The sequence below is a fragment of the Malania oleifera genome, chromosome 13 (assembly GCF_029873635.1).
Source record: "Malania oleifera isolate guangnan ecotype guangnan chromosome 13, ASM2987363v1, whole genome shotgun sequence".
In the NCBI taxonomy this organism is placed as follows: Eukaryota; Viridiplantae; Streptophyta; class Magnoliopsida; order Santalales; family Ximeniaceae; genus Malania; species Malania oleifera.
In genome coordinates, this window is record NC_080429.1 from 14,637,674 (window position 1) to 14,709,762 (window position 72,089).

Consider the following 72,089-nt stretch of genomic DNA (forward strand, 5'->3'; position numbering starts at 1 on the left):
TACAAGAGATTGTTCGCCCACATGGAGTGTCAATATCCATAGACTCAGACCGTGACCCACGTTTTACATCGCGGTTCTGGAGAAGCTTACAGGAGGCACAAGGGACTCAGCTAGCATTCAACACCAGTTTACATCCTTAGACTTACGGTCAGACAGAGAGAACTATCCAGGTATTAGAAGATATGCTTCATGCCTGTGTGTTAGACTTTGGGGGTAGCTAGATTCAGTTTTTGCCGCTAGTTGAATTTGCTTATAATAACAGTTATCATACTAGCATCGACATGGCACCCTACGAGGCATTATATGATAGGATATGCCGATTTCCTGTTTACTGGGATGAAGTAGGTGAAAGGCGAGGTTTGGGTCCAGAGAAAATTCAGAAAGCGTGTGATCAAGTTTGACTTATTCGAGACAGGATTAGTGCAGCGCAGAGTTGGTAGAAAAGCTACACGGATACTCGCCACCGAGAATTGAAATTTGAAGTGGGTGATCATGTATTTCTGAGAATAACTCCACTGAAGGGGATCTTGAGATTTGGGAAGAAGGATAAGTTGAGCCCTAGGTTTACTGGCCCATTTGAGATACTTAAGAAGATTGGATCAGTAGCCTATCGGCTAACTTTACCGCCATTTCTATTTCGAGTTTATGACGTATTTCATATTTCTATGCTAAGGAAATACGTCTCAAATTCTTCCCATATCATCAGTCATGCAGAACTGGAAGTCAGTGAGGCTTTAGTATATGAAGAAGCTACAGTATAGATTTTAGATAGAAAAGAACAAAAACTGCGCAGCAAGAAGATACCACTAGTAAAAGTTTTATGGAGAAACCACGCAATTAAGGAAGCCTCATGGGAGCTTGAAGATGAAATTATACGAAAATATCCCCACTTGTTCGATGAATTATAGTATTGATGTATATGCTAGAATGGTAATTTTATTTTGTTGAGTACAGTGTAATTATAATGTAAAGTATAGGTTAGGTAGTATTTTAGTTTTGGGAGAAATTTTTTTTTATGATTGTAATCTCCTAGGACTACCCATGTAACCACGGTATTCCTTCGCCATAAGTGAGGGCAGGTAATAAAATAAGTAGACCATTTACCTTTAAGGAAGAAGGATTATATGAATAAGTGAATTTCTAGGACAAAATTTTATAAGGAGCGAAAAATATAACGATCCGAACAATAATGTCATTTAAATAATAAAGAGGGAGGGAAATGGAAACAGGAACAGAAGGAGGTAGCAGACTTCGTTGACAAATGCTTTGCGTTCATTAAGGACATTGCATTTTGGATATAATAATCCCATAAATTTTCCAAGCACTCATCGACGAACATAGAGGTTTCGTCGACGAGGGTTCTTCAGGATCTCGTCAACAAGAAGATACCGAGAGAAAATTATTGGGAAGTCTGAAATTCGTCGACGAGGGGGTAGGTTCGTTGACGAACTTTCTATAGGACTCGTTGACGAGGTGACGTGACTCGTCGACGAATCTCGCATTATAAATAGTGCAAAACCTAGGTTAAACGCAGAAAATCAGTGCCGCTCTCTCTCCTCTCTCTCTCTCCTATGGCCTCTCCTCCATCTCTCTTCGATTTCGGCCCTGTCAGTCGCTGGATCGACGATTTGAGGCCAACACGACGCTTCTGGTGGAGTTCTCTATACGTCTACTAGGGCGGATTGTCAGTGGGATCGAGTCGAATTTCTTCTCAAAATCAGGGTAAGATCTTTTAGTCAAATTTTGGCCTTCTGGAAATTGTAGGAAATGATGTAGGCCAAGAAATATTGATATTCTGTTCTGGAAAATGTGGTTTTCAGGGTCTGGAATAAGAAGCCTTGCGGGTGTAGGGCCCATCTCAATAGGGGGATTTTAATAGAAATCAGGTAAGGGAAATATGATATGCTAGGTAGTTCTAAGATGATTTCCAATATGAAATGTATATTTTTACCAGGTTATTATTCACAATAGGACTTTATTCATTTTATTAATTATAAATATTATGTATTAAAATACTATGTGGTTTGAGAATATAAATATAGTACAGAAGTATGTTTACCATATTTTCAGGGTACGTTTTATAGAATATAGAGCAAGTGGATATGTTTTATAGTAATTACAAAATACCATGATTATACAATTTTCAGTACCATGACTTACAGATTACAATTTAGTTTAGAAATATAGTTGACATAGTTACAGTTTATTTCAGTGTCATGGTTAATACAGTTATTTTAAAATCATGGTAAATCAGATAGTTTTATATAGAAATATATTATATAGTATCAGACCCTGTTGGACCATACAACAGAGCACGGTACCGTAGCTACAAATATGCAGTTCAGAGTGCAACCACCTATTCAGATAATGCGTGGTAGTAGGTCGATCGTGCCTAGACGTGGACAGGCTCCCCATTAGATATGGGTTGAGGAGTGGCCAATCTGACTAAGGAAGTATAGTGGTTTACCCTGGTCGGCCAGCCAGGGTAGATCCTGCCTACGGGCCGCACAACCTTGTCATAAGGGGTTAAATCATGACACACAGTTATTCACAAGGAAGTTTTCAGTTATTATTATGTATATACGGATTTACAGGGACAAAGAATATACTTATGTACATTAGAAGTATTTTGAGTAGAAACCTAAATTATAGATACGCTAAGTAACATGGAAGTGGTGGTGGTTTCTATTACTTGTACTGTATTTACAGATCCAGTTATACATGATTATATAAAAACAAACTTTCATAATATTGTAACTTATTTGCCACACACTAACAATAACATATTTCGTCTTACTAAGCGTTGACTCATCCTGTTACTTTAACATGTTTCAGGTGATCTAGGTGGGCGAGCAGACCAGGCTCAAAGATAGAGGGGCCTCAGTATTGCCCTGTTAGTAGAGAGTGAGTATATTTTGGGAGTATTTTTGTATAGCCCTCACCAGTTGAGGATATTTGGGGAACAACCATATGTGTATATTTTGGGAAACATGTTAGCACTTAGGTATTGTATATAATTATATATGGTTATGTTTATTTGATTTCTGCTTCTCGTTGCTTAGGTTAATGGTTGGGTTAATCTAGTTTGGTATCAGAGCATTGTAAATTTTACAGTATAAAAAAAAAAAACCTAGTTAACTAACAGGTTGTTACAGGTGAATTGGTATTTAAAAATTTTATCTCGTAAGTCAATCCACTAACAACAGTATTACACAAGCCTAGGGGCAATTTAAGTATGTATGAAATTGCAGATAGGGTATATTAACCCAATTCTGTAGATGCACTACAATTTTAGTATTTCTCAACAAGATATAATACCGTGTCAATCAGATACGTAGTATATTCGTTAGGGAAATTAAATCAAGCACAAAGCAGAATATAATGCAGGAAATATAAACGTGATACCAAATATGATATCGGGGTTCAGCCAATCCTACCTACGTCCCCGCCTTGGTACACTCGCACAAGGATTACACTAAGGCTCACTTAACAGGTGGAGCCACACCTATACAACTAGGTCAATTAGTATAGGGCTGACCTCAACCTTTACAAACAATCTTTCCGGGTTGGATTACCGCCCTCTCAGGCCACATCTGGAATACAATCAATGAATATGAAATTTTGCGTACAATTTTAAGCGCTTATACATAAGCATATATGTCTATAATACAGTCTAGATAAATATACACACACAGATGATATGGATTTAATGCTCATGTGAGATCTAATATGTAAACTCTTTAAGATGTGTGAGTGTATGTATATACGAGAGTTCAACCTTTGATTCAAGATAAGATATTCAACACACAAATGATCAAAGGAAGTTTAACACAATCCAAATCAAATATCTCAAGGATATTTTAAGTGTAAAGCACAATAGATATTTTTGGATTGAAGCTGACAAAAACAATATCAAAGATAATATGCAAGCTTGTGTAAAATAATATTTTTGCAAATCAAAATCCACAAGCTTGATGAGTATTGCAATCAAGATGCAAAGACTCACTAGTTATAAGGGTATTCCCGCTCAAAGATTTATTGTTTAAATTGAGGGAAACCCTAGCTAAGAACTCTCAATGAAAATAATCAATCAACAAACAATGAGGGTTTTAGCAATGTAAAACACTCAATAACCCTCTTGGGAACTTGATCTATTAAGGGAATAGTAAAATAGAGAGTGTATGGAAGTAGTATGAGTTAGATGGGATTTGAAAATTTGAGAGAGTTTTTCCTTAATGATCTTGCTCAAATGATCCTTAATTTTGAAAATGAGAAAATATATATAGGCAAAGTGGAATTTTTGACCGTTGGGGACTCAATAGGGATAATAAGAAAAGTTTAAAATAAGTTTAGAAAAATTAATCTAGTTTACCCCTTTTAATTTTCAGTAAAAATTAATTTAACCCGCGAGTTTCGGGTGCCTGAATAGAATCAGTCAAAAAATCGATTTTTAAAGGTTCGAGTGCCTGAAGTCAGGGTCGGTTGGCTGAACAAAAGACAAAAACTTTCTATTCTCGATTCGGGTGCCCGAAGCTAAGTTTAATTAACCGAACTGACAAGTTCTGGACACTCAAATATTCGGTGGCCCGAGTTGGTGAAAAGTTTCCTTTTAAGGGTTTGGTCGCCCATGGAAGATACGCTCATTCTTGGTTCGGTAGCCCAAAACCAAGTCAAACCGCTGACTTCTCAGCGGTTTGGGCGCCCGAGGTGTTTTGAACACCAAGGGTTCGGTCACCCGACCTCTCACAATTTTTTGCCCTTTCAGTCGTATTTTAATTCATTTGTTTCCCCTAATAGTATATGTGATTTTTGGAACTAATTTAAGTATAAGTGCAGGGACTTAGGGTCTTTTCTAAGGCCTTTTGAGATAGTCCCAAAAACCTGGCATCGGTTGGCCACCCTAAGGTCACTCTATGGTATTGAGCATTAAACCTATCATGCATGTTATGCAGTTATTACAAACCATATTATATTACAAACTCAAATGAATTGAATGCTATTACAACAATAAAAGAGTCTTCTTTTCCTTTGCTTCTTCAAGAGTCATATAAAGCTTGAACTTTATGGTCCGTATGACTTCCTTAAGTTCCTACCAACAGTGCATGCTTATGATGAAGCTGTTCAAGAGACTTAGTGCACAGGTGAGAAACATTGATTTTGTCATAATCAAAACGGGATCAGACTCATATAGTCAACATGAACCACGGATCTCGATCTGAAACGATGGACACGGGATCAAACATTGGTTTCCACATTTCTGTATTCACATTTCATCATGTATGTATATCTTATCTTATCTGTACAATTCTCATAATTTCTGTAGTGATCCAAAAAAAATGAAATAAAAAAAATAAAAAAAAATAAAAAAAATAAAAAAAATAAAAAAAAAGATAATAATAATAAAAATAAATAAATAAATAAATAAATTAAAATTCAAAAATTAATTAATTAATTATTTATTTATTATTATCAATTAAATAATATAATATATTATAATATAATAATATATTATAATATTATATATATATATATATATATGTGTGTGTGTGTGTGTGTGTGTGTGTGTAAACCTCCTAAAGGATTCTTATCCTTCAGGAGATATTCAGAGAGAAGCCCCCCCCCTCAATTCTCTGTTCACGCCTCCCTCTCTCTCTCTCTCTCTCTCTCTTTTAATTTCTCGATGAATTTTGCGGCTGATCGGGAAACAGAAGGTGTCGTTGGATTTCTAACTCTGCTACCGACATTTCTATTAAAGCGGATTTGTCGTAGGAGCAGCGTAGGCACCATTCCTGGGGTAAGGTAACTTTTCCCTAATTTCTCAATTTTTCTTTAAATCTGCCGTTAAATCGACGATCAGGCACCATCACGGGGTCCTAGTTGTGATTGTCGTCATTTTGACATGAGTAAATTTCCAATTGGAATTTTCTAGGCCCCACTCCAAAGTGAGAGTGGGATTTGAAAAATTAGGTGAATTGGTTATATATGAGGGTATAACTATTTATTTGGAATTTAAGAATTTATGAAATATTAAAATAGTATTTTATTTAAGGTTGATTTAATGGAATTATGATTTTATTTCAGGATTCGGGTGAGAGCCGTAGGCATCTTTTCGGGGTCCCTATTGGCGTAGTTCAAGAAATCAGGTAAGGGAAAAAATATATATTAAATCAAAATTTTTATGAATTTAAAGGAAAAAGAATTGTGTTATATATACGTGTATATGTTTTGTATATGTTTAAAATGTCAACCATGTAAATTATGTTTTTCCGAGTTTAGGACTGTTTATTAGATACGTATATGCAAAAATGAACTGATGAAAGTGGAAAATATTTTCAAGATAATTATGCAAGAAATGAAAGGTATTTTCAGTATATAAACATTAAATATTAGTTGACTTATTTTACAAGCAATGTATGAATTTTATTACTAAATTGTGTGACAGGAATAAATGTAAGTTATGTGCAAATATATATTAAATGTATGAGATGCAGGCTAAGTAAGTACAACGTTAATAATGAAATATGATATGAACCATGCTGCTTGTGTATGTTAATGCAACCATGTAAAACAGCTGAAAAATGTTGGGTAAAATAGTTGAAAAATGTTGGGTAAAATAGTTGAAAGATGATGGGTAAAACAATTGAAAGATGTTAGGTAAAACAGCTGAAAGATGCTGGGTAAAACAATTGAAATATGTTGAGTAAAACAATTGAAAAATGCTGGATATGTAATGAAATGAAATGAAAATGAAAATGAATGAAACGAAAATGAAATGTGAAATGTGAACAATGTAAAATGAGAAAATGTCACTTAAAGTGAAATTAAATGAAATGTTAAAGTTATGAACATGAACATATGTGAATGATTGAGTAATGATAGAAAGAATAATGTATTATGATATTAGAAGTATCTATACTCGTAAAACATGTTACGATTGGGCGGTCCGTACTCTTCGCCTGAGGACTTACTGAGAAAGGCGAGTGCGCTAGTAACTTTAGATATGGCAGTAGCTGCATAACGTACTAGGGCAGAGGGAACCTACTTGTATGGGCGGATAAATTTTCCTATCCTTGGGGCCTTCGTTGGTAAACCTTTATTTGAGCTGTGTGAGTATGAGATCAATCTAATACTTGAGGGCTTACTGAGTAAGGTGAGTGCCCTGGTATGCTTCAGTTGTGACATTTGGGTTGTCAAATGTATCAGAGCATAGGGGTGCTACTTGTATGGGCGGGTAAGCACCCCTATCCTTAGGTAATCTCGTGAGTTAAATATTTTGTATGTGATTGATTAGGTTTAAAAAATGATTTCAGAAATTATGTTAACGATTTTCAAATATTAAATATTATGTTGTTATATAAACTCATGTTAGTCACACGCTGTTTTAATATATTGTTTCTTCCCTTACTAAGATGTATTTCACCCGAATATGAATTTATCTTTTTCAAGATTTCCTCGAGATCGAGCTCAGAGAGCTCGAGGTTTTATAACATTTTTGGGAAAATAGAAAGAGAAAATGATATATTTTTATGTTAATTTTGAGATGTATAAATTTGTATTTTATGTTTTATATTTTAAGTCTTATAAGGAAATGGTTAGTTGTGAATACTGAATGTTTTTGGAGACATGTGTATATGTGATTATAGTTGGTGAATAGCTAATTCGAATTATGGATAGGAATAGTAAACTTTGGTATTATATTTGTGGAGATTGTATTTATGTTTTCTGCTGCCTACATGATATTAGTATGTGAATTATCAGGTAAATGAATGGATTAGTAGCACTCCGGGCCCACGAAAGGGGACGGGGCATTACAATTTCTATATAATTTTTATAATTTCTGTATACATTTCATTTCATGTCTATGTATAACTCAATTCCACATTTCTGTATGAAATATCTTTGTGTATATCATATATATATATATATCATCATTTATGTATAAACACATATGTGTATTTCACGTTTCATCATTTTTGTAGAAAATATAATTGTACATCTCATTTCATCATTTATATGTAAAACATATTTGTATATTTCATATATCATCATTTATCAAAAAAACATATCTGTATATCACATTTCATTATTTCTCATTAAAAACATATATTTCAATATCAATCACAATCCCAGTATAAAATTGTTATTTCATATTTCTCATGCCACATAATTTTTAACTATTATTCACAATATAATAATCATAAGGAAAAATATCCATATCATAGTTTTCCCAAACTATATACTATATTCTCATTTTCACATACTTTAATCAAACAGTTAATTTCCTAAAAATATTTGTTATAATTTATTTCCCTTACCTGCTTACTGAGAGAATTCTTGTGAAGATCCTAAACCCACACCCGGGACATTCGGAGCTTAAAACCCTAAACTCATATTTCTCTAGTTCAATCAACTCAACTCCATAATTATGATCATATTCACATTTCCTAGGCCCATACACTCCATTTAATCAATTAAATTCCAAACATTTAACTCATTCATCACCCTTACCTCAACTTTGGAGTAGTGTCTGGAATGCCTAAATCGAAAATCTGCTCTGATTAACTTGCTAAGGGCCACTCCTAGGACCCCGTGGTGGTGTCTGATCGTCGAATCGGGTTGAAATCAGAGAGAAATCGAAAAGAGAAGGGAGAGGGTTTTCGATGCCGAGGGAGAAAGAGAGGGAGAGATTTGATTTTAAATTTCAAAAAATGGTTTGCAAAATTTGTTTTATTCAGCATTTCCAGATAAAATAATCGTCAATGGTTTGAGTTTTTAACCCTTATGTTTTTCATTGTTTTACCATTATTGAGCCAAGGTTACACAAAACTGTCGATGGTTTTCTGGCCTCCCACCGAACCGTCGATGGTTTGGTCTTCACCAAACCGAATTTTCTTATTTTCTTTATTTTCTCATTAATTCAATTTTCTGGGTCTCTGCACGTGCTCTGAATCTTAACTAGTCCATCAGGATTCTACTACGATATAATACAATTCGTATTATAAACTGTAACATAATCTCATTTTCATAAATTTGTTATATTATATCTTTGTATAAAATTGTTATTTCATAACTCGACACAAAGCTGTTTGAATTCGGCATACAACTGTCTGAACTGTCATTTCATTATTCCACATTATTCATAACATTTTCTAAAATCAGTATAAAATCATACTTGTTCTGTATCGTCATAGAATATTCTAACATGTTTATTTATACAGTAAAAATAATCTTACTCATGCCACACAATTTGAGTGATAATTCATAAAATTATATCTGCATGTAAATATATATATATATATATATATATATATATATATATATATAGTTGAGAATTAAACTTATCATCTTCTTCTAGGATTTACTTAACTCAAAATACCTGGTTTTCCAAAAACATACATATAATAATAATTATTCTCATGCTTGATTATTCAGAAAAACCATATATAATACTTCGGTAATCATATACTTCATTTTAATTGGTTGAATTTCTAAAAATGCTTGACATAATCTATTCTCCTTACCTTATTCCCGGAGTGGTGCTTAGGATGCCCAAACAACAACTCCACTTCGGTTAAACTACAGAGGATCGAAGCTGGGATCCTGAAATGGTGTTTATCTGCTAATTTGGACGAAGATTTAAGAGAAATTGAGGAGAGAAAGAGAGAGTCTCGTAGTCCTAGAGAGAGAGAGAGAGAGTTTCTTTAAAAAAATGATTTAAAACCTATTTATAGGTTGTTGACCCCGACCAAAACCGTCAACGGTTTTCCTGAAATTGTCGATGGTTTGGTATTTAAGCAAACTATTTTACCACATATTTACCTTTAACGATCCTCAATAAATCGAAATCGTTGACGATTTTCCTAAGCTTGCTAAAATCGTCGATAGTTTGGTCTTACCAAACCATGCACACACAAAACCGTCAACAGTTTTCCTGAGACTCCCTTAAACCGTCGACATTTTGGTCATTCACCGAACCAAATTCCTCTTTTTTTTGCTATTTTTATTATTACTCTTTTCCAGGTCTCTACACGATAGCCCTCTCGATCCATCGGTGACAAGGTCGCCGGAGAGCCGCCCATGAGAGGCAAGGATGAAAAACCAAGTGTGCACTATAAAAATGTGATAAAACAAACCGAGTTTGTAGTTTGGAACGATTGTGGTTTAGAAAATTTATTTCTTTTTGTTTGGCTAGAAAATGTTTTGGGCTTGAAAACACTATAGTAAAAACGTGAGATGAAGAAATAGCCGGGGAAGATACTGTACCTTTACTTGTTGGATAGGGGGTACGCCTTCGCTTACCAGAGACACCCTTTCGCTTATCGAAACCTTCAACGAGGTGATGTCCGGTGAAGAGGCTGCGAACCTTTAGCGTGCTGGCGGTTTGATGGTCATGGACACACGAGCTACTGCCAAATTCGCCTTCGCTTCTGGTCTTTGCTCATTGGACTCGGTCGGAGCAGATCTCCACCAATCGGCTTAGCTTGTTGGACTGATGAGCCATTCGTATTTATGCCATTCGGAGCTTCGCTTCCGTTGCGGCGATGTTCGGCGACGGAGGCTCGCAATGACATAATCAAAAAGTGGAAACACACAAATCTCCCAGATCTAAAAGAGATCAAGCTTTCTTCTCGAGTAATCAATGCAAACTTTATAATCACGGACTGACCCCTCCTTGCACAAGTTAGATCCAGAGAATTAAAGCAAGACCCTTTACTCGCTGAATGGGTCCTTAATACATTGTTAGTCCTTTACTTAAGTATTTGGAAACTTAATCTATTGTCCTTATAAATTATAGCATGTGTTGTTCTCTGATTATGACATTTTGAATGTATATTTCCGTCTGACATTGGTAATCCTTTATAAGAACCTTGGAGAATTATTCCTCTAGCTTTGTCACATGGATAATCCTTTAATTAAGTGCCTTATCCTTCAGATTAGCTTTGATACGATAGCTATTCTCGTGCAAAATTTATTGTTGTTTCAAGCATAATTAAACTTCCTAAAAATTGCACTAGAGAATATTTAAGGCACCTATGGTCTAAGTGGGTCTCACAAAAGGTGGATCTCATGCCTAGATGCAGTATGCACTTAAGTCAATTAGCATTTGCTTATAATTTATTTTCTAGGATAACAGTAACAGTATTTTCCCTTTTATTATTATTATTTTATCTGATCAATATTTGAGTTTCTTGTTAATAAACACTTTATATCAAACTATAATTTTTTATTGTACTGCTAATTTATATATTTAAATATTTACAATGTAATAATATATTATTAATGTAAATTAAATGATATATTTCTAAATAACATTTTGTCGCCTGTTATGCGATAAAATGTTGTCTTGTAAAATACATATATAATTTTTATCTTAAAAAATATTAAAGCCACAATAGCTCGTGTCACTTGTATTGTTGTCAAATGCATGATATTTTGTCGCAATAATAAAATTATTCCAGACATGTCTACTAGCTTCTATTTTTAAAATAGTTGTGTGTGTAACATGGCACATTAGTTTTTTTTTTTTATTTATAAAAATTCATAAAATTATAAAGAAAATATTAATACTCAAGAGTTAAAGAATTAAAATTAAAATTTTATCTTTATTTTTAGAACATGGTTGTAAAGAAAATAAATAGGTGTTGAAGGGTCTTTAAATTTAATTAGAAGTGTAATTATGGTTAATTATAAGGGCGTTTTAGGATAATTATGCATAGTTATAAGGTTGTGAAACAGAAATCGTTTTTGCGAGAATACTTTCATGTGATCAATTTTTGTGTGAAAATGAGCCGCGTTTCGCAAACGCGATTTCGTCTCAATTCAAGTAACCACAATTTTGGAAATTTTTTATTCCCTCTTTAAAACAAGCAGAGTGGCGCGCAACACGCACACGCGCTGTTTATCTGCTCGCACTGGTTCGCTTCTTCACTCATGGCTTCCAGAGCTCTCACCATCCCGCTCTCTCCCCTCCCCTCCCTCCATCGTTTCAAATCCCACAATAACCGCTCGCTCAGCCCCACCGCCGTCGCACCCGTCCTCTCTCTCCGCCGCACCGTTGAATTTCCGCCATTTTCGAGGCGGCGATCGGTCGACACCGGCGCCGTCTGCTTTGCTTACGTAACGGGTCCACCGGCGGACCCAATCGTGGGCGATAGGGTCGAGCATTCGATCTCTGTCGGCGATGATGCGGATCGGTCGCCTAGTACGGTGAATTGGGGGCTTCTGTGGAGTCTTTTGGTTCGGCACAAGCTGAGGCTAGCTGTTTCTGTAGCTGCTCTTGTTGGCTGTACCACTTGCACTCTATCAATGCCCTTATTCTCTGGTAAGATTTCTGAAAATCATACATATATTAATTTTAAAGTCTTATGGGAAGTGTGTAATGTTTGATGTCTGTTTTTTGAAAATATTTTTCTTTGGTTTGGAAGCAAAAGACTGCATTGATTTTAGTTGTAAAAAAAAAGGCAAAAAAAAAAAAAAAAAAATTTCAGACTGCTAAGCAGAAAATTGCATATTAGCATTCTGTGAGTGCTTTTGCTGTTTGCCCGAGCCAAAAAATTGAAGCATTGCCGAATCAAAAAATTGAGGCATTCATTGATTTCGATTTCAAAATCACTGACTTTGTGTTTGGGAGCATGGATTTCACGCTTTGGATTTGAATCTTTGTTTATTTTTTGGACAAAATACAGTACAAAGTTGCATTGAGCTTCATCTAATCCACCCAAGTCCAAATCTAAGGCTCCAAAACTATGCTCCCAAACACTACCTGAAAGTAGTTCTGAATTGTTGAAGAACTGATGTTACAACTTCTTTCGACTTGTAAGGACTGCCAGGTGAATACACTGGTTTTACGGTGTTGACAATTCTGAAATGAAAGAAACTGTACTTTAGTTTCCCATATAGTTGTGGGTTGGGCTCAGTTTTGTTGACGCTTTATTTTCTTGTTCAATTTTTAACTAATGAAGGTTCTCTCTCTCTCTTTTTTGTCCCTTGTTACATTATTTATGCTGTTTTTCAACGAGTTAGTGATGCTCAAATAATAATTCACGAAGAGAGAAGTGGAGTTAATTATGGTGTCAAACAATGCTAAAAAAAAATTATGGTGTTAAACGACTCTGCTTGGTAGGTTTCTGGGGATTAGAAGGCAAGAAAAAGGAAATAAAAATTGAAATATTTTTCCATCACTTGTAGCTCAGAGAACAAGAAATGTAACAGAAGGAGAAACAAAATATATTGTATCTATTAGGTTTTTTAAATTTTTGGAAAGGAAGCTAATGCACATAAGCTTCAATTTTTTTTGTTTTCTCATTAATTTTCTAAGCAGCTCAGTCTGGTTTTCATGTTTTGTGATTTATGAAAATAGCATTGAAAAATAAATAAGTAGACAGTAATCTTGAATCAGGCAGATATTTGTCACCTGTTAACTTAATATGGAAATTTACATTAATTATTTTTTAACCTATTTTTAGTGACTACAATTTGATAATTGTTTTAGGGCGATTTTTCGAAGTACTTATAGGGGCAAGACCTGAGCCATTGTGGCGGTTGCTTAGTACAGTTGCGGTGTTGTATACATTGGAGCCGGTTTTCACTGTTATTTTTGTTATAAACATGAACACTGTATGGGAGAAGGTTATGTCAACCTTAAGAGCTCAGATATTTAGAAGGGTGTTGATTCAGAAGGTGATATCGGTTATTTAACTTATTTCATTTTCTTGATAATTCCAACTAGTCATTTGAAAATGTTTATTATTGACATTCACAGCTTTGGATCTTTCCATCATACTTGTGAGAATTAATTGCTGGAATATGAACTTTGTAGTGTTATCTTGTTTTTCTTACTCGACCTTGGTGCTTTACAAATATGAATGAGGAACCAAAGAGGAAAAAAAGGATTGGACGTTGTCACTGATTTGGAGAATGTTTCATTTAGCCTTTGATGTGGGAATATTAAAAAAAAAAAAAAAAACTATTACTCCATGCCCTCTTCTTTGTAATTTTTTCTCCTTCTTGTTCTGGAAATTTTCTTTTTCTAAAAAAAAAATATTTTTGTTTCCTTAAATCATGCCATGAAAGTTGAAAGGGATTGCATTTGAAGATTTAACAACAATTTCGTTATGCCTGCTATGCAGAAATCCACTTATATGCCTTGTGCAGGCATTTTGAGTGCAGTAAATGTTTCTTTTGAGAACATGGGGATAATGAATACAATTGGGAGCGTTTAGCTTATGTTATGGGAATAGTTGTATCAAATGGAGAAGAATATGTTATATGCCTGGGGGGGGGGGGGGTGTTTCCTTTCAATAGAAAGAGTTGAATTGTTTGCTATGTGTTCACTGTTTGTGTTGTTGGCCCGGTTATTTCAACATGTGTCATACCTAAAGAGTCGATAAAACAAACCAACTCACAATTCACTTTATTTCAACTATAAAAGCTGCTTCATAATGTTAGTAACAAGAATTCACACATCTTTTGTGATGCTCCTTGTCACAATCGTATGGGTTCTACAAATTTTCAATTTTTTTTTTTAAAATGAAATGAAAGATTATTTTTGGAACAAGAGAAGCATTTCATTCCTATTCCAAATTAAGATATGAACTTTGGAATTTTAAAAATGAATCAATGGAAAAACTGGTTAAGTGGTTATTATCAATACAATTTGTCTCTGATTAGATTATCCAATTATTATAATTTGTAATTATAAATCTCGTGTCATGCATTGTAAGATGCAGTCGAAATGAGAAGCATACAAACAATGTATGCCACTCTGCACTATTAGGGATCTAGGAACAATAATCACACACAAGCAAAAATAAGCACGCAAAATAAGAACACCAAATTTAATGTGGTTCGGTCTAATCTGACCTATGTCCATGGAGCACACCCAATTCACTATAACTTGGGAGAAAATACAAGAGGAGGAGACACCACTCAACTCAACTCTTTTCTCACACCTTTCTCTCTCTCACCTTCAGCACAATACTCTCACACTCACTCACATCACATTCACGCACACACTTCTCATTATATAGTTGAATGGGATGGGTAGTAAAGGAAGGAATTTTAATAGGATTCAATGGGATGGATTTGATGGATTACACACTGACATTCTCATTCCAGCGCATCAAAGCTGGCTCCTTGCAGCTCATCCTCATCCGCAACTCATCCTCATCAAGTCTCATCATCAATACTCCGTTTCCATTTTAGCTTAACAATATCTCACTTGGATACTAAGACCAACCAGTATATAGATAAATGATGTGCTCAAATCTGTCTTGAAGCATGAAGACCAATTGAAGTTGAGCACAATTTCAGCTTCTCAGTAGTCACCACCTTTGTCAACACATCTATTGGATTCCCGCTACCTTAGATTTTTTCAAGTGTCGACACTCTATCCTCTAACAGAGATCTAACGAAGTGATAACGTAGTCCAATGTGTTTGGTTCTGGAACGAAATGCGGAGTTCTTTGCCAGATGTATCGCTAAGGGTGAGCAAACGGTCGGTTCGGCCAAATTTGGTTAATTAACCAAAATTTTCGGTTAATGAGAACTATTAACCGTCAACTGAATAGAGGGGCCTCACCGAACCAAACCCGACCGAATTACCTTTTCGGGTAATTCGGTTAACCGAATTAATTAACATAATATAATTGTAGATTTTTTTACCAAATACTAATTAACATATTAACAAATTAGCATATACTAATTAACATATTAACAAATTAGCATATACTAATTTATATTTAAATTTTAATTAATTATTAAATCGGTTATTTCGGTTAACCGAATTAACATTCCTTTTAACCGAACCGATTAACCGAACTTTGTAAAAACATAACCAAACCGACTGATCTTGTGTTCTTAACCGAACCGAACCGACCAATTTCGGTTGGTTAATTCGGTTAATTCGGGTTTCCCCGAATTATGCTCACCCCTATGTATCGCACTTTGACTGTTTGTAACGCCCCCGAACCCAAAAGTGGGGCCTGGGGTGCTACTTTGATAAAATTTGTATTCCTGATACCACAATCATCACATAAAAGCAGTGGAAATAATTTAAACATCCTCAAATACATTACCAGAGTCCTAAACTACCATCATACATAGAGGTCTCCAAATGCCCATATTACAAACCAGCGAAGTTAATCCATACAAACCACTTACTACTACTAGATAATCTAAACTCCGCCCCTTTAATCTGCCAAGCACGATCCCTGGTATCTTCTGAAAAGTCAAATAATTATTGGGGTGAGATACTTCTCAGTAAGACGAATTAAGTTATTATTAGTGTGTGGGCAACATGAGTTCTAGTAGGAGCAGAAAACATCCATTCATTCCTTTAACCAAAAATAGCATTTGTAAATGGTACTCACACCTATATAGTTGAAAATATACAATTATTTCCACAGTATAAACTAGTTCAATGAATAGATAACATCATTCACATAAATTCACATATATGTGTAGAAGAAACCCCTTGTTGGACAAACGACATGTTTAATCCTATGATGGATTGTGCAGCCTGTAGGCTAGACTTAGCCTGGGCGATCAACCCAAACAAAGTCAAAGTAACCATCTGCAAGTACGTCTGTAGGCATTTGCAAGCTCATCTGTAGGTCCGATTGCCTTACCACTTCCTGGTCCGGATTCCAGGGAAGGTACAACGACACTTCACAGGCCAATCGGCTGAGACCACCTACACTTCCACTACAGTGTAGTTGCACCTGGCCAAACAACTCACTAGCAATAGTACCGTGCTCACAATACAACCGGTCCTCAGGGTTCTTAGACCATATCATGCAATTTACATAATAAAAATTGTAATATATTCTCACTGTTGTCATTTCATGTAAAACCTGCCATCATATCAAAACCCGACATACAACCATCATATCAAAACCCGACATACAGCCGTCATATCACATCTCTAATATTTCCCACAAACAATTCTAGTATTTCCGTCAAACAGTATAAATCATATTTCCACAGTACGAGACCATAAAATACTCAGATTCAATTATGAAACAAAACCGAATGGATTATTCTCATGCCACATGATTTGAGTATTAAATCATAGTCACTTAACCTAACGGAGAAAACATTTCATATTATGCTTTGGTGAAAAACCTGGGCTCGATCGTCTCCATGGATTAATTTGCTTAGAAAATACATATATGGCTATACATATGGAAAATGAAGACAGTCACCCCTTTTTCTTTGATTCCTTCACAAAATACGGGTATGATGACACAACTCACAATTTCAACCGTTCGAATCATTCAAAAATCACCGTAAAATATTCCCATATTTATAAAGTCCGTTTTTGAACGGTTGGATTTCGGAATAACCATTAATACTCTGTAACATATACATACAAACAGTTTAATCGGTTCACTTTCAATAAAAACCTAACACAACTTAATCCCCCTACTTGTTTCCTTGAAAAACCCGCCTAAAACCCTTGAAAAACCAAAACTCTAGCTTTCGAACCGGCCGCCGAAAGTGAGTCGGCAAGCCGAGAGAGGAGAGGAAGACGAGCGGGAATCGATGACGGACTCCGGGTGAGCCTATGGGAGAAAGAGAGAGTCATGAGAGAGTGAGAGTAGAGAGAGTGAGAGTACCAAAAGTTGCCTTAGAGAGAGAAATTTTTAAGTTATGAAATAAAAGTTAGCTTAGCCCTTTAGTAAGGCTAGCCCAAAGGAAAACCATCGACGGTTTTCCTTATGTTTTACAAAATCGTCGACGGTTTGGTTAATAATTGCTCTCGGTAGTTTTAGCCGTCGACGGTTTCCTAAGATTCCCTGAAACCGTTGACAATTTGGTCTTGTGCCAAACCGATTTCCTCATTTTCCTTTTATTTCCTTTATTTCTCTTTTCTTTTATTTATATTCTTTTCTTTTTCGGCTTCGATCCCTACATTGTCGTTGTGCAAAACATTTCTTTCTTGCTTTATTCCGAGCTCTATCAACAAACCTTGAAGCCAAATCATCTCTTTGCTGACTTCTATCACTGCTACGCACTTAGATTCTATAGTGGGTAGGATAAGAATCTTTTGTATTTGTGACATCCAACTAACAGCTGTTGTGCCAACAATGAACACATATCCGGTGGTGCTTCTGCGGTGATCAATTTCACCAGCAAAATTGGCATCAACATACCCTTGAATTTTCAAGTCTCCTTTGCCGAAACATACACTTATCAATAGTGCCACGTAGATATCTCAAGATCTACTTCACTGCTTCCCAACGAGTCTTCACTGGATTTGACATGAACCTGCTGACAGCTCCCACTGCTTGACCAATGTCTGGTTTGCCACCAACCATGACGTACATGAGATTTCCAATGGCTGAGGCGTAAGGTACCTTAGCCATGAAGTCTTTCTCTTCATCTGTCTGGGGAGCCTAATTCTTGGAGAGGCAGAAGTGACCGGCTAGTGGTGTATTTACTATTTTGGTGCAGCCCTGTAAAACACGACTAATATACTCCGAATGAGATAACCGCAACGTTCCCTGTTGCTTATCTCTGGAGATCCGCATCCCAAGTATCTGCTTTGCTGAACCCAAGTCCTTTATGTCAAACTTCTCTTACATTTGCTGCTTCAATTTTCTGATCTCTTCTATATCTGGTCTTGCGACTAACATGTCATCGACATATAGTAATAGAATGATATAGCTAGACTGATACCTTTTGAAGTAGCAACAGTGGTCAGTATTGCACTTATGAAAATCTTTCCTGCGCATAAAACTGTCAAATTTTCTGTACCATTGCCTGGGAGCTTGTTTGAGACCATATAAGCTCTTCTTCGATTTGCATACAAGATCCTCTTTATCTTTTATCGAGAATCCTTTTGACTGTTGCATGTAAATCTCCTCATCAAGATCACCGTGAAGATATGCCGTCTTCACATCCAACTGCTCGAGATGTAGGTCCTCCGAGGCAACAATACTCAAGACTGATATGATGGTTGTTAACTTCACAACTGGTGTAAAGATGTCGGTGTAGTCAATTCCTTCCTTCTGCTTGAAGCCTTTGACTACTAATCAGGCTTTGTACCTCTTGGATCCATCATGCTTCTCTTTGATCCTGTACACCTACTTGTTGTGAAGAGTATTTTTACTTTTGGGCAACTTAGCTAGTTCTTACATTTTGTTGGAGGTGAGGGACTTCATCTCGTCCTTCATCGCAAGCTCCCACTTGCTTGAATCTCTCGCCTGACATGCTTCATCATAACATTCGAGTTCTCCTCCATCTGTAAGAAGAAAATAATTCATATTCCTTTTATTTGGTACATGCAGCCGAGAAGATCTCCTAAGCTTTGGAGCTGGAGTAGGAGGCGGTGGTGTGACAATTTGCTCCACAGGTTCCTCCGCTTGAGGATTTTCGGCGTTTTGCTATTGTGTCTCCTCCGCCTGAGGATTCTCAGTGTTTCGCTGTTGTGTCCCGACACCTTTTAGGATAATGTCCAAGTCTACATAGGTTGTTTCATTCCGAACTGGTTCTGTGGGTTTTGTTGTGTGTCTGTCTATGTACATCACCTTTTCATTAAAGATCACATCTATGCTTCTGATCATCTTTTTGTTTTCATCGTCCCAAATGCAATACCTATACTCGTCTTCACCATAACTGAAGAAGGTGCATTTCTGGGACTTTGGATCAAACTTGTTTCTGACATGATCACTAACATGCACATATGCTACACAACAAAAAACTTTCAAATGTGAAAATCTCACCTCTTTTTCGTTCCATACTTCTTTTGGTAGAGTGTGGTCCAATGGTACTGATAGACTCCTGTTAATCAAGTATATGTTGCTGTGTTGACTGCTTCTGCCCATAACTGCTTTGGTAAGCCTGACTGCATATGCATGCTTCTAGCTCTTTCAGTCAATGATCGGTTCATCCGCTCGGCTATGCCGTTGTGCTAAGGCGTGCCTGGCACAGTTTTTTCCATCCTAATACCATACTCATAGTAGAATTTCTTGAACCTGGTGTCTTCATGCTCACCACCGTTGTCAGTTCTCAGCTTCTTGAATTTAAATCAGTTTCATTTTCAACCATTTCTTTCCAAATCTTGAAAGCATCAAAGACATCAGATTTATATTTCAGAAAGTATACCCATACCTTCCGATAATGATCATCAATAAATGTCACGAAGTAATTTCTTCCACCTGTGGATGAGACGGTCGTTGGTCCCTATACATCTGAATGGACTAGTTCAAGTCTCTCCTTCTTTGCGGTATTGGTGTATGTCTGGAAATTGACCCTCTTATGCTTCCTAAGCATGCAATCCTCGCACATGTCAATCTCTACTGATCGTAAATCACTCAACTTTTCCTTTGAGTGATCACCCTGAGTCCCTTCTCACTCATGTGATCGAGTCGTTGATGCCAAATGTTGCTATCGTCATTTCTTATAGCAATTGAAATAGACATATAGGCATTAGAAGTCACATAAAGTGTTCCACTTTTCTTATCTCGTGCAATCGTCAGTGCACCCTTTGAAATCTTCCATTCATCGCCAATAAATGTTGTAGTGTATCCCTCACTTGCCAGTTGTCCAACTGAGATCAAGTTCTTTTTCAGGTTTGGAATATATCTAACATCCTTCAGCTTCCATACGGACCCGTTCATCTTGATTTTCACAATTCCCTTGCCGGCTATGTCGTAAGGTTGATCATTGCCAAGGTATACCTTACCGAAGTCACCTGGTGTATACTCCTCTAGGTAATCTTTACTGCAAGTGGCATGAAATGAGGCTCCAGAGTCTAAGACCCAAGACTCCTTCTTGCTCTCCAAAGTGCATATTAACATAGCTTCTGTCTTCGCCTCATATTCTTTTCTTGGACCTTTGCACTGATTTCTATAATGACTGGTCTTTCCACAGTTCCAGCACTCAATGTTCTTTGTGCCTTGAGAACCTCTGGGATTCTTGGATCTAGACCGCCTAGACCTAGATCTAGTGCGATTGTTTGATCGTCCATGCCTGCTACCTTTCCATGAATCTCTCCCTCGGCTTTCCACGTTCAAGGCTGAACTTGAAGTGGAAACATTATTTGACTACATTCTGATCTCTTCCGTCAAAATCATATTGATGACCTTGTCATACTTCAGCTTTAATTTTCCTATGGAGCTACTGATAGTAACAATACCTTTCCAACTCTCAGGGAATAGACTAAGAATTAGTAAGGCACATATTTCACTATCAAATGTGATTTCAAGTGAGGCAAGTTGATCCGACAGCTCATCGAAATTGTTCAGATGTCTACTAAAACTTTCACCTGCAGACTTGTTCATGGTAAATAATTTTTTCATTAGGTGTACTTTATTGACGGCTAATGGTTGCTTGTACATGTTGGAGAGCGCATCCATAAGAGACTTGGTGGTTGTTATGTGCTTGATGTTGAAGGCAACAGACTTTGCTAGCGTCATCCTAATAGCTCTAAGAACTTTCTGATCAAGCAACTCCCACTCGTCCTCCTTTATGGATTCTAGATTTCCCTTCAATGGTAAGTGCAACTCCTTACCAAACAAGTAGTCCTCAACTTACATTTCTAGAAACCGAAACTGGTGCCGTCAAACATCTCGATCCTTGAGCTATTTTCGTTCGACATCTCGATTCGCCTATCTAGTTATGGAATGAACTCAAATGGACAACACGGTTGGATCCGGAACAGCTGAAAACTTTAGAAATGATGTAAGTCGTTCGAAAAACAGACCTGAAATGGCCCCGAAAACCTGGTCAAACTTTCTGGTCAACTCCATTTACTTAACGAAATATTCTCCTCTTTAACGGAATATGCCTGGTGCTGTTACTGGCACCGTTAACTGACTGCTGACGTGGCAAGTGGGGCCCATTTGCTGATGTGGCAAATGATTGGGTCCCAGCTGCTGATGTGGCACAGTGACGTGGCGTCTGACTGTATGCCATGTGGTTGCTGACGTGGCGCTGACGTGGCGCTGATGAGGCTGCTGATGTGGACACGCTGTCATCAGTTTGTGAGGGCTGTGGGCTTGCCAGCGTGTGGGGGCGCGTGAAAAATAAGAATGACAATAAATAAACATTCATACACATGTGGAAATTAAATTGTAGAATTTAAATGAGATAGATAGAGAGAGAGAGAGAGAGAGAGAGAGAGAGAGACACACACACACACACACACATACAAAAGATTTGTTATCGAGGTTCGGCCAATCCTGCCTATGTCCCCGCTTCAAGCCAAACCAGTTTAGAGTATTCCACTACCTTTGCTCACTTACTGGGTGGAGCGTCACCCGACATTCTCACACTCACTCACTCACATCACATTCACGCACACACTTCTCATTATATAGTTGAATGGGATGGATGGTAAAGGAAGGTATTTTAATAGGATTCAATGGGATAGATTAGCTGGTTAGCACACCGACTTTCTCATTCCAGTGCATCAAAGCTGGCTCATCCTCATCCACAGCTCATCCTCATCAAGGCTCATCAAGTCTCATCATCAATACTCCGTTTCCATTTTAGCTTAACATGCACATGCCAATATTTACTAAGATATGGATAGTTTGTTAAAATGGAAAAATGCTAGTAAAGGATAAAACTTAATAGGGTAACAGATAAAACTTTGTGTGAATAACAAAATTTATTTATTTTTCACACACTTGGCAGAGTTCCAAAAGTTGAAAGCTTACAAAAGTCCAATGGAATCAGAATCTGCTTGGGATGTCAATGTTTTAAAAGTATCATCTGGAAATTTTCATAATTACTTACTGATTTTTAGTCACTGTACTATACTGGCAAAAGAACTCGTAAGGGAGTATCATCAAATTGTGAACCGCTACCATGGTATACTGTTCTATAATATTCATAGTTTCTTTTTGAGTAAATAATTGTATTGCTACACACATAGGAGAACAGCTGGGAAGGAGACAGTATCTGTCATATGATAATCTGATATTTGATTGTTCTTATATAAGTTTGTCCCTGTGCTGTGGCTCATTTTTTTATGAATTTTTTTTTTCTTGTGATCTTTTGACATGCCAATGTTCTATTTATGCAGGTGGAGTTCTTTGACCGATACAAGGTATGGACCATAAATATTAAATCCATAATTTTTGTGATATTTCCGTATTGAGATTTTTTTTTATGTTTGTTTTTTGGATAAATGTAATCTTCTAGCCAGACATATGTAAAGAATAATTTCTGAGGTTGACTAACCCCACTGGTGGTGCCCTTCTGTGTGTGTGTACTCATATTCCTTTATTATTGTATCTACTATCATAACTCCACTATAGTTGGTTTTTTTTTTTTTAAATTTTCATAGGTTGGTGAACTCACTGCTTTGTTAACAACTGATTTGGGTTCTCTTAAAGATGTTGTGAGTGAAAACATTTCTCGGGATCGTGGTTTCAGGGCACTTTCTGAGGCAAGCTACTCTATACTGCAAAGTGAGCTTTGTGTTGTCTGTTCATTACTTTGATTGCATAACTGACTTGTTTGACAAATAAAGCGTGACAAAATTTTCCAATTTTATCATTTTGTTTTGCTACAATTTTCTTTCTTTGTTTTTGTTTTTGTTTTTGGTTTTTTTGTTTTTCTGCAAATGCATGTATTAAATGAAGCAAAGTGTTAGTTTCTGACACAGGTATATGCATCTTGTCATTTGACATAGTTCCATCTGTATGATTTCATAGTAGGCTGTCACACGTGTTTATACATGATTGTTTAACCATCTTTGGCATTCTTTGGTTTTTTTTTTTTTTTTGTAGGTCATTGGAACCATATGCATACTTTTTACCCTAGCCCCCCAACTTGCACCTATTCTGGGACTACTAATACTTACTGTATCTGTTTTAGCTGGTAAATATTTTTTTCTTTCTTAAGTTATTGATTCTTCACGTTTTATTAGTTTAGTACAGTTTGTTTTACACTTAAAATTTAGTCATATTTCATTATCACATAAGTGCATTTGAAGTTCGGTCATTCTTGCTAGATTACCACTTCAGTTAAAAGCTTAAGCTGTTAGGCTGTGGACCAGCAATGTATATAAAGCCTTAACACTCCTCCACCTGACAGCACGTGGAGAGATAAACACATGATAGTACAGGGAATACAATAATTTTTTAAAGACCAAATAATAAATGCGGGCAACGAGTAGGACCTAGGACCTCTTGGCAACCTGCTGTGATACCATTTAAGATTACCACTTACCCAAAGGCTTAAGCTGTTAGGTTGTGGGCCAACAATGTATATCAAGCCTTAACAATTCTGATGTGGTTTTTGTTATGCTTTATTTCTTTTAAATCTAAATTTAGCACTATGTCAAGAAATGGGGATAATTGCTTTGTGCAAAGTAACATTTGGGTGATTAGAAATAGTTAGAATGAGCATTTGGGATTGAATGTGATTATTAGGCTTCCTTTTTGGGGATTTTACGTGTGGTCTGGATCAAATAGTGACATCTGTGGTTAATAGCAGAAAAAAAAAAGTAGAAGGAGACTTATACAATGAAACCTAGGCAATCACTCCATGTTCATTGGCAATCACACTTGAGAGAGGGGCCAATCACACCCTTTTTGCTGGAGCTTCAAAGCTGCAAATTCTCAATTAGTAAAGCATTAACCTTTAAGCTTCGTTTGGTAGGAAGGAAAAGGGATGGAAAGGTGGAGGTACAAGGGAGGGAAAGGGATGGAGGGAATGCGTGCTTTCCTGTGCCTCCTAATGTTTGGTTGAACAGAGAAATGGCAGGAAAGTGGTTATCACTTACCATACATTTGGTATGTGGGAATGGAATGGAATTTACCACTTGATTTATACATGTTCTTCATTCAATTTTTTTTTCCTATTCCATTCTCACCTCATTCTATTCCGTGAACAAAATGCAACACTAATTCGATTAGCAAGTCTCTTTCCATCCTTCCCCTCACTTTTGAGGGATTGACCTTGAGATAGGAAGCAAAATTCCTTTTCCTTCCACTTCCTTTCCCTCCGCAGTTTTCCATCATACTAACCAAATGAAAAAGAACTTTCCACCTACTTTTCTTCTTTCATTCATCTTTTCTTCCTTTCTCTTTCCCTCCTATGAAGTGCTGTGTAAGGGATAGAATTACTAGCTGTTGGAGAGCAAAAACACTTACAATATTCTTCAAAAATGAAGGACTTCAATGCTAGCTCTTTAAAAAAGACTAGCAATGGGGGAAGTTCCTTTTCTTCATGTGAAACCTTGAGAAGGACCTCAGATGGATGGTTCTTCTAGTGGGTGTCCCTTCATCAACTCGAGCGTCTGTCATGATCATGGAGAGTAGGAATATCTGCTCTCTTATCCATCTGATGCCAGAGGGAGTTACTTGTAATAGTAGCATCCAAACACTCCTCCCTGGGTGGTATGCGAGGATTGTCTCTGACTCTGGTAATATGCTCCAACATAACTCTCCACTTGCATGCTCCCATTGGGAGCTGCTTCTTGCTGTGCTTCTTCATAGGAGCTCCATCCTTTTGGCCCAACAGCTTAATCTTGCAAGGTGGCATCATGACAAAGTCACCAACAAAACCAAGACATGCCCATAATCAAGAAACAAGTGTCAACATTAAGGCAATGAGGGGACAGGCATGTGTTGGAAGGGGGTTAATTATGGAATTTATGGCAAGGTCTCCTGGTTAATCTTAGATCCTTGGGATAAAATAGATGAATTGGTTAGTTTTTGGGTAAGCCTAAAACCTAAGGATCTGTTTAGTTGTGGATAATATTTTTCATTTTCCATTTTCAGATTTTCAAATAATTACAGAATCACCACATTCTTTTCCAGTTTTTCCAATATTTATATAGGAAAGCTAGAAAACAATAAAATGATGTTCTCCAACTTTCCTATGCAAATTCAGAAAACTGGAAAATAAAATGGCATTTTTGTAATTATTTAGAAAACTAGAAATGGAAAACAAAATTGTTTTTTTCCACTAGTGACCTTGCTTAGTGCGCTAAAAAACCAACCTTTTTATTCTGTTTATGGACTCACGGCTTCCTTTATCCATTCCTCCATCCAGTATGGTGCTCGACACAGTACACCTCATTCATCTGAATTCATGCATGCATGCCAGTATGTGTGAAATGATAATCATGTATGCTTAACAAGATCTACTGAAGCTTCATGCTGTCAGTATCTAATTTTCACTGAATTATCATTTCTATATTTGTTTATAAAACATGAGGCATGGATTTGAAAAATATTCTCAATTTTCAGAACAATCTTGGCAGTTGGCAGGGCTTGTGTTTATTTGTGTAAATCATGACCATTTTTGCAACTGTCAATGTTGTTGCAAACATGTGTATGTGTTGATCCGCATTTTTTGCATAAGTTATTGTATTTCATAAGTGTCTCAACATTTTCTGGTAATATTCACCTTGTGCTCATTTTTACCTTCTGGTATTTCTTTGCATGTTTTCTTGTCTTTGTTTTGGTAGTTGTTGCCTGTTTCTGACCATTCTAACCTCACCAGCTGTATACAAGCGGTCAACTGTTCCTGTTTTTAAATCTCATGGACTAGCTGCGGCATCAATATCTGATTGTGCTACAGAAACGTTTTCTGCTATTCGTACTGTATGTTCTTGATACGTGCTGCTGCATAATTTTATGTGCAGTTGTGCCTTTTATGACTAAAATTCTTTATTAATCAGAAAAAATCTAAATGAAGTCTACAAGTGAGAGAACTTTCCTTTTGGGATGGGGAGGGTTGGGGAGGAGTGGGTCAAATCTTGGATTTACATTTGATGATAAAAATGATTACATTTATTATTGCTACAGGTGAGATCCTTTGGTGGTGAAAAACACCAAATGTCAATGTTTGGTAGCCAGGTAAGAAGTTACTCGTAAAGATGCTATTTGGAAGTCTTAAATACCTTTTGTTGTGGTGATACTCTGCCCATTCCATTCAAGTCACATCCTTCTCCATGGAGCTTGGCAGGTTCTTGCTTATCAGACTAGTGGCAGAAAGCTTGGGACTTTTAAGTCCATAAATGAATCCATTACTAGAATTGCAGTTTATATTTCGTTGATGGCCTTATATTGCCTTGGAGGAAGCAAAGTAAAGGCTGTAAGCACTTTTTGCTGATAAAAGCCTTTTAATAAATACTGTATCTCATTTACCTTGGTTTTTTTGTCCTTGTTCTTACATCCTATGTTTTTCCCCATATAATAAGTTTATTGATGATTATGTTCTTGAAATGTTTGAGTTATCACTTGATGCAGGAACAAGTGACACAAGAGAGTGATTCAGGAAAATAAGAGAAAATAGTAGGAAAATAAACAAGAAAATAAAAATGAAGATAAAACTCGATTAGGGCTGAATGCTTCATATTCCAATCTGTCCTTCACAGTTACACATCAAGCTTTAATATAGGCTTTCTCCTAATACTAAATAAGTACACAATCTTTGGGAATTAATATTAAGCCGTGATTAGTGAAACACAATATCAAATCCTTAAAAATTGAAATAGCACATAAAAATATTGCCATAAAAATGCTGCAAGAATAGGAGAAAAATCCTAAAAATAATGAACTGCAAGATTGCCCAAAATTCTTAAAAATGGAATTAATATTAAACCGTAATTAGTGAAACATAATATCAAATCCTTAAAAATTAAAACAACATAAAAAAATTCTGCCATAAAAATGCTGTAAGAACAGGAGAAAATTCCTAAAAATAATGAACTGCAAGATTGCCCAAAAATCTTAAAAATGTCAAACATTTCCATTGCAGACCTTGAAGCTCATATTGCATCACCACTTGACCTAAATGCATAAGCTGTTGGGCTGTCTGCTAAAAGTGTATATAAAGCCTTAACACTCTCCTGGATGTGTAGCCTGATTGCGTGTGAAGAGTTAGACAAACACTGGATAATACCCATTAAGAGAATAATAATGTCCAACTGAAGATAATTTAACAAATGGAACTATATAGAAGATCAATGTGAGCAACAACCAACAAGAATCAAACCCAAGAGGCAGGACCTCCTGGATACCATGATTCTAATGCCATTTTAAGTTGACATTTGAACTAAAAGCTTAAGGTGTTGAGTTGTGGGTCAACAGTGTAATCAAATCTTGACAAAGTGCATGTTTGAGGAATAGTGTATACATTCCAAAGTTCATAATTGGTTGTTTATTTCTTGGGTTTTTTTTTTTTTTTGGGGAGGGGGTTTGTTTTCATCATTATTTTTTGAATATGTAACATGACTGAACTAAAACACCAAGGTGTTTAAAATTCATTCATGTATTAACTAGAGGATATTTTATACTTGGGTTTTCACCTTGCTGGAAGATTTATATAAAGTCAGGACAAGGATTTCAAGACTCAATCATCCTGAAAAAAAGGACATCAATACTTAGAATACTAGCTACTTAGTGTATTTGTGGGAAATATGATGATTGGCAGCTCTTAACTAACCAAAATAACCAATTTTGCCCCTGGGGGGCGTAAAAAATCTATTTAAGTTTGTTAACTTTTGAATTGTTCTTCTTTTTTCCTTATGGTAGGTCGATCATTTGCAGTTTTTAGTTATTCCAAGAATTTAGAATGCTTGCAAAATCAATGACTTCATTCTGAATTTTAAGATTGATGCCTTCGTATATTAATTGTGTCTCTCTCCTTCCCAAGCTTCTACTGTTGGGCTTTGTGGAGCCTAGTTGTGTTTGATCCGGATGATGACCCGACCCGAAATAATGTTGCATGGTTTTTTCATGGGAGATTTTTTTGAGACTTAGTCCATGAGCGCGGCTTGGGCTGGGGGGAAAATTTTTTTGGCCTGTTTTGTAGCCCATTGTGAATCCTGTGCGTAGGATATAGTACCATTGTTTTGGTGATTAGGGTTTTGTGACGCAGTTTTTGAGAGAGAGTAAAAACTGTATTGCCACACTTTGTATTTTTTCCCTGATAATAATGAAATCCCTGCAACTTTGTAGACGTAGGCAAATTGCCGAATCATGTAAATACTGTCTTGTGCGTGTGATTATTTTTCTTTTTTCTTTGGCGTGTGTTTTTCTCTATTTTGTTTCTCACAAGTTTTTTTTGGGAATTTCGTGATAATTTCCTTACAATTGGTATCAGAGCCGAGGGTTAGGTTTGAGTGGGAGTAATGGCAGAGGAAGCAGGAAAGGTGCCTGGAATAGAAAAGTTCGATGGCACAAACTTTGGATTTTGGAGGATGCAAATTGAGGATTATCTTTATGGGAAGAAGTTGCATCTGCCGCTTCTTAGGGAAAAACCAGCGACTATGAAGGATGAGGAATGGACTTTTTCTTGACAGACAGGTGCTGGGAGTTATTAGGTTAACTATGTCTAGGTCTGTTACACACAATGTTGTAAACGAGAAGACCACAGCAGATCTGATGAAGGCTTTGTCTGGTATGTATGAAAAGCCGTCAGCAAACAACAAGGTGCATCTGATGAAGATACTGTTCAATTTGAAGATGACAGAGAATGTATCAGTAGAACCACATTTGAACGAGTTTAACACTATCACAAATCAATTTTCGTTTGTAGAAATTGATTTTGATGATGAGATCCATGCACCGATCGTTTTGGCTTCCTTACCAAACAATTGGGAGGCAATGAGGATGACATTAAGCAATTCTATAGGAAAAGAAAAATTGAAATACAATGACATACAATATTTAATTTTGGCTGAGGAGATTCGCAGGAAAGATGTAGGTGAAATCTCAGGATCTGGTTCTACCCTAAACCTCGAGACAAGAGACAGAGGTAATGACAGAAATTCAAATTGGGGTAGATTAAAATCCAGAAATTTTAATCGGAACAGAAGTAAATCTAGATCAGGCCAAGAAGTACAATGCTGGAACTATGGGAAAATGGGTCACTTTAGGAGGCAATGCAAAAGTCTTAAGAATAAGAATGAAGATGATTCTTCTAATGCTGTAACAGAAGAGGTACAGGATGCATTACTTCTTGTAGTAGACAGTCCACTTGATGATTGGGTTTTGGACTCAGGAGCTTCGTTTCATACCACTCCACACCAAGAAATCATACAAAACTATGTTGTAGGTGATTTTGGTAAGGTGTATTTGGTTGATGGTACAGCCTTGGATGTTGTAGGTATGGGAAACGTCCGGATGTTGTTGCCCAATGGGTCTATTTGGTTACTGGAGAAGGTTCGACATATTCCTGACTTGAGGAGGAATCTGATTTCTGTTGGACAACTTGATGATGAAGAGCATGCAATGTTGTTTGTTGGTGATACTTGGAAGGTTACAAAGGGAGCCAGAGTATTGGCTCATGGAAAGAAGACTGGTACTCTATATATGACCTCAAGTCCAAGAGACACAATTGCAGTTGCTGAAACAAGTACTGATACAAGCTTATTGCACCGCATACTTGGTCACATGAGTGAGAAAGGGATGAAGATGTTGCTGTCGAAAGGGAAACTACCAGAATTGAAGTCCGTTGATTTTGACATGTGTGAAAGTCGCATCTTAGGAAAGCAGAAAAAGGTGAGGTTCTTGAAAACTGGCAGGACACCGAAGGCTGAAAAATTGGAGTTAGTATACATTGATTTGGGGACCTTCTCTGGTTGCATCCCTTGGAGGTTCAAGGTATTACATCACTTTCATTGATGAATCAAGCAGAAAGGTATGGATTTATTTTCTGAATAAATCTGATGTATTTGAGACTTTTAAGAAGTGGAAGGCTCTGGTTGAGACAGAAACAGGTTTGAAAGTAAAATGTTTGAGGTCAAACAATGGAGGAGAGTACATAGATGGAGGGTTCAGTGAGTATTGTGCTGCACATGGAATTAGGATGAAGAAGACCATTCCTAGGACACCACAGGCTGAGCGCATGAACAAAACTCTCAATGAGCGTGCTAGGAATATGAGATTGCATGCTGGACTACCAAAAATTTTCTGGGCTGATGTTGTTAGTACTGCAGCTTACCTGATAAATCGAGGACCTTCAGTTCCCATGAAGTTTAGACTTCTTGAAAAGGTTTGGAGCAATAAAGAAGTAAAGTTTTCCCATTTAAAATTTTTTTGGTTGTGTTTCTTATTTTCATATTGATTCCGATGCTCGTAGTAAACTTGATGCAAAGTCTAAAATATGTTTTTTCATTGGCTATGGTGATGAGAAATTTGGCTATCGGTTTTGGGATGAACAAAACAAAAAATTCATCAGAAGTAAAAATGTGATATTTAATGAAAAGGTTATGTACAAGGACAGGTCAACTGTAGTGCCAGATGTCACAGAGATAGATCAGAATAAATCTGAGTTTGTCAACTTAGATGAATTGACTGAAAGTACTATCTAGAAAAGGGGTGAAGAGGATAAGGAGAATGTAGAATCACAGGTAGATCAGAGTACACCTGTAGCTGAAGTCCGTAGATCTTCCAGGATCATTATACCTCCACAACGTTATTCAGCCGCTCTAAATTATCTCCTATTGACTGATAGTGGTGAGTCAAAGTGTTATGATGAAGCCTTATAGGATGAAAATTCAAGCAAGTTGGAGTTAGCCATGAAGGATAAGATGGATTCCTTGTTGGGGAATCAGAGATGGGAATTGACTGAATTGCCAATAGGGAAGAAGACTTTGCACAACAAGTGGGTATACAGAACAAAGAATGAGCATGATGGAAGAAAACGTTATAAAGCCAGATTAGTTGTCAAAGGGTTCCAGCAGAAGAAGGGCATTGACTACTCAGAAATATTTTCTCTAGTTGTGAAGATGTCAACAATTAGACTGGTACTGGGAATGGTGGTTGTAGAAAACCTACATCTTGAGTAGGTAGATGTGAAGACGACATTCCTTCATGGTGACTTGAAGGATGACATTTACATGATTCAGTCAGAAGGGTTCATTGTTCAGGGACAAGAGAATCTAGTCTGCAAACTAAGAAAGAACTTGTATGGCCTAAAACAAGCTCTAAGACAGTGGTACAAGAAATTTGACAATTTTATGCATAGAATTGGGTTCAAGAGATGTGACGTTGATCACTGTTGCTATGTTAAGTTCTTTGGCAATTCTTATGTCATTTTACTGTTGTATGTAGATGATATGCTCATTGTAGGGTCTAACAATGAGGAAATTAATAATCTAAAGAAACAATAGTCAAAACAATTTGTAATGAGGGATTTGGGAGCTACAAAGCAAATCCTTGGTATGAGAATCATTAGAGACAAGACTAATGGTACATTGAAGCTTTCACAGTTAGAGTATGTGAAGAAAATTCTCAACAGGTTCAACATGAATGAAGCTAAACCAGTGAGCACACCCTTGGGTAGTCATTTCAAATTAAGCAAAGAACAGTCACCGAAGACAGAAGAAGATAGGGACCATATGAGCAAGGTGTCCTATGCCTTAGCTATTGGCAGCTTGATGTATGCTATGGTGTGTACAAGGCCATACATTGCACATGTAGTGGGAGTTGTGAGCAGATTTATAAGTAGTCCAGGAAAGCAGCATTGGGAGGCAGTCAAGTAGATTCTAAGATATCTGAGGGGTTCATCACATACATGTCTTTGCTTCACAGGTGCAAGTTTGAAACTGCAGGGTTATGTAGATGCTGATTTTTCTAGTGATATTGATAGTAGAAAGAGTACTACTAGGTTTGTATTTACTTTGGGTGGTACAACTATATCTTGGGCTTCAAATCTACAAAAGATTGTTACTTTGTCTACTACAGAAGCTGAGTATGTTGTAGCAACTAAAGCTGGAAAGGAGATGATTTGGCTACATGGCTTCTTAGATGAATTGGGTAAGAAGTAGGACATGGGCATTCTAAACAGTGATAGTCAGAGTGCAATTTTTTCTTGCTAAAAATTCGGCTTTTCATTTAAAGTCGAAGCATATACAGACAAAATACCACTTTATTCGTTACCTTGTTGAAGATAAGCTGGTAATACTTGAGAAGATCTGTGGATCTAAGAACCCGGCAGACATGTTGACTAAGATTGTCACTATTGAGAAGCTAAAGCTGTGTGTAGCTTCAGTTTGCCTTCTAGCTTGAGGACAGGAGAATGAGTTGTAGGGATGAGAGATTGTTCTTTTGGAGGATTGCGGTTTATGTTGGCGATTGAACTAGTCTCCAAGTGGGAGATTTGTTGGGCTTTGTGGAGCCTAGTTGTGTTTAATTTGGATGATGACCCGACCCGAAATAATGTCGCGTGGTTTTTTAATGGGAGATTTTTTTGAGGCTTAGTTCATGGAGCGCTACGGCTTGGGCAGAAAATTTTTTTGGCCCATTTTGTAGTCCATTGTGAAACCTATGTGTAGGATATAAAATCCGTTGTTTTGGTGATTAGGGTTTTGTGACGCAGTTTTTGAGAGAGGAAAAACTGTATTGCCGTCCTCTATATTTTTTCCCTGATAATAGTGAAATCCCTGCAACTTTGTGGACGTAGGCAAATTGCTGAACCATGTAAATACTGTCTTGTACGTGTGATTATTTTTATTTTTTCTTTGGCGTGTGTTTTTCTCTATTTTGTTTCTCACAAATTTTTTTGGGAATTTCTTCATAATTTCCCTACATCTACAACATCATTTTGTTGAGGATCAAATGCCTTGATAGTTGATACACATAACTAAATGAACTCTCTTAGAATCATGGACTAGAAAGGAACCTCATATTTTTTTAGATTAGGAACATAACTGATGATGGTGCTCTGGTAGTAGCCGGTGATCGAAGAGGTGATTTATGTGCTTGTTATGGGACTTAAACATGAAATAATGATTAATAGTGTCAAGTCCAAACCCCTATTTCATTTGGGTACCTGATGGGAATACAATGTCAAAAGTTATTCATAAAGAGGATACTTTAGTATGGAAAAATGTCCTTCAGATCTTTTTTGAAGGGATAGTTCCTTAATGACCTGTTTTAAGCTTGAAAAGAAGTATTTGACTGAAGAATCTTCTTTATGCTTGAGTTCTTTTTTTGCCCAAGGTGGTGGGGGAGGGGCGCTGTTGGGGTCATTGTGGACAACATAAATAAAGTTTTGCTAGGTTGGTCAAGCATTAAATATTTCAATCATTTGTGTACCTCCCAAATAAAGAGGGCTTAAGATGAAACTTTGTTGGAATGTTTCTACAACACCTTGCTAGCAACACATGACACAGCTATAAGAAAATCCAGTCAACAGTATTTCATCCTATCCTATTAACTCTTTCATAGATAGGAGGTATGTATGGGATAATAGGCCTTCAATTGTGCAAGGAATTACTCTTATCTTTGTATGGTAGAGAATGAGGATTTTTGGAACAAATTCCCTTCCTCATTTACCCTCCTCTCTTCTCTCACACCAGAGACAAAAAGAGAGAAAAAAAGAAACAGATTACTTGCTACAAGTGTTTTTGTCCATCTTTTATATTGACATCACGAGGGAACTCCAACAGGCTAGTCTGCCTTAAATTTTGTACTCAAAATTTTCCTTAAAAGAGGGGTCAAGGCAAAGAAAGACCATTTCTTATTCTGCACCAACTTGCAAATACTTCTTTATCACTTAATATAAAAAGATCCCCAATTTATTTTTAATCTCATCACCAGTCTTCTGAAATGAAGTTATTTTGTCCATTACTTACCAGGACAACACAGGTTTTGATCTAAAGTATCAGGCTAAAGATGCAAGCACTAGCATCTGCTGTGCAAATATACTCTGTTCTTTTCCAAAAATTTGGAGAGTTAAACATCTGGAATTCTTAAATGAAGGATTTTCATGGTAGCAGGCCATTGATAATGTTTTCTGGTCTCTCGTGCTTTTCATCTCATTTACATTTTCTTTTTCTGCATGTGATATGACTTCTGACTTCTGAAGCATCTACCTAGCAGTCTATTTTGCAAGATGGATTTGTTCCTCTCTCTTTGTTTTTGCAAGTTTTTTTTTTCCTTTTTTTTTAAATATATATATATCTGATTCTACTTGTACCTAGCTCACTACAGTTTGAAATGTTCAAATGTATGTATTGTTTACAGGGTGAACTCTCCATTGGAACTGTGGCTTCTTTTATAGGATATACCTTCACATTAACATTTGCTGTGAGTCTTTTTTGCTGTGGTCCCACCATTGCTCTTTTCCACTCTCTATACACTAGCTGACAATATATATAAATATATATTTCAGGTTCAGGGGCTGGTAAACACGTTTGGAGATCTTCGTGCAACTCTTGCTGCTATTGATAGGATTAATTCAGTTTTATCTGGAGTAGAAATTGATGAGGCCCTTGCTTATGGTTTAGAAAAACAAATCCAGCAGAAAGAAGTGCATGACGAGAATCTGAGTCTGTTCTTTGCCAACAATTATGATAAGAAGAACCAAACTATAAATGCACATTATATGTCAGCCTTGAAATCTGCTAGCAATGTGTATAACCTGGCTTGGTCTGGCGATATATGTCTTGAAGGTATTTTTTTATCAGTTCCATGTGTTTGCTTTGAGGTGCATTAATCTTGCCTTACATTTATATATTATGTTTTTTTATAATTATATTACATTTTTTACATTTTATATATTATGCTTTTTCTTATAATTACGTTACACTTTTATATTGCATATAATTTTTGTCCTCAAAATTTGATGAGGAAATTTCATTTTGAAATCGTTATCCACATTGTCCCTGAAAACTAACTTTCGTTTGCCAGTGGGAGTATTTCTAGAGAAGTTTCGCATATTATTTCCAATGTTCTATGTTGGTTTACTGATCTTCTTTGCAGATCACTAGATTTACCTTGATCACTATGTAGTTGGGAATCGCTGTGAGTGGTGATGTAATACATTATATTTACAAGTTGTTGGACTCTACAGTGAATGCACAGGCAGTTTTCCTGCTGCAAACTAATGGTCTTATATTGCTCTGCAGATGTGCACTTCTCTTATCCTTTGAGGCCTGATGTGGAAATCTTAAATGGTCTTGATTTAACACTAAAATGTGGAACTGTAACGGCTTTAGTGGGTCCAAGCGGTGCAGGGAAAAGTACAATTGTACAGCTATTAGCACGTCTCTATGAGGTTTAATTTTATGCTTTTTGATTCTATAGTTTTGTAGTATTTTATTGTCATGGATTGGCGATGATTGTGCAATAACAGACGTTTTTTTTTTAATTTCTGCAGCCATCCGGAGGTCACATAACAGTTGCAGGAGAGGATCTACGAACATTTGACAAGAGTGAATGGTCGCAGGTGGTTTCCATAGTGAATCAGGTACCTTTTTGAACCTTCTTGCATCTGATATGAGCATTTCACATGCTGATGCATGAAGCATACAGAGTCAGTCTTCTCTTTTTTCAGCGTTGCCATGATTCTTTTTCTTGGTTAACCTTTTTTTTTTAGCCTGAGTCTGAACACTCTGCTTTGTGATTATGTCCAAACTGCAATCCAAGCTACCCAACTCACTCAGGATCTATAGGATTGTTGATGTTTCTTTGGTATTTGGTTGGTGTTGTGTTGACAAATTCAATATTGACTTGGGGGTAAATTTTTGTAGGCTAAACATTTCTGCCAAATCCACCATATTGAACTGATACATGCATTAACACACGTGGATATCAATATGAATGCGCAGGTCATAAGATTAATTAAAATTTACATAAAGCATCAATGCCTACCTAGCATCATATATTGTGGGAAAAAAATGTAACTGGGTTCAACTTGGAACTTGAGTTTGCATTTCATACTAGGTTGAGTAGGGTGTAGGATTGCAGAGTGAGCACGTCCAACTCTGAGTTTTTTTAAAGGTCAACACTGGATCTGTTCTTAGGTTGACTCTGCGGATGCTTATTTTAATAATTTATTGTCAAACTAAACCAAATCAAAAAAGTATTAAATTTGGTCTAAAATAAAAATTTTGTTGTTGAGCTTACTTCTCACTTTATTTTAAATTTTGTTATTGCCTTTGTTCTAAAATAAAAATGATACAGGAGCCTGTTCTTTTTTCTGTATCTGTTGGAGAGAATATTGCATATGGGCGTCCAAATGATGATGTATCGAAGGATGATGTGATAAAGGCAGCCAAAGCTGCAAACGCCCATGAATTTATAATCTCACTTCCACAGGTTTATCATCTCTATTACATGCTCGTGATAGACCTCCCCTGGCTAACATTTTTGTTATTTGTTGACTGTTTTCTTGTTTAATTAAAAGGGTTATGACACTCTAGTTGGTGAGCGTGGAGGTCTATTGAGTGGGGGACAAAGGCAGGTGCGATAATAATGTTGTTGTGTGTGTGTGTGTGAGAGAGAGAGAGAGAGAGATACAGAGAGACGAGAGAGAGAGGCTTATTAGTGGCTGACTTTCTACTATCAATTTGCAGAGAATTGCTATTGCAAGAGCTTTGCTCAAGAATGCACCTATCCTGATTCTTGATGAGGTATGCCTTTGTTTTGTGTCTCTGCCCATATGAATGTTCTGTCCTTGCCTGGGTCAATCACTCTACCTGAAATTGTGTTGGCTGGTCGATCCAGTCTTGCCCAAATTGAACCCACATCCTCATTCCTCATACTTCACAAGGACTGGCCCATATTTTGCCTGAGGACCATGAAAGTTTTTATGGGACTCCCATGGTCTAGCTCTATTATTTAAATAAATATATCCACTTTTATTCCCACAAAATATAAACATTAATTTCAAAGTAGAATGATAGGAAATGTGGTTGTATGCTTATATGCAGCTACTCTAAATTTGAGCCAGCAACAGGTATTCTCAGAAGTTTGTCCAACTCTTGCACATAAACTTGTACTATTGCGTAAGATGGTGGTTTCAAATAACATTGCCTAATAATAAAATAAATAGAAAAATTAAATTAGAACTCTATTATTTTTAATTTTTAAATCTAAAAATAGTTTACTGAGCTATTTTGAGGTTTATATTGACAAAAGTGCTTTCTTGATGGGAGTGGTATTCTGGCATCATTTGTTTGAGGTTTTTTCAAGGTTTTGAATTAAGGTTCCAAAGACACAGCATCATCTGCCAAAATAGATTCCTATATTTGAGATAGAGCCAATGCTGGGATGTACAGGCCCTTAGAAACATGCAAGCCTATCATAACCGCGCTTCCCCCCCCCACCCCCCCCCCCCCCCCCCCCCGCCCCACCCAATTGCATGTGTGATAATTATGTTCTTTACACAGGCTACAAGTGCTTTGGATGCGGCCAGCGAGCGGCTGGTCCAGGATGCTCTGAACCATCTGATGAAGGGAAGGACAACTTTAGTGATTGCTCATAGATTGAGCACAGTTCAGAATGCCCATCAAATTGCTCTTTGTTCTGATGGGAGGGTTGCAGAACTAGGGACCCACTTTGAGTTATTGGCTAGGAAGGGTCAATATGCTGCATTAGTTGGCATTCAAAGGCTTGCATTTGAGTGATTTTCGCTGGAGAATGTCTCCAATTACTCAAAAAAGTCAGATACATGTACATTCCAGTTCTAGAATTTCATGTCAAATTCAAGGCTCTGGCTGCAAAACTACTTGTGTCAAATTCTTTCCTTCATGCTGATTCTCAAGTATGCTATATTCAAAACCAGACACCATGGCTAGAGATTGCAAAAGGAGCTGCTGAGATGGTGAGTTGGAATCTGCAAAATACTGTATGAATTTTTTAAAAGGTAGTCATGACATCACTGGCTGATAATACGACCCAAGCTACTTTGCATTATGCAAAATTAATGAAAACGGTTGCCATCAACTGAAATTGCACTGTTATCTTTTTTAGTTATATCATTATTGTCATTTGTATTTTGATGGTTAGATATGACAACTGTGAAAGTGTACTTAATGTTATGATTTAATACAACATCCTTAAATCTCTGGTGGTCTCTATCTTTTTTTCTTTTCCTTTCTTGCAATGTTTCTTCTTTTTTTGTTTAATTTTTAGCTATAATGCAAATGCTGCAAAGGCTATAATATGAGTTAGCATCCTAACTTCAGTCATTTGGCTGATAGTGACTCTCTCTTTCAACCCTTGTTTGCAGTTTCTTCCCTTATTGTTTGTGAATACATAGGTTATGGGTGTTGAGGGGATGGGAATGTGGATCTGATGGAGGTTGCAGGCAGTTAATATTTAAGGCTAAATTATATTATTCTTTTAAATTTTTGCCAACTTCTGTACATATTACCTTTTGTTATGAATAGACTTGTGAGCATCTGTGGATTTATGATATCCCTTTGTCATACTCCCTCAAGAGCTTGAAGATTGGCTAGGGCTAACTGTGGACAACTGGGCATCCACTGTGGGCTTTCATAAAGGCTTCTGTTTTCAAGCTGTATTAGCACCGGTGAAGAGTTGATTTTTGTGTTCTATTCTTTTACTTTACTGCTTAGTATTGTTTACACTTTATATGAGAGGGATCCATTGCCATCTCTGATTAGCTTTCTAGTGATGACTCCAAAAATAGAAGATATACAGCTATGCGATTGTATTTCATTTGCATTGGGTTCTAGTTCTGGGGAAATTATAAGCTGTCTGCTGAGAGCTTCCTGGTTGTTCTATAGATGAAATATTGTGCACCCAATACAAATAAAGTATTGTATTGTACCTTTATTCAGCTCAACATTGTTTTGCTGTTCCAATATATCTGACTGAGCATGAGTTGAGCTGTGCACAGCGTCAAATATCATGTAATTAATAAACATTTTTAACAACCTCTAGAAGTAGATAATATTATCTAGTTTTCTACCGACCAAAAGGCAGTGTTGTTCTTAGCAGGGTTGTGTTTTGACACGTGAAGGTGAAATTCTCATCATATTCTGGTTATCATTCGGTTGATGCAATGTGGAACAGATTTTGAATTGGACTTGGAATTTATGAACCTGCTGTGGTTCTATTGATGAATATAAATTGTTTCTTTAAAATCTATTTTCTAACCAGCAGTTAAATTTTACAGCACCTAAGGTAGTATCAAGAGGAATCAGTAATGGAGATTATAGCATTCAGGTTTGCGAGGCACTCAGTAGGAAGGCCAAGGAAGGTGTTCATGAATAAATCATCAATGGGGGCAACAGCGGCTACCCCAACTAGCCTGCAGTTCCCTGCTTCATCCAGCCTCTTGCCTCTTCCGCTTCTCATTGTTCCCTTTGACTCCTCGGATGTCAACAGAGTCTCCACTAGCAAGGGAGGGGCTCTGTAAATGCTCCCGACGGAGAAACAAAACTTAGCCTTGAATTCAAGACCAACCTACAGAAAAGGGGAAGAAGGATAAAGCCAGAAAAAAATCAGCAATAAGTAAATTTTTTGCATTGAACCACAAGCACCAACATGATTTTCTGTTGACTTCTTAGGGTTCCTGTCACGGCTGTTTCAATGGGTTTGAAGATATAAAGCCAGAGCTTGGATTTTGAATAAAATATTGGTCTGTGCTTGGATTGCCGGAAATATGGATTTCAAACTTAGAACTTATAGAGGTCTTTTCGACACAACTCAACTCATGATGAAACGAGAAACAAAAAACCAAGCCAGAAGTTGAAAGACAAAGAGGGGCTTCAAATCTTTAACCAGCTTTTGAAATACAAATTTAAACACAAAAAGTAGAACATAGGCTACCTTGCCAGATGCTTGGTGGATGCTGCCTTGAAAGAGCTCTGGAACTATATCAACCCTCAGGAATGGAGGCAATGGCACTCCCAGAAACCTGCTTGTCGCACTCGTCAGCGGTGGAATATACAGTGTTTTCAGGTCAAAACATACGGAAATTTCATCGGTTGATACGTCTGTTGCAGTCCCAATTCCAGTTCCACCTTCTGCATTATATTCAAAATCTGGGTACATGGAAATGCCGAGCTTGCAAGCTCCCAGACTCTGAAATTTAACTATACTGTGGACATCAGTTTTTGGTTGCAGCTGGATTGGACTACGGGGTGTTGCTGTGGAAACAGGTTCCCCTTGTTGGCTTTGGCTGGAAGAAGGGGAAAAGAATGCAACAATTCTAGTTCGAAGCTTTGGTGTCCTCTCAAGAAATTTGCAGGGAATTGGGGGGGTTGAAGGGCTTACTTTACAACCCATTTGATTTTTAGCTTTGCTTTTCTCAAACTCTGCCGAAGGTAATGAAGAATTGGATTTGAATATTTTTTTTGGGCATAAAAGAACATGAGGCTGGTCTGTGTTTGGACCTTATCTGTATCATGATATGATGACTGGCTGGGTTATGGTTCTTCTGTGCAATAGCTGGCTGGAGCTGACAATTGTAAGAAGAAAAATATATTACTCCATTTTTGCCTCATACTCGTTTCTTTAATTTTTTTCAATCAGTCTATTTAACTTGTCCAATTATAACAATTGAATCCTAACAATGTCTCCAAAATTTTGAAAAGTGCCATTGAAACTTAATGTAACATTTCATGAATGACATGGTCGGCTGCTTGCAAGAACTAATGTAGGGACATTCATAGCTTACTAGTCTCTTAAAAAATGGGTAGAGTTTGAGGCTTTTATATTAAAGGTATAAAGTTGTCAATGTTTGATTGGTAAGAATAGAATAAATTTTAAGTTGAATGAAGTGAGTATTTATATGACAAAAATGTAAAATAATAAAGATTAAATCTATTATATTCCATTTTGTTCGTATCCTATGGAAACAATTTTGGAACCTCAATAGGGAATAGAAAGAAGTATGGAATGGGAGGTGGATTACTTCTAATTGTGTATAATCCAGAATATTGAACCCCTAGTTTGAAAAAGTTCAAAACTTAACAATTATCCTAATTTACACAAGTTATGATGATTAATTTGTAATATGATCAATAATCATGAAAGTTTATATGCATGTAGTTGTTTGTTTCTGTGTAATCTCTTTTTAGCTTTCAAGAAAAAAAAAAAGATAACTTGTGTAAATAATACAAGCTACATATTGTTATCTATAAATTCACATGATGAATTAAGGATAGGATGGTAAAGGGTTTTTTTGTTAGTCGTAAGTTTTCATATTTTTTTTTCGATATTAAAAAATTTGTATTAGTACTTCTTAATTAATTTATTTACTCAAAAAATATTATTTTAGTTGTTTTATGCATGTGAGTGTATGCGAAATGTTATTATTGAATAAGAATTTAATTTATGTTTTAATAAATGGTGTGTTTCATGTAGTTTGGATTTAAAATTCCATATCCTTTGGTGATTCTAAGTTATGTATTTTAACTTGATTTGATATTTGATCTCTCTCTCTCTCTCTCTCTCTCTCTCTCTCACACACACACACACACATATATATATATATATATATCTATATATATAATGTGAATATTTAATTTTTTTATAATTTGGTTGTACGATTGATTTTCAATTTAGCTGCTCTAGATTTGAAAATTAAGTAAAACTTTTAAATTCAATAAAATGAAATTTTGTTCAAATTTATATTCCCTTAATCTTTTAAATAGATTGGGTAAACTCAAGGATCTTTGATTTTAATTAACGTAATGTTATTTCTTTGTTTGAAGGGTTGCTTTCATTTGTTGATTTGAAAGTGAAGAGATTTGTAATCTTTCAGCGGAATAAATATCATCATCCAAGACATATACTAAAAGTGGGTTAATATATATTATTATCATCTATAACATATACTAAAAGTGGATTTTGAATCCTTAACTCTTGATGTGCGTCTTTCTGTGTTTTTCGATTCGGGTAGATTTAGATGTGAATTTTGATAACATATAACACAAGATTGTATTGAATTTCTTTAAATTCACATAAATTCAAATTTAAGTCATAAATTCCGTGTTTTCAAACACTACTTAAGCATATCTTAATTGACTCTTGAGGTTATGACAAGTAGCCTTTGTGTGGTTTGAGGTTGAGAACATTGTTTGTAAGGCTCTTAGGTAATTCATGGAAAACTTTAATAGTTGTAAGTGCATTGATATTGTAGTGAAGAACATGGATACAGTGAAAAATTCAAATCATCGCTTCTTATAAGTGAATTTCTACTTAAATGATTGCTTTGAGAAGTCTATAGGTTTCAAGTTAGAGTTGGACTATTATAATATAGTGTGCGTCTCTTATCCTTCCTCTTTATTTTTTTACTCCATTTATATTGTGTGTTCTATTATTTGAATTGATGTGGCTTGATTGAAATTAATTTTAAAATTAAATTTAGTTATGAATACAATTCACATTGGATTGATAGTTATCTGACCAACAATATTTATATTTTATGCTAATGATAAATCATTATTGTAATTTTTAAATTTTAAAAATTAATAGCACTTTCAACATTTTAAATATGATGACAAATTTGGTATGATTTAACAAATAATTGAATGACTTGATTGAAAAATTAAATCTTCAAAATAAAAACAAGGTAGTGCAAATTCAAGAATATAAACTATTATTCATATGTTTGAATCTTCAACTTGAATTTGAGTGGATTAAAAAAAAACTTAATATAAAATCATACTACAATGCAAATCCACACAAATTTAAACTGAATGTTTGAAAAGTAAAATATTTGCTTGTACAACCCTAATGCATAAAAATAAATAAATGAATAAAACAAAATTATTGTATTAGATCACAATAAATACTTCTTTTGACCTAACACCAAAGGTTAAATATTGTATAAATTTATTTATTTATTTATTTTGTTGATCGACTAGGAATCTTATGGAATTAGAGCTACACGAAGGAAGGGAATAGTAGGCCTACCAGAACTCAAGACCTTTAATACGAAAGTCTCAAACTCAAATCATTGTGCCCCTTTGAAGGCCTAAGACTTCAGGGTGTATTTATTTATATATTAGACTTGAGTTGCTTGGCTAAAAACTCTTATCCTACTTATGTAATTGATATTATTTTTATTATAAGTAGTTTTCTATTTATAGTGAATAAATAAATTATGACAAAGCATTATTTATTTCGCAACTTTTTTCTCTTCTATTTATGTTATTAATTTTCATCTATTATCAAAAATAAAATAAAAATAAAGAATTATGTCTATAATTTTTAGTTATTTTTGCATAAAATATTTTACTATCCAAAAACATTTTTTTTTGGATTTAATAATTCATTTATACATAATTTTTAATTAAAATAAAAATAAATTGACCTTGTAAATTTGAAATATTATTAAAAGAACATATCTGTAAAATTGCTTATTTTTTTAAAATAATAAAAAACATTTGAAAATACTTTTACTAATTTGTAATTGTCGTAAAATTATTTTTGTAGTACTAAAAAGTGGGTTTTGAAATATAATAATTAAACTAAATATTTTTTAATTAGTCTTAATTTTGTATTTTTATTTTTAATCATATTTTTATTTTTAAAATGAGGGAGGAAAAGCTTTTATATGATCATATTTTTTTAATTTTTTTTAATTTTATAAATATTAATTGAATATGTTGCTCATTTTGAATTTTAATTTTTTACTTCTTATTTTTTATTTTTTATTTTTATTTATAATTTTTATTTTAAAATTTTTTAACAATTTTACCAAATAGCCCCTTAAGATTTACAGAGAAACGGAAATTTATTATTTTGCGAGTTTGATTATTGATACAAGTTGAAGACTTTTTTTCTTCCCTGGCAATGGTATATATATATATATATATATATATATTTTGGTATGTGACCACGGGAGATACCTTGGTGGTCAACCTAGAGACTGCCTCACTAGAAATTTTCCAAGTCCGGGCTTCCAAAATATTGACTTTGAACAAAATATTGACTTTGAACTTTTAAAAGTCAACACCTCTCCAACCTTAAAATAGAAATTTTCTAGCCCACTTTCTTGAAACTTTCTCGGGAAAGAAGCTTTTTAAAACCGTCATCCATAAGTGAGCGGAGCGGCTGTGAACGTGCACATTTTTCTTTGAGAACAATCAAGTTTGTAGGAGGAGGTTTTTGCGTGTCTGTTTACCAGTGGGCTTAACACAATACAAGGATTTCATTGTTTTTGTTGGCAAAAAGTGAAGTTTGCCATTTGACTTCAGCGGACAGGCAATAATGTTGTCACACTTGGAACTCCAATTTGGAGTGGGTGAGACCCTTCTGTGGCCTTGTTTGGTTACCAAGAAGATGTAGAAAAATAAGATAAAAATCATGGGTTTGGACTTTGGAGTGATGATTCCAAAATCCAAAATTCAAAATCCAATCACCCTCCCTCAGGTAATAATGCTATATATATATACACTTGGAACTCCAATTTGGCCTGAGACCATTCCTTGCCCCTGTTTGGTTACCAAAAAATTGTATAAAAATAAGAGAAAAACGTATTGATTAGAGTTTTAGAGAACTCGGGGTGTACTCTGGGGATCACTTCGATGTTTAAGTTAGATAATTGAAGGTACATATTATAACAGTAAATGAAGAGTGAGTGAGAATAAAATACTTATCTTCTCTTGAAATCTCCTTTATAAAGTGGTGAAGATAGGCTCCTTTTTAGCTTGACATATATGAGTGTGTCATGCTTAGGGGTGTTATGGGTGACTCATCATTATACTTAGAGGGGTTATGGGTGACTCAAGACAGTTATGCAGGATATCAATAGTAGCTCTTATAACCTCATTGGGGGTTATGGATAACCTGAAGGCGATTATACGAGACATCAAATTTTGTTCAATTTTAGTTTCACAACTATCAACCCTTATGACATACCTATCAATTTTGGGTGTATCAGAAATTATGATTCCAAGAATTCAAAACCCGAACCCCCTCTCTCTCTCTCTCTCTCTCTCTCTCTCTCTCAAACAGAATCCCAGATGGGTAAATAATGCTATACACCCTTGGAACCCCATGAGACCCTTCTGTGGCCTTGTTTGATTAGTAAGAAAATGTATAAAACTAAGAGAAAACTAATGGGTTTGGAACAATGATTCCAAGAATCCAAACCCCAATCTCTCTCTCTCTCTCTCTCTCTCTCTCTCTCTCTCTCTCTCTCTCTCTCATAGGGAATCCCATGTAAAGAAGAGGCTTATGGTAGTTTTGGGGGGGGGGGGGGGGTAACTAGACATGAAATGAATGTCCATCTACTTGGAAGGGCCCCGCCCACTAATTCTTATCACGCGTATTGAAATGGAATACCAAGTGTAGGGGCCTTAGAGGCTAATGCAGGTGAATGGTTCCTTCACTCCTCAGACTTTCTTCATCCCATTACATGTAAACATACAAGGGTCCACTTGAATCTTTTGCTCGTCTATCTATCCTAAGTCCTGCTATCATTAATACTGCCTTCCCCAACCTCTTAAATTTTGCTTTCTTGAAAGCTTAGGTTAAGCTCGGAGATTGAATTTAAATTTATGTGTTTGAGGGTATAAATTTTTACATTAAATCTAGATTTAGATAAGTTTAAAGAGAATTTAATGCAATATTTATTTTATTTAAATTCATTTTAGTTTCAATTTAACATTAAAATTTGAATATATATATATATATATATATGTATATATATAAATTTAAAAAAATTCAAATTGAATTTTAAAGAACTAGACAAAATTTCAGGTTGGTCATCAATAATCTTTGGAAATAAAAACTTTTGCTGTGTGTGTGTGTTATGTATGGCAATAAGTGACGCCGGCGTAGTGGCATTGGCATTGGTATCAGGACAGCAGAGTGTTCAGAAAGACGCTGGCATAATGGTTGAGAATAACTCAAAATCTCTCTGATTCAGTAAGCAGAGGAGGGCCACAAAACTCAACCCATCATGACTGAATCAGGTGGTGAAAGGGCCAATCCAGTATTCTTCGAAAAAACTTTCCATAGCAGAAAACTAAACCTGCTTTCGAGTGATTAGAGAAAGTCCAGCTTCAAAAATTCAAAACCATCAAAACTTAACCTACTTTATACACGAGGCAAAGATCTATTAGTTACAATTTGTTATTCTTGCTGCATTAGTAGTAGGCAAACTAAAACTAAATGATATTCAAATCACAAGATATCATTCATCATCACTCATCACACGCCCTATTTGAAGCAAGCCTAAAGCTGACACTGTGCAGAGCACCAGCATTCTCCAACATAAAGGCACAAGAGAAACCTACTTCAACAAGAAGTTAGCTAAAAATTTTTAGATTTGTACATGAATTCTGCACCATGATCCCCCAATAGAATCCTCCAATTCATCTAATTCCATCAGCTCATCCGCATTTCCTAGCATACAAGAGAAGACCTCAGAGAAGGGGCAGTAGGAAGATGCGTGCATGATGCCCAACGGATAACTGACTCAGTCACCATGAGATCGAGCTGATCGACCTCACCAAGGCCAATTGTGCGATTCCTCTTCCCATGGATGCCCAACATCTTAGATCCACTTGTTCCTCCAGTCCTTTTAACCTCAGCACCCTTGGGTTCAATTTCTCGAGCCCCAATGCATAAAGAGCTGTCCGACAACATAAACAGTCTTCCCAAGCTCGAATCTGCAGGGTAAAGCAGAAAATTAGTTTCAAAATAACATTGCACTTTCAGAGGAAAAGTTCAGAAAGTTCAAAATTTAATTACCTCCATGAATTGCCTCTGCTGTTGATATCTTCGCTGCAAAATCCAGTGGCTCATTCCCTTGCTCAGCCACAGGATCAGGGCCAAAGAATGCAAAGCTTGGCATTGAGAGAACAGGGGGAGAGAGTTCCTGGCCATTTGATCCTCCTTCACTTTGGAAAGAAAACCCACCAGATTCTAAGAAAGGCATTGATGGTTCCACCAGGAAGGAAGAAAATGATGACCTGCATGTGAATGAAGGTGATTGGGAATCGCAAATCATCGGTGTACCAATGCCAAAGCTGATGTCCTCATTCCTAGACATGAGTGAGGTTGAGAATGTGCCTCCACCTGAATGTAATTCTCCACAACTTTTTCCATCACGTGTGCAATGTTCCTCAGGAAACAGTGCATGGCCCTGCATCCAGAGGTGATCTGAAAAGGCACAACCAAAAAATCGAGTTCTTAAGAGGAATGTATAAAGATAAGGAATGAGGTGCGCGCGTGCACATGTATAAGATAATTCGGCCATTAGCTCAGTCATATGAAGTTTCTGTGGATTGAACCCATCACGGTGCAAATATGAGATATTATTGAGTTCATTAAATACACAGCATTGTCCATGACCATCTACAAAAAAAAGTACAACTAGAGATGTGGCAAACACAATTGGATTTCTTGATCTGATGTCATTGTCTTGTGCAAAACAACCATGGAAGAGGTTTATCATGAGTGACCTCATGTAGTGCTGTCTATTAAATTCATATTGGTAAGCTTTGAACCCAATTTCTAGTCACAGTCTTTTCTTGTGCACTGTATAATATTACATGCAGCTTGAACTGATATCCTCCTATCTAATTGCGCACACATTTTAGGGATGCTTGCTCTTCAATTTTTTCCCTGCATGGGATGTTGTCAATTGTTCCAATTTCATTTTGTATGCCCCATACAACATCCTCAATCACAATATACCGAATCAAGATCCAAACTAGACTTTTTGATTCTAACGTTATACAAGCTTTTCAAGAAAAGAAACAGTGGATGATCAACCTACCTAGAACCTGCTGAGCTGTGAGCCTTTGTGAGCGATCTGTACAAAGCATTCCCCTAATTAAATTCTTGGCAGATTCAGATATACGATCCCAAGGATCTGACGGGAACTGCAGATCAGCTGCCCTAACAGCATCAAAGATCCGAGACTTGGTCTTCCCCCAAAATGGTGGCATCCCACTCAGAAGAATATAAAGAATAACCCCCGCACTCCACACATCAGCAGCCTGGTTATAGCCCCCAGCCAATACCTCAGGAGCTATATAAAATGGACTCCCAACAGTCCCATGTAAACTCTGTCCTGTTTAAAGAGAGTCCAAACAGTATTAAAATTAAGTAATTCAGACTTTAAAATTATCAAACAAGACTACAAATCCATCAATCAGAAGAGGTGAACGAAGAATCACTTGACTCTACCAGGTTTGATGTATGTTGCCAGTCCAAAATCAGCCAATTTGATTGGAGATGAGGAGGCTTTTGTAGCCAACAGGATGTTTTCCGGTTTCAAGTCTCTATGAACAACACCATTGTCGTGACAATACATCACCACTTGCATCAAATGCCTGAAAAGAACCCGAGCCTCCGACTCATAGAATCTCCCGTGCTTCTCCAACTGGTCAAAAAGCTCCCCTCCAGCACACAGCTCCATCACCAAATGAACATAATCTTCCTCCTCATAAACCGCTTTGAGATCTACTACGTTTGGATGCCCAGATAACCTAGTCATTATTTCAATCTCAAGCTTCACACTCTGCACATCATCTAGGGTCACCAATCTATCTTTAGCAATTGATTTGCATGCCAATACTTCTCCTGTAAATTTATCAGAGCATTCCCTGATAATTCCAAACTGCCCCCAACCCAACTGCTCTCCAAGAACATACCGATCTTTTAAATTTGAAGTCTGGTTCGAGTCCAAAATGGTTTCATTCAAGCTCGCAACTCTGTAACAATTGCATGGGTGGATCAATGATTTGCTGCTGCTGCTGTTGCTCTTGGCAACAGCCATACCAAATTTTCGAAACCCAGTTGATCCGAGAGCACACACCGATCAATCAAGACCCCAGGTAAGGATTTTCTGGCCTCTGACAATTTCTAATTTCTCTTATCCAAAACCCTTTTCTAATAAATGGGAACAAGATGTTCTAAAGTCAATTTTTTGATTTGTTTTTCTTGCGTCAGGTCAATTTACTGAAAGAAGCTTCGCATGGCTAGTAGTTGAACGCTGACATCGACACCAGTCGTGAAGCATACGATGAATCCGTACTATAGGGTTACTTGACCACAAACGCTGGAACAAGAAGTCTCGAGCCCCAACCAAGCCGAGAATTTCCTCAATCCCATCTGCTGATCTGAAACATAATCAAAATGTTCACACTCAGGCGGATTTCAAATATTCAGAATTTAATTAGAATAGCAGCAGAAACAATGACTTCAGACGAATTTTCTAAAACATCATAGCTGCAAAAAAATTATTCGAACGACCAAGAAAGCTTCAAATAAAGTCAATTACAGGACTCAAGTTAAACATACAAACACAATCACCTTTGTTCCACCAAAATCTCACAAGAGTAGGGGGAAAAAGTGGCAAATTTGAAGTTTAAAAAAGGAAAATCTTTGTGGAAACGATCCACGGAATCACAAACCCTACTCGTCCCAAATCCCAAAACAACAGGAATAACCTAGATCATCTCCAAACGAGAAAACCACAGATGCCAATTAGCTGAAAAACCCTACACAAGCAAACATTGAACAATTTCAAGACAAACCCACCAGAGATTTGGCTGAAACAACGCGACCCAGATCCAAATCTTTCAGCAAAACAGATTATAAGGTCAACATGTAAAACCCTACATTCCCACAAGCACAGAAAGAGAGAGAGACCTGGAGTTGGGGAGAGAGAGAGAGAGAGGAGAGGTTTGGACTGCGGAGGAGGAAGAGGGGGCCAAGGTAGAAGAAGGCCGTTGGGGGACGGCGGGGCAGGTCCTCCTCCTCCAGAGACCTGTGGGCTCTGCTGGTCTCCCACAGCAGCACACCACTCCTTAATCAGAATGCTGGGCTGTAGGGGGTTTGGTTTGGTTGCTTCTGGTTTTTCAAAATAAAAGCTCCCTCGGACATCAATTCCCGCAAGCTCAAAAACAATTTCTATTTTTAGTTTGTTTTCTGTTTATTCTAGTACGCCTTGCAGAACGGCTACTCGCTTTGAAGCCCTGCCCCCACGCGCTCTCCAACAAGATATTCCCTTTATTGGTTTTTTCTTTTTTTGTCTTTTTCCATTTTTATTAAATACTACCAAAGCCTTCTTTTCTTTTTATTATTTAGTATTTTTTTTTTAAAGAAGCAACACCAATAGCACAAAGCTGGTAGGCTGCATTTACTTTCACAATTGAAAATTTAATCTAATTTTATTTTATTTTGTTTTTAAAGATAAGGATAAGAGTGTGACATTCCAAATAACATTCCCATCCCAAATTCCCAACTCTACCTCAAAATCTCTCGTTCTATTTTCTAAAATTTGGAACTAGTGTAAAAAATCAAATGCACAACAAAATAAGCAATCACACTAGTGCAATATCAAACAGTGAATAATATAAAATTGACAATTACATTGACTGTAATGAAAATAATAAAAATAACACAAGGAATTACGTGGTTCGGTAATACCTACATCCACGAGAGTGCAATCGGCAAAGATTCTTACTATCTTATGTCAAGGACACGAACAACCTTACAAATACATCAAAAACAATGTATATATAACGTTTTCAAAAGCTTTCCCTCCAAACCTCAACCAACTTAATGTCCCTTTATTCAAAATTTGAAAAAAAAAAATGCTAGGTTACGAGCCAAACCGTCGATGGTTTGAAGCATACCGTCAACAGTTTTAGGCAGAGAGCAAAACTAAGAAATTATGGGCCAAACCATCGTCAGTTTCCTTTACTATACCCCAACATCTTGATTTTCTACCATGTTTTCTCCTTATATATGCATTCCACTCAATATATGAGCCACATATGTAAGGACTCGACCTGAGAAATGTGGATTAAACAAATACGAAAAGGGGAAGGAATTTAAAAATGTGAAAACAGTAGGGATCGTCGACGAGGCTCCTTCTCTTGTCGACGAAGTCTCTTATGGGGCTCGTCGACGAGGCCAACTCTGTCGTCGACGAACGTCCTTCTTCTGCTCATCGACGAGCGCTCCACTTCGTCGATAAGTATGGTCAGGTCAACTAAATTATAAATATCTTATTCATTGCTTCATGGTTAAGAAACTCAAAATCCTCTCTCTCTCTCTCTAGGATCTCGAGCCGTTTATTACCCGAATCAATAATCCGACGTCACTACGTGGATCAGGGGCAAAACCTCTACGATTGTAGCAGATCGGATCTTCATTTTAAGGAATCCCGGGTTTAATCCCAAAATTAAGATAGGGGTCTAAGTTCATTTTTGGTTTGGCAGATCTATAGTAAATAAAATTTTGTTGAAGTATTGTTCTTTGGTTTTTAGGTTTTGGGAACTCGGTTCACTATTTTGGAGTCGTATAGTTTGTGTTTCAATGTTCGAGGAAAGGTAAGGGGATTTTTTTACATCAGTATTTTTGTTTTTAGAAAACTAAACCGCTAAAAAGTTAGCTTATGTTTATATATACGATATGACTGCTTATTTGCAAAGTTTCACAAGGTAAAAATGTCGGTTTTACAATTTTATGGTTTTGGTAAAAAGTCGGGTTTTGGCATATGATCTCCAAACTTTTCAAAACTTCTTTATTTGTATTAAACTTAACGTAGGAGATGCTTGGAACCCTTGTTTTTTGTTTAAATAATGTTTTTCGAACTATATACTATGTATGATCTGTTTTTACCCAAATGAGTATGACAAATGTTATGGAATGGAATATGTGGAACTGATTAATACATATATGAACTATGGGAACTGAAGTTCCAAATTGTCATTAGAAAATGTGGAAAACAGGTGCCGGTTAGATACCGAGCTCTATATATGAAAAAGGGCTAAACCGAGAGTGTGTGTGCCGGTTGAAACCATAGTATGAATGAATGAGTTTGTGAAAATACTGGAACTGTACAGGTGATTTATGAATTGGAAACAAGTTAATTTGTCTTATTATAAATTGTATATATGATATTGGGACCGTAGTTTGTTACTATGAGAGCCTTAAAAAGCTCAATATTATATGAAGCCTTAAAAAGTTTAAGCGCGGTACCGTTGCTATAATTCAGGCACAGTGCAACCACACATCTGTTTTTCAATGTGGGTACAGAGATAGTTGACTGGGTAGGTGTGGCCACTGGTGGATTAGATTCAGTCGGACTATAACATGTATAATGCCTGACAGTGCCTGCACAAGGTAGGGCTGGTTCAGGTCTTATGATCGCACAACCCGCGCCAAGGGGTAGTGTTGGCATTAGTTATGATTGTTTCTAAGCTAGACGGTATTCTAAATATGCATATACATGATTTAAAGACAAAACGGGCAAAGTCACAGGTTTGAGTACCGGGCGAAGGGATTGTACAATGTATGGGCCTATACCCTACCCTAACCTCGGAAACTCTCGCTTGTTATGCTGCTAAACTCTTTATTATAGGAACTATATCTATATATATCTCCTATATTACAGGATTGAGAATGCTTTAAATATGTAATTACTTTCTACTAGTTTAAACACATGTTGTCACACACTGATGTAATATCTTCCACCTTACTGAGAAGTGTCTCACCCCAACATACAACCTTTGTTTCAGGTCTTGCAGGGCACATGTCTTAGTTGCTAGAGGGACTTGGAGCGTAGTTGTAACGACCCAGCCCTTTATACGGACCCAGGTGTCACTCATTTATACCAAAATACCTGTACCTGTTCAAGATACATAGACAACCCGCCCTAAATAGGGACCTATGGGTGTAAACCATACATAATTACAAAGTAAATGTCGCAAAAAAACATAACCATTCATTGAGATTCCTACTAGACTTATACTAGAACTTACTAATACATCCACAAGTATATAAATCCAGACATAGGATAAATCCTATTATTACAATCCTCCAGAAAAGACTTTCGTCTAAGTATAATACATGATTCAAATAAGCTAAACCAAAATACAATCTGTAACGATCTGCTTAATTTCCATGTTTTTATTTTATTTTATATTATGACATTCTACATGCTCTGATACCATACTGGGGTAAACCCAATCATTAGCCTAAGCAGCGAGAAGCATAAATCAAATAAACATATCCATATATAATTATATACAATACTAGAGTGCTAACAGGTTTCCCAAAATATAATATATCACTGTTCCCAAAATATCCTCGACTAGTGAGGGCTATACAAAAACACTCTCAAAAATATACTCACTCTCTACTGACAGGGCAGTACTGTGGCCCCTCTATCTGCGAGCCTAGTCTGCTCGCCTACCTGGATCACCTGAAAAATGATTCAACACTGGGATGAGCCAACGCTCAGTAAGACAAAATATGCTATTACTAGTGTGTGAAAAATGAGCTACAATATTATGAAAATCTGTTTTCATAAAATCATGTATAACTGAATAAGTAAATACAGTACAAGTGATAAAATCCACCACCCTTTCCATGTTGTTTAACATAACAGTATTGTAGGTTACTATTCAAAATACTTCTAGTGTACATAAGTATGTTCCCTATTTCTGTAAATCTGTATATACGTAATAGTAACTGAAAACTTTTCCTGTGGACAACTATGTGTCATGATTTAACCCCTTATGACAGGGTTGTGTGGCCCGTAGGCGGGATCTACACTAGCTGGCCGACCAGGGTAAATCACTATACTCCATCGGTCTAATCTGCCCACCTCAACCCATATCTGATGGGGAGCTTGTCCACATCAAGGGCCTAGATGATCAACCTACTACCACGTATTATCTAAATAGGTGGTTGCACTCATAACATAAATATTTGTAGCAACGGTACCGTGCTCTACTGTATGGTCCAACAGGGTCTGATACTATATAATATATCTCTATATACAACTATCTGATTTACCATTGAAATAACTGTAATAACCATGATACTGAATAAACTGTAACTGTAATCCATACGTGATAGTATTGAGAATTGTATAATCATAACACTAAAAACTGCATAATCATAGAACTAAAATTCATATAATCATGGTACTGAGATTCGTATAATCATGGTACTAGAATTCGTAAAATCATGGTATTGAAATTCGTAAAACATATCTCCGTACTAGATTCATATTCTCAAGCCACACCATACTTTAATACATAATTTTCATAATTTAATAAACTGTATAATATTTTAAAATTACCTAGCATAGCATATTTCCCTTACCTGTCTACTGGAAAGCCCCTATGGTATACTGGCCTAACACCCGCAGGGCTCTACACTCAACACCCTGAAAATCATAAATCTCAGAACAAAACATCACTATTTCTACGTCTATAGCATTTCCTACAACTGTCCGAAAGTCAAATTCTAAATAAAAGGTCTTACCCTAGATTTGAGATGAATTCCAACTTCGTTTCACCAATGATCCGCTCCGGCAGATTTGCAGAGAACTTCGCCAAGAGCGTCGTGGTGGCTTCGGATCGTCGATCCAGCAACTAGAGGGGTCGAAATCGAAGAGAGAAGGGAGAGAGACCGTGGAAGAGAGAAAGGAGAGAGAGAGAGAGAGAGCACTGAAAATATGATAAAAATATGAGCTTTCACTATTTATAGGGTCAGATTCGTCGACGAGATACGTCACCTCGTCGATGAGTTCTTCAGTAAATTCATCGACGAACCTTACCCTTCGTCGACAAAATTCAGAGTAGCCCAAATCCTTCTCTCGGTATTTTCTCGTCGACGAGATCCTGAAGACCTTCGTCGAAGAAGCCTACTACCTCCTTCTATTTCTATTTCCATTTCTCTCCCTCATTATTATTTAAATACTATTATTCTTCGGGTCACTACATTCTCCCCTCCTTATAAAATTTCTTCCTTGAAATTTACTATCTATATCTTTATCTATACTCTCCATCATTCAGTAAAGGAAAAAAGTCTACTTATTTTATGACCTGCCCTCACTTATGGCGGAGGAATACCGTGGTTAAATAAGTAGTTTTGGGAGATTACAACCATAAAAGAAAATTTCTCCAAAACCAAAATACTACCTAACCTATGTTCTACATTACAATTACACTAGACTCAACAAAATAAAATTACCATCTTAGCATATACATTAATACTATAATTCATCGAATAAATGGGGGTATTTCCATCTGATTTCACCTTCAAGCTCCCATGAGGTTTCTTCAATTGCGTGGTTTCTCCATAGAACTTTTATTAGTGGTATCCTTTTGTTGCGCAATTCTTGTTCTTTTCTATCTAAAATTTGTACTGGAGCTTCTTCATATGCTAAAGCCTCATTGACTTCCAGTTCCGTATGGCTGATGATATGGGAAGGATTTCAGACGTATTTCCTTAACATAGAAACATGAAATATGTCATGAACTCAAAATAGAGATGGCGGTAAAGCTAGCCGATAGGCTACTGACCCAATCTTCTCAAGTATCTCAAATGGGCCAATAAACCTATGGCTCAACTTACACTTCTTCCCAAATCTCAAGATCCCCTTCAGTGGAGTTATTCTCAGAAATACATGATCACCCACTTCAAATTCTAGTTTCCGGCGGCGAGTATTTGCATAGCTTTTCTGCCGATTCTGTGTTGCACTAATCCTATCTCGAAAAAGTCAGACTTTATCACACGTTTGCTAAATTATTTCTGGACCCAAAACTCGCCTTTCACCTACTTCATCCTAGAAAAGAGGAGATCGGCATCTCCTACCATATAATGCCTCGTAGGGTGCCATGTCGATACTAGTCTGATAACTGTTATTATAAGCAAATTCAACTAGCGGCAAAAATTGAATCTAGCTACCTCCAAAGTCTAGCACATAGGCACAAAGCATATCTTCTAATACCTAAATTGTTCTCTCAGTCTGACCATCGGTCTGAGGGTGGAAAGCGGTGCTAAATGCTGGCTGAGTCCCCAATGCCTCTTGCAAACTCCTTCAGAACTGTGATGTAAAACGTGGATCATGGTCCGAGACTATGGATACCGGCACTCCGTGGGGTCGAACAATCTCCTATATATATATCTCTACTAATCAGTTCATAGGGTAGCTAATTTTAATAGGCAAAAAGTGCACTGTCTTCGTAAATCTATCTACTATTACCCAGATGACATTCTGACCATGTGGCGCCGGTGGCAGGCCAGTAACAAAATCCATGGATACATGGTCTCACTTCCACTCAGGAATGAATAATGGCTGCAATTGACCAGCCGATCTCTAGTGCTTAGCCTTAACCTACTGGCACGTCAAACACTGCTGCACAAATTCTGCTATTTCTCTCTTCATGCCACTCCACCAGAAATAATCTCGTAGATCCCTATACATTTTCATACTGCCAAGATGAATAGTGTATAGAGATCTGTGTGCCTCCTCTAGAATTGTCCTCCTGATGCTGTCATCTACAGGCACACACAATTTGGTGCAAAATCTCAAAGCCCCATCATCAAAAATGTTGAATTCTTCCCCCTGACCATCTTGTACTTTGGCAATTACTTCTGCTAATTCCGGATTATCCCTCTGAGCTACTTTCATCTTTTCATATAATGTGGGCTGTACGACCAAACTCTCAATAAGCTCTTGAGGATCATCTTCCACTAATTCCACACTGAGTCTTTCTAAGTCCATCTAAATCGGATGCTAAACTACTGCTGCTAGTTGTGCTGTGTCTCCTGATTTACGGCTTAATGCAAACATTTGCTTTACCTGGGTGATAACTGATGGTGCAGTCGTAATCCTTAATGAGTTCCAACCACCTTCTCTGCCTCATATTCAACTCTTTCTGTGTGAAGAAATACTTTAGGCTTTTATGATCAAAAAATATCTCACACCTCTCACCATATAAATAATGCCTCCAAATCTTTAGTGCATGTACAACCGCAGCCGATTCCAGATCATGAGTAAGATAGTTCTTTTCATATTCTTTCAATTGTATGGATGCATACACCACCACTCTACCATGCTGCATCAGTACACAACCAAGCTCTTTCAATGACGCATCACTGTAGATAACATAACCATCACCTCTCGATGGAATCGTCAGTACTGGTGCAGTGACGAGCTGCTGCTTTAATTTCTGGAAGCTCTACTCACATTCTTTATCCCACACAAATCTGGCATTTTTCCTAGTCAATCGTGTGAGTGGTCCTAACCAAGCCGAAAACCCCTCAACAAAATGACGGTAATAACCTACCAGTCCTAAGAAACTCCTAACTTCTTGCACATTCCTCGGCCTAGCCCAACTTACCACCGCATCGATCTTACTGGGATCCGTTGAAATACCGTCCCCTGAGATCACGTGGCCAAAAAATGCTACCTTCTCAAGCCAGAACTCATACTTGCTAAACTTGGCATAAAGCTTCTCCTCCCTAAGAGTCTGTAACACCTGCCCCAAATGCACCTCATGCTCCTCAAAACTCTTCGAGTACACCAGTATATCATCAATGAAAACTACTACAAACTAATCTAGATACTGGTGAAAAAATCTATTCACCAAATCCATGAACACGACTGGGGCATTCGTCAAACCAAAAGGCATAACGAGGAATTCGTAGTGCCTATACCTAGTCCTGAAGGCTGTCTTCACGACGTCCTCTGTTTTTACTCTCACTTGATGATACCCGGATCTGAGATTAATCTTGTAATATACCCATGTACTCTAGAGCTGATCAAACAAATCGTCTATATGAGGTAGAGGATATTTATTCTTAATGGTAACCTTGTTGATTGCTCTGTAGTCCATACACATCCCCAAAGACCCGTCTTTCTTCTTTACGAACAACACTAGAGCTCCCCACGACGATACATTGGGTCGTATAAACCCCTTTTTCAGCAAATCTTGCAACTGTTTCTTTAATTCTCCCAACTCAGCTGAAGCCATACGATACAAGACCTTAGAGATCGGTGCAGTCCCTGGAGGTACATCTATAGGAAAATCCACCTCGCGTACAGGAGGCAATCCAGGTAACTCCTTTAGAAAAACATTTGGAAATTCTCGTACTACTGGAGTGCGGTCAATCTTCAATTCATTTTCGGCTACTTCTTTCACAAACGCTATAAACCCTTGACCTTCATCCAGGAGTAATCTATTCACCTGCATGGCAGATACCAACTGCGTTGGAGCATGTACCTGTGAACCAACGAATATGAATTCCTGCTTTCCAGGAGGTCTAAAAATTACTTCTTTCTGACAACAATCAATGCTAGTGTGATTGGCAGCCAACCAGTCCATACCCAGTATTATATTGAACCCACACATATCAAACACAATCAGATCTGCTGGTAGTACTCTTCCCTGAATTTATATCGAATAACCTCTAAGTACCCTCTGACATCTGATCACTGATAATGATGGTGTAGCTACTGACAGCGCTATATCTAATGACTAGGTCTCACTCTTAGATAATTTAACATAAGATGCAGAAATGAAAGAATGAGTAGCACCCGAGTCAAAAAGAACAATAACTGGATATGATGAAACAGTAAATGTACATGTCACCACATCCGTAGCAACCTCTGCATCACCCAGCGTCAGGGCGTATACTCGTGCTGGGGCCACATTCCTTTGCTGGCCACCATGAGGTACCTAGTATCCTCCCTGAGCTGCCTGATGTCCTCCCTGATAGGGTCTGGGAGCTGGGACCTGGTCTGGCTGAACTGGGCATTCATGTACCATGTGGCCGGGTCTCCCACAATGATAACATAGACCTCTGCCTACCTGACACTCCCCCAAATGATGTCTCCCGCACGTCTGACATACCGGGTAAGTCGGCGCACCCTGATTCCCACGAGGTCCTGCCATCTGCCTTTGGTCTCCCCTATCGCGACCTCCTCTCCATGGACCCCTACTGGTGCTAGCTTGAAAACCATGAGGCGCAGGTCTCTTCCTCTGACTCTGAGTTGCTACACCCCTCTGTATACCACTCTCAATGATCGCAGCTTTATCTACAACCTCTGTGAATGTCTGAGCCCTGAAACCAATCACCTGCTCAAACAAGTTCTGCCTCAGTCCCTCTTCAAACTTCTTTGCCTTTTTCTCTTCATCAGGTGCTAGATGCAGAGCAAAACGTGACAACTCGACAAACCGAGCCGTGTACTGAGATACAGTCATCTGTCCCTATACTGGATGCATAAACTCTGTTGCCTTCGCGCTCTAAACGATAGCAGGGAAATACCATTTGAAGAACAACTCCTTGAATCAATCCCAAGTCACTGGCACTGGAACTGTCCTCTGCTCCTCTATCAGTCGCGCTGCTCTCCACCAGCGCTTCGCCTTCCCTGTCAACTTAAATGCTGCAAATGCTACCTTCTGTTCATCCGTACATGGAAGCACAGCCAGTGTCCCTTCGATATCCTGGACCTAATTCTCAGTTACAATCAGGTCATCTCCTTCGGTAAAGGATGGGGGCTTCATATGCGTAAACTGCTCAATCGAACAGCAACGCTCCCCAGAACTCCTGGCCATCTCAGCCATCACCTGCTGAGTGACACTACACAGTACAACATCTGTGTCTCCTCCACCTATGCTGGAAGGTCTTGGCCTGTCCTCCCCTGCGTTCGTGCCACTGTTTCCTGTGTCCATCTTGAAAACAAGAAACACACTTAAGTACTTTATCTCCTATATAGACCTATCCTATACTAATTCAAAATTAATTACCTTCCTTGACCTTAACTCAATATCTAGTTCTGTCACCTAGACACACGACCCGACAATAGTTTACTATGATTTTCCTGAAATCGTCACCCCAGGAAAAACACAGAAACCACCACAGTAGTCCTGTGCCCAGACCACAGTACAAACCTCAAAATCTTTCCTATACTCTGGTATTACTTCTGCTGCACTCTAAAGTCTATAGAACCTAGTAACCTAGGCTCTGATACCAAACTGTAACGACCTGCTTAATTTTTATGTTTTTATTTTATTTTATACTATGACATTTGCTCTGATACCATACTGGGGTAAACCCAATCATTAGCCTAAGTAGTGAGAAGCATAAATCAAATAAACATATCCATATATAATTATACACAATACCAGAGTGCTAATAGGTTTCCAAAAATATACATATATCACTGTTCCTAAAATATTCTCAACTGGTGCGAGCAATACAAAAACACTCCCAAAAATATACTCACTCTCTACTGACAGGGCAGTACTGTGGCCCTTCTATCTGCGAGCCTGGTTTGCTCGCCTACTTGGATCACCTGAAAAATGATTCAACACTGGAATGAGCCAATACTCAGTAAGACGAAATATGCTATTACTAGTGTGTGAAAAATGAGCTACAATATTATGAAAATCTGTTTTCATAAAATCATGTATAACTAAATAAGTAAATACAGTACAAGTGATAAAATCCACCACCCTTTCCATGTTGCTTAACATAATAGTATTGTAGGTTACTATTCAAAATACTTCTAGTGTACATAAGTATGTTCCCTGTTTCTGTAAATCTGTATATACGTAATAGTAACTGAAAACTTTCCCTGTGGATAACTGTGTGTCATGATTTAACCCCTCATGATAGGGTTGTATGGCCTGTAGGAGAGATCTCCACTGGCTGGCCGACCAGGGTAAATCACTATACTCCATCGGTCTGATTTGCCCACCTCAACCCATATCTAATGGCGAGCCTGTCCACGTCAAGGGCCTAGGTGATCGACCTACTACCACGTATTATCTAAATAGGTGGTTGCACTCACAACATAAATATCTGAAGCAACGATACGGTGCTCTGTTGTGTGGTCCAATAGGGTCTGATACAAAATAATATATCTCTATACACAACTATCTGATTTACCATGATTCTAAAATAACTGTAATAACCATGATACTGAATAAACTGTAACTGTAATCCATACATCATAGTATTGAGAATTGTATAATCATAACATTGAAAACTGCATAATCATAGAACTAAAATTCATATAATCATGGTACTGAGATTCGTATAATCATGGTACTAGAATTCGTAAAATCATGGTACTGAAATTTGTAAAACATATCTCCATACCAGATTCATATTCTCAAGCCACACCATACATTAATACATAATTTTCATAATCTAATAAACTGTATAATATTTTAAAATTACCTAGCATAACATATTTCCCTTACTTGTCTATTGGAAAGCCCCTATGGTATACTGGCCTAACACCCACAGGGCTCTACACTCAACACCCTAAAAACCATAAATCCCACAACAAAACATCACTATTTCTACGTCTATAGCATTTCCTACAACTATCCGAAAGTCAAATTCTAAATAAAAGGCCTTACCCTAGATTTGAGATGAATTCCAACTTCGTTTCATATCCATGTCCTATACTCTAGTATATTCTAAACTATCCGAAGTAGCCAATCCTAAGTTCTGCTCATACCCCTAACCATGCAGCATGAATCAAATCATACTTCCCACTAGTTAAGGGCTCTGATACCAACTGAAACGACCTAGCCCTTTATATAGACCTAGGTGTCACTCACTCATACCAAAATACCTGTACCTGTTCAAGATACATAGACAACCCGCCTTAAACAGGGACCTACAGGTGTAAACCATACATAATTACAATGTAAATGTCGCAGAAAAACATAAGCATTCATTGGGATTTCTACTAGACTTGTACTAGAGCTTACTAATACATCCACATGTACATAAATCCAAACATAGGATAAATCCTGTTATTACAATCCACCAGAAAGGACTTTCATCTAAGTATAATACATGATTCGAATGCTTACGTAAGCTAAACCAAAATACAATCTCCCCAGTTCCTTTAGCTATTAGGACCGACGTACTGATGGACCTAAAAACAAAGGTTGTATAATAGGTTGAGACGCCTCTCAGTAAGGAAGAAAGTGTTACAACAGTGTGTGACTGCATATATGCATATTTCCATACAAACTCATACGTTTGAAACATTTTTTTATAATACTGTAACATATAACATTTATCTGCACATCAAATATTTAAATTATGCATATGATTATTAGAACACCTCCAACTTTGTATGAAAATTTTCTTGTTTATCCCGTGGCACGGGTTGTGCACTGATTGCCTCTGATAGTGTCCTATTTGTGTAGACAAAGCCGAGCATCTTTTATGATCCGACCGCCCCCTAGTTTATTTTTACCAGCAATTTACTAACTCCTTGCAGGTCGACCATCTAATGTACCCATATTGATTTCTCATGTATGGTTGCACTTGTACTGCTAGCATCGGTACCTAGCCCTAAGAGTTTATTTCAACCCCCGAACTGGAGTATCTTTCAACCCCTTTTACTAAAGTTTCTTTTAACTTATTTTGGTCACAAGCTGTGGTTCCAGTATCATATATACAATTTTTAGAAAAATATAATAACCTGTGCAATTCCAATATTTTCACAATCAAACTGGTGCCTATCCACTCAATTTACCTCTTTTTGTTTACTGATACAGATCGGTGTATCACCGGCCTCTGTTTGCCACACACTCAGTATAACAAATTGGAACTTCATTCCCATAATCTATATCAATGGTATAGAAAATTCATACACTTCCATTTCAACATATTCAGTATAAAAAATTAGAACTCCGTTCCCATAATCTATATCAATAGTATAGAAAATTCATACATTTCTATTTCAACATATATCACACGAGTTTTAGTCCAAAAATCCGCTAAATGATATCAATCTAGTAAACATCATTTAAAAGGAAAAGTAAAAGATTTAAGCATCTTCTATTACAATATAAATGCAAATAAGTGATTTTTGTAAGATTTGGAGATCATACGCCAAAATCCTCGTTTTTACCAAAAATCGTAAAATCATAAAACCAGCATTTCTACTTGGTAGAATTTAGCAAATAAGTAGTTAAATCATACATATAAATATAAACTAACTTTTTAGCGATTTAGTTTTCCAAAAATGCTGTTGTAACCAATTTCCCCTTACCTTAAACTCGAAACGAAACTTCGTACGAAAACGATCCAAACCGACAACCTGGGATCCAAAAACCTAAAACCATAGAACATAACCTTACTATAACTTCGACTACTATCCAAATATGCAATCAAAATTAAGATCAGATTCTTACCTTGATTTTTGGGAAAACTCAAAAATCTCTGAAACGACGATCCGATCCGCTAAAATTGTAGAGTTTCCTTTTCTGATTCACGCAGTACTGTCCGTTTTTGGAAATGGACGACGAATAGCGAACAATTTTAAAAAGAGAGAGAAATTTCATTGGTAGAGAGAGAGAGAGAGAGAGAGAGAGAGAGAGAGAGAGAGAGAGAGAGCTTTTGGGAGCAACCTTAGCCCCTAAGCAACCAAAATGGATATTTATAGGGTCTTTGACCAAGTCTAACTAGTCGACGAGGTGACTTCTTTGTCAACGAACCCGCCACATAGCTCGTCGACGAAGCCATCCCTTCATCACAGAGCCCAAGTTCCGGATATTTCTCAGATTCGCTCAGTATTTGTTCATCAATGAGGCTCTGAATTTCGTCGACAAGGCTCTGAAGGACTTCGTCGATGAATGTGACTTCTTCGTCGATGAACCCAGCCTATTACGTTTTGGGTCTCTACAATCTCCCTTCCTTATAATAATTTCGTCCTTGAAATTTACTAACAATTACTAACATAATCTTTTCTTATAATTTCACTTTACAAAAGAGTCGATCGTCACCTACAAAGTGACTTTGGCCTAAATTCATTACATACCCTCACATATGACGGAGGAATACTGTGGTTACACAAAAGATACATCGGGAGATTACATACATAAACAAAACTCTCCCAAAGATCATACCATTTAATTTATACCATTTACTACATATTTATGTACTATCAAATAACTGTGGGCACTTCTAGCGTATTCAGATTCTAATTCCCATGAAGCTTCTTCTACTGTATGGTTACGCCATAATACCTTTATGAGAGGTATTTCCTTAGTCCGTAATTGCTGCACCTTCCGATCCAATATCTGCACTGGTACTTCCTCATACGATAAGGTATCACTGATCTCTAGAGGTTCGTAACTCAGTACGTGTGATGGATCTGGTACGTACTTCCTCAATACAGACACGTGAAATACATCATGGACTTTGGATAATGCTGGAGGTAAAACCACTCGATAAGCAACCGAACCTATCCTTTCAAGGATCTCAAAAGGTCCGATATACTGAGGACTTAACTTCCCCTTCTTCTCGAACCTCATCACCCCTTTCATTGGAGCGATTCTCAGGAATACCATGTCTCCTACCTCGAATTCCAACTCTGGTCGACGAGTATCAGCATAACTCTTCTGTCGACTCTGAGTTGCTTTGATTCTTTCCCTGATCAGTTCGACCTTTGTAGAGGTTTGCTGAACTAATTCTGGACCCAGTATCTGCCGTTTACCTACCTGATCCTAGTACAACGGAGATCGACACTGATGACCATACAAAGCCTTATAAGGTGTCATCTCTATGCTCGCCTAGTAACTGTTGTTATATGCAAATTCAACAAGTGGTAAATATCGTATCCAACTATCACCGAAATCTAGTATACAAGCCCGCGGCATATCCTCTAACGTCTGAATAGTCCTCTCCGACTGTCCATCCGTCTGCGGGTGAAAAGACGTATTGAATGTTAGTCGCGATCCCAAGGCATCCTGTAGACTTTTCCAGAAACAAGATGTAAAACGCGGATCCTGATCTAAAACAATAGAAATAGGGACACCATGGAGTCGTACCACCTCCTACATATAAAGTTTTTCCAGCCTATTCAAAGAGTAGCTGACTCTGATTGGAATGAAATGTGCAGTTTTCGTCAGCCGATCCACTATAACCCATATGGCATTCTGCCCATGCACCACCATAGGTAAACCCATCACAAAATCCATCGAGACATGTTCCCACTTTCCCTCAGGGACGTCAAGTGGCTGAAGTGGTCCTGCCAGTTTCTGATGTTCTGCCTTGATCCACTAACATGTCAGGCACTACAAAACGGGCGATATCTCTTTTCATATTAGACCACCAGAAAGATTCCCTCAAATCCTAACACATTTTCATACTACCAGGATGTACAGTGTAGAGTGAATGATGTGCCTCCTCCAGAATGACCTGTTTAATCACGACATCATGCGGTACACAAATCCTGCCATGAAATCTTAATATCCCATCGCCAAAGATACTGAAATCTGGTTTCAACCCCTTCTGAGTTCCTTCCATAACCTCAACCAACTCGGGATCCTCCTTCTGCACCACACGGATCCTCTTCTGCAAAGTTGGCTGTACCACCAAACTAGCAAGAACAACCTGATGGTTTCCTTCCACTACCTCCAAACTCAACCTTTCAAGGTCCATATAGATCTGATGCTGAACCTCCACTGCTAAGAATGACGCATCAACAGACTTCTAACTCAAGGCATCGACTACCACATTAGCTTTTCCTAGATGATAGCTAATAATACAGTCGTAATCCTTAATCAACTCAAGCCATCAGTGTTGTCTTATGTTGAGCTCGTTCTAGGTGAAAAACTATTTAAGAATTTTATGGAAGGTAAAAATCTCACACCTTTCACCGTACAAGTAGTGCCTCCAAATTTTCAGTGCAAACACTACCGCTGTTAACTCCATATCATGCGTCGGGTAGTTCTTCTCGTATTCTTTGAATTGATGAGAAGCGTAAGTAACTACCTTGCCCTGCTACATTAGAACACAACCAAGGCCCTTTTTCGAAGCATCACTATATATAACAAAAGCACCATCACTAGATGGAAGAGTCAGAACTGGAGCAGTAACCAGTCGCCATTTTAGCTCCTAGAAACTCAGCTCACACTCATCTGTCCAATCATACCTCACATTCTTTCGCGTGAGTTTCATCAAAGGACCTACTAAACTAAAGAACCCTTCCACAAACCGATGGTAGTAACCTGCAAGACCCAAAAAACTTCTGACCTCTTGAACATTCTTCGGTCTTGCCTAGTCCACTACTGCTTCTATCTTACTCGGGTCCATTGATATACCTTCTTTAGACACCACGTGCCCCAGAAATGCAATCTGTTTCAGCCAGAACTCGCACTTCTTCAGTTTAGCATACAACCTATTATCCCTAAGTATTTGCAATACTAGCCTTAAATGAACTTCATACTCTGCAGCACTCCTAGAATACACTAGGATATCATCGATCAATATCACAACGAACTGGTCTAAATACTCGTGGAAGACCCTGTTCATCAAATCCATAAATGCTGCAAGTGCATTAGTCAAACCAAAATGCATAACCATAGATTCAAAATAGCTATACCGGGTTCGAAATGCAGTTTTCGAGACATCCTTCGCCTTCACCTTCAGTTGGTGATACCTAGACCGTAGGTCAATCTTGGAGAAAATCTGCATGCCTTGAAGTTGCTCAAACGAATCATCGATCTTGGGTAGCGGATATTTATTCTTTATCGTCACCTTATTCAATTCTCGGTAGTCGATGTACATCCTCATCGACCCATCATTCTTCTTTGCAAATAACACTGGTGCTCCCCAAGGAGAAACACTAGGTCGAATGTACCCCTTGTCAAGCAGCTCTTGAAGCTGTTCTTTCAACTCTCTTAGCTCAGCCGAAGTTATACAATATGGAGCTTTTGATATGGGCGCCGTACCTGGAACTAATACTATGGCAAATTCAACTTCACGATCTGGAGGTAAACTTGGCAAGTCCTCTGAAAATACGTTAGGGAATTCGCGCACTACGACAATCATCTCGAATTCCCGTTCTTCTGCTGGCGTGCCTTTCACAAATGCCAGATACCCTTGGCACCCCCTAAGAAGTAGCCTCCTAGTTGGCATAGCAGAAAGGATTCATGGTGCAGGATGCACACATAACCCTAAAAATTGAAATTCCTGTTCTCCAGGCGGTTTGAACAACACTTCTCTCCTATGGTAGTCAATGCTGGCATAACTGGACGACAACCAGTTCATCCCAAAGATGATATCGAAGCCAAACATATCATACACCACAAGGTCAACTGGTAGCATCCTCCCCTGTATTTCAATCGAAAAGTCACGGACTACACTGCTACACCTGACCGCAGACCCGGACGGTGTAGCTACTACCAGTTCATAGACTAACCGTTGCACCTCTAATCCACACAGTTTCACAAATCCATGGGAAATAAAAGAATGCGTTGCCCCAGGATCAAATAATACAATAGATTTATGAGAAAGTATGTAAATAATACCTGTGACAACATCACCTGCGTTTTCAGCATCGGTTGGAGTCAGAGAATACACCCTAGCTTAGGTCATACCCCCTTGTTGACCACCACGCTGTGCCTGAGTATTACCCCTGTATGGCTGCTGCGAGGTTCCACTATTCCTCTGCATCTAATAGTTTCTCATCTAATGTCCTTGACTACCACACCGCATACAGGCCCCCGTAGACAACCAACACTGCCCATAGTGTGTTTTACCACATAAAGAGCAACGTTGAGCACGTGCGGTATTCTGGGGCGTACCACCACTGTTTTTCTTCCAGTTACCTTGTCCTGCCCCAGATGAAGAATTAGGAGGCACTGGTCTCTTCTTCGTGACATGAACCTCTGTCTCCTCCATCAAACACTTTTCTACTACCGTGGCTTTATCAACCAACGTAACAAAGTCTTGCAACTGCAAGATAGCTGTCAGCTTACGAATCTTGCTCCTCAAACCCCTATGAAACTTCCAAGACTTCTTCGCTTCATTCGGTATCGTGAATTGAGCAAATTGGGACAACTCCTGGAATTTGGCAGCATACTGCTACACTGTCAGCGTTTGTTGCGTCAGATTCATGAATTCCTCCATCTTTGCGTTTCTAACCGTGGCCAGAAAATAATGTTCAAAGAAGAGCTCTTTGAATTGGGTCCACGTCAACGCTATTGGTATAGGTCGGTGCTCTTCCATATGCTTTACGAACACCCACCATCTCTCAACCTCCTCTGCCAACTTGAATGTGGTGAAGGTGACTTTCTGCCTCTTAGTGTAGTTCAACACGTCTAGGATCTTCTCGATCTCCTGGATCTAATTCTTAGCACGAACTAGATCTGCATTGCCCACAAAAGCCGAGGGCTTCAACCTAGTGAACTGCTTAATGGAGCAACCCAACCCAGTCGTAAAACGATCCTGCCCCCTATTCGTCCGCACTACCTCAGCCATAAGCTGTTGTGCAAAGTCACGCAACACACTAGTAGAATCATTACCAGCTTTAGGGCCAGCACCCTCACTACTACTACCTCCCACATTGGCAATGATATCTCTAGATTTTATCTTGAAAACAATTACGAGAATCCATTAGAAAGGTAATAGCCAAAGAATCGACTAACACTACCATACTATAGACTCAGTTCCCTGAAATCCACATCCTAAATATCAATGTACTCCATTAATTTAATATCATCATTCTAACTCAAGTTCTGCCCTCCCACTTGGAAACAACACCATCAACAGATTGCCATGATTTTATGAACCCTGCGAATGATCTAGAAAAACACAGAAATCTGCCACTGGATTTCGTCTCAAAGTATACAAAACAAAACTCAAGGTCATATCCATGTCCTATACTCTGGTATATTCTAGACTATCCGAACTAGCCAATCCTAAGTTCTGCTCATATCCCTAACCAGGCAGCATGAATCAAATCATACTTCCGACTAGTTAAGGGCTCTGATACCAACTGTAATGACCCAGCCCTTTATACGGTCCCAGGTGTCACTCACTCATACTAAAATACTAGTACCTGTTCAAGATACATAGACAACCAGCCTTAAACAGGGACCTATGGGTGTAAACCATACATAATTACAATGTAAATGTAGCAGAAAAACATAAGCATTCATTGGGATTTCTACTAGATTTATACCAGAGCTTACTAATACATCCACAAGTACATAAATCCAGACATAGGATAAATCCTGTTATTACAATCCACCAGAAAGGACTTTCATCTAAGTATAATACATGATTCAAATGCTTATGTAAGCTAAACCAAAATACAATCTCCCCAATTCCTTTAGCTATTAGGACCAACGTACTGATGGACCTAAAAAAAAAGGTTGTATAATAGGGTGAGACGCCTCTTAGTAAGGAAGAAAGTGTTACAATAGTGTGTGACTGCATATATGCATATTTCCGTACAAACTCATACGTTTGAAACATTTGTTTATAATACTGTAACATATAACATTTATCTGCACATCAAATATTTAAATTATGCATATGATTATTAGAACACCTTCAACTTGGTATGACAATTTTCTTGTTTATCCCGTGGCACGGGTTGTGCACTGATTGCCCCTGATAGTGTCCTGTTTGTGTAGACAAAGCTGAGCATCTTTTATGATCCGACTGCCCCCTGGTTTATTATTACTAGCAATTTACTAACTCCTTGCAGGTTGACCATCTAATGTACCCATATTGATTTCTCATGTATGGTTGCACTTGTACTGCCAGCATCGGTACCTAGCCCTAGGAGTTTATGTCAACCCCCGAACTAGAGTATCTTTCAACCCCTTTTACTGAAGTTTCTTTCAACTTCTTTTGGTCACAAGCTGTGGTTCCAGTATCATATATTCAATTTTTAGCAAAATATAGTAACCTGTGCAATTCCTGTATTTTCAAAAATTTCAGATAATCACATTGGGTTCAAACTGGTGTCTGTCCACTCAGTTTACCTCTTTTTGTTTATTGATACAAATCGGTGTATCACCGGCCTCTGTTTGCCACATACTCAGTATAACAAATTGGAACTTTGTTCCCATAATCTATATCAATAGTATAGAAAATTCATACACTTCCATTTCAACATATTCAGTATAACAAATTGGAACTTCGTTCCCATAATCTATATCAATAGTATAGAAAATTCATACATTTCCATTTCAACATATATCACACGAGTTTTAGTCCAAAAATCTGCTAAATGATATTAATCCAGTAAACGTCATTTAAAAGGCAAAGTAAAAGATTTAAGCATCTTATATTACAATATAAATGCAAATAAGTGATTTTCGTAAGATTTGGAGATCATACGCCAAAATCCTCGTTTTTACCAAAAATCGTAAAATCGTAAAACCAGCATTTCTACTCTGTAGAATTTAGTAAATAAGCAGTTAAATCATACATATAAATATAAACTAGATTTTTAGTGATTTAGTTTTCCAAAAATGCTGTTGTAATCAATTTCCCCTTACCTTAAACTCAAAACGAAACTTCGTACGAAAACGATCCAAACCGACAACTCGGGATCCTAAAAACCTAAAACCATAGAACATAACCTTACTATAATTTTGACTACTACCCAAATATCCAATCAAAATTAAGATCAAATTCTTACCTCGATTTTTGGGAAAACCCAAAAATCTCCAAAACGACGATCCGATCCGCTAAAGTTGTAGAGTTTCCTCTTCTGATCCACGCAATACCCTCTGTTTTTGGAAATGGACGACCAATAGTGCGAAGAATCTTAAAGAGAGAGAAATTTTGTTGGTAGAGAGAGAGAGAGAGAGCTTTTGGGAGCAACCTTAGCCCTTAAGCAACCAAAATGGATATTTATATTTGACCAAGTCGAACTCATCGATGAGGCGGCTTCTTCATCGACGAATCCGCCACACACCTCATCGACGAAGCCATCACTTTGTCACCGAGCCCAAGTTTTGGATATTTCTCTGACCCACTCGATTTTTGTTCATCGACGAGGCTCTCAATTTCATTGACGAGTCTCTGAAGGACTTCGTCGACGAATGTGACTCCTTCATCGACAAACCCAGCCTATTACGGTATGGGTCTCTAAAGTAGTATTGTGTGTAGTTTACGTAAGTGTTTTGTATATGTAATAGACTTAGTTCAGAATGTCTTTTTGGGATTTGTAAGAGCAGATTATGTTTTATGTATGTATGAATGATATGTAAGGATATAGTTAGAACTCTGGTAGGTCTATTAGATTCCGTTTGAATGTTTATCTTTTCCGCTATGCATAAGAATAAATATTAGTATGAAACACCCTTATGTCCCTTTCAGGGTGGGTTGTATATGTATGTTTATCAGAGACATGTGTGTTATACAGGTATAGTTGTAAGAACCCGAACCGTGATATGTGGATTAATTATGTAAAAGAAGGATAAATTGGTAAATTGAGCAGAGTTTGTCGACGAGGCCAGAGTTTGTCGACGAAGTACCTTCTGTTCTCGTCGACGAAATTCAGAGGCTCGTCGACGAGGAGAAGCCGAGAGATTTCGGGGAATCGGGAATCTCAGGCTCGTCGACGAGGGCACCATTTCATCGACGGGGGCGGCCGAGTCAAGGGCTATAAATATCACTTTCCTTTGTTTAATCACTAAGTTATCTCAAGAATATCCTCTCCCTCTCTCTCTAGAACTTAAAGAACTCTCTCTCTCTAGGTTTCTTCGTTCATCGCCTGATTCATAAATCTAACGTTATTGCGTAGATCAGGGAAGGATTCTCTACGTTTTTAGCAGATCAGAATCTCATTTCAAGCAGTTTCAAGTTTCAGGCCAAAATTGAGGTAAGGTTCAGTTTTCTTTTTTG

General features: G+C 37.3%; 3 protein-coding genes across 4 annotated transcripts; 1 reads left to right on the forward strand and 2 right to left on the reverse strand.

Annotated features, from left to right (window-relative positions):
* Window positions 1-11,871: 11,871 nt before the first annotated feature.
* LOC131146789 (ABC transporter B family member 28) lies at window positions 11,872-38,771 on the forward strand. Its single transcript, XM_058096575.1, has 16 exons — window positions 11,872-12,322; window positions 13,493-13,680; window positions 23,036-23,059; window positions 23,300-23,401; window positions 23,745-23,835; window positions 26,470-26,570; window positions 26,775-26,825; window positions 26,935-27,063; window positions 34,947-35,009; window positions 35,095-35,374; window positions 35,831-35,979; window positions 36,082-36,171; window positions 36,888-37,022; window positions 37,111-37,167; window positions 37,280-37,336; window positions 38,096-38,771. Exons 1-16 carry the CDS (start codon window positions 11,932-11,934, stop codon window positions 38,330-38,332), a joined length of 2,145 nt encoding a protein of 714 aa, XP_057952558.1. The 5' UTR covers window positions 11,872-11,931; the 3' UTR covers window positions 38,333-38,771.
* A 995-nt stretch (window positions 38,772-39,766) lies between these two features.
* LOC131146790 (uncharacterized) lies at window positions 39,767-41,009 on the reverse strand. Its single transcript, XM_058096576.1, has 2 exons — window positions 40,506-41,009; window positions 39,767-40,139 (listed from the first exon to the last, which is right to left on the reverse strand). The coding sequence occupies exons 1-2, from the start codon at window positions 40,962-40,964 to the stop codon at window positions 39,864-39,866; spliced, it is 735 nt and encodes a 244-aa protein (XP_057952559.1). The 5' UTR covers window positions 40,965-41,009; the 3' UTR covers window positions 39,767-39,863.
* Window positions 41,010-46,703: 5,694 nt separating this feature from the next.
* Window positions 46,704-50,627, reverse strand: LOC131146532 (calcium-dependent protein kinase 26-like). Of its 2 annotated transcripts, none has more exons than XM_058096169.1 (5): window positions 50,298-50,627; window positions 48,831-49,765; window positions 48,418-48,714; window positions 47,388-47,798; window positions 46,704-47,305 (listed from the first exon to the last, which is right to left on the reverse strand). In XM_058096169.1, the coding sequence occupies exons 2-5, from the start codon at window positions 49,420-49,422 to the stop codon at window positions 47,040-47,042; spliced, it is 1,566 nt and encodes a 521-aa protein (XP_057952152.1). In that variant the 5' UTR covers window positions 49,423-49,765; window positions 50,298-50,627; the 3' UTR covers window positions 46,704-47,039. The 2 variants fall into 2 exon arrangements, with proteins under 2 accessions (XP_057952152.1, XP_057952151.1); XM_058096168.1 differs by having other exon boundaries at window positions 50,187-50,550.
* Between the last annotated feature and the right edge of the window lie 21,462 nt (window positions 50,628-72,089).

Excerpts from the sequence above, each read along its gene's own strand:
- LOC131146789 (XM_058096575.1), top strand. The coding sequence starts at position 11,932 with ATGGCTTCCAGAGCTCTCACCATCCCGCTCTCTCCCCTCCCCTCCCTC. Across the intron at positions 23,836-26,469 it reads TACTGTATCTGTTTTAGCTG|CTGTATACAAGCGGTCAACT; the intron begins GTAAATATTTTT and ends TAACCTCACCAG. Across the intron at positions 37,023-37,110 it reads TTATAATCTCACTTCCACAG|GGTTATGACACTCTAGTTGG; the intron begins GTTTATCATCTC and ends TTTAATTAAAAG.
- LOC131146790 (XM_058096576.1), bottom strand. The coding sequence starts at position 40,964 with ATGGGTTGTAAAGTAAGCCCTTCAACCCCCCCAATTCCCTGCAAATTT. Across the intron at positions 40,140-40,505 it reads TCCACCAAGCATCTGGCAAG|GTTGGTCTTGAATTCAAGGC; the intron begins GTAGCCTATGTT and ends CCTTTTCTGTAG.
- LOC131146532 (XM_058096169.1), bottom strand. The coding sequence starts at position 49,422 with ATGGCTGTTGCCAAGAGCAACAGCAGCAGCAGCAAATCATTGATCCAC. Across the intron at positions 48,715-48,830 it reads GGCAACATACATCAAACCTG|GACAGAGTTTACATGGGACT; the intron begins GTAGAGTCAAGT and ends CTCTTTAAACAG. Across the intron at positions 47,306-47,387 it reads AGCAGAGGCAATTCATGGAG|ATTCGAGCTTGGGAAGACTG; the intron begins GTAATTAAATTT and ends TTTACCCTGCAG.